Source organism: Panthera leo, chromosome C1, assembly GCF_018350215.1.
Source record: "Panthera leo isolate Ple1 chromosome C1, P.leo_Ple1_pat1.1, whole genome shotgun sequence".
NCBI lineage: Eukaryota > Metazoa > Chordata > Mammalia > Carnivora > Felidae > Panthera > Panthera leo.
The window spans coordinates 106,281,722-106,353,810 of record NC_056686.1 but is presented as its reverse complement, the minus strand read 5'-3'; the positions used below and the strand labels follow the sequence as shown (position 1 = coordinate 106,353,810).

General features: G+C 40.0%; 1 protein-coding gene across 1 annotated transcript; it reads left to right on the top strand.

Moving 5' to 3' along the window:
* The first annotated feature begins 24,519 nt into the window (after positions 1-24,519).
* Positions 24,520-34,680, top strand: FLG2 (filaggrin family member 2). Its single transcript, XM_042948649.1, has 5 exons — positions 24,520-24,657; positions 25,461-28,412; positions 28,780-30,024; positions 30,114-32,296; positions 32,451-34,680. Exons 1-5 carry the CDS (start codon positions 24,520-24,522, stop codon positions 34,678-34,680), a joined length of 8,748 nt encoding a protein of 2,915 aa, XP_042804583.1.
* Positions 34,681-72,089: the final 37,409 nt, after the last annotated feature.

Genomic DNA, 72,089 nt, shown 5'->3' with positions numbered 1-72,089 from the left:
CTGAAGATGATTACACACTGAGTTCATCTGTCTAATGGGGAAACAACAAACAAGTCTCATCCCAGAGTTCACAAGCCTCACACAAAGATCATGAGGTCATTTTTTGTACTGGATTTTTTTTTTTTTTTGCTTTTTAAAAGAACTTTTTATTTTGAAATAAGTATACATTCACAAGAAGTTGCAAAAATACTTCTCTAAAGAAGACATCCAGATGGCCAACAGGCACATGAAAAGATGCTCAACATCGCTCCTCATCAGGGAAGTACAAATCAAAACCACACTCAGATATCACCTCACACCAGTCAGAGTGGCCAAAATGAACAAATCAGGAGACTATAGATGCTGGAGAGGATGTGGAGAAACGGGAACCCTCTTGCACTGTTGGTGGGAATGCAAACTGGTACAGCCACTCTGGAAAACAGCATGGAGGTTCCTCAAAAAATTAAAAATAGACCTACCCTATGACCCAGCAGTAGCACTGCTAGGAATTTACCCAAGGGATACAGGAGTACTGATACATAGGGGCATTTGTACCCCAATGTTTATAGCAGCACTCTCAACAATAGCCAAATTGTGGAAAGAGCCTAAATGTCCATCAACTGATGAATGGATAAAGAAACTGTGGTTTATACATACAATGGAGTACTACGTAGCAATGAGAAAGAATGAAATATGGCCCTTTGTAGCAATGTGGATGGAACTGGAAAGTGTGATGCTAAGTGAAATAAGCCATACAGAGAAAGACAGATACCATATGTTTTCACTCTTCTGTGGATCCTGAGAAACTTAACAGAAACCCATGGGGGAGGGGAAGGAAGAGGTTAGAGTGGGAGAGAGCCAAAGCATAAGAGACTCTTAAAAACTGAGAACAAACTGAGGGTTGATGGGGGGGGTGGGAGGGAGTGAGGGGTAGGTGATGGGTATTGAAGAGGGCATGTTTTGGGATGAGCACTGGGTGTTGTATGGAAACCAATTTGACAATAAATTTCATATATTAAAAAAAAAGAAGTTGCAAAAATAGTAGAGTTTCCCTGTACCTTTTAACAGTTTTCTCCCCCTTACCTTTTTTTAATGTTTCCAGTTTTTTTTTAATTTATTTGTTTATTATTTTGAGAGAGAGAGAGGAAGACAGAATGAACGTGACCAGGGGAGGGACAGAGAATCCCAAGCAGGCTCTGCATTGACAATGCATACATAGCCTAATGAAGGGCTAAACTAACAAATTGTGAGGTCATGACTGGAGCCAAGGTCAAGAGTCAGATGCTTAACTGAGTGAGTCACCCAGGTGCCCCTAATATTTCAAGTTTTTATTTAAATTCTAGTTAGTTAAGATCTACTGCAATATTAGTTTTAGCAGAATTTAGTGACTAATCACTTACATATAACACCCAATGCTCATCACAACAAGCGCATCCTTAATACCCATCACCCATTTAATGCATCCCCTGTCCATCTCCCCTCCAGGAATCCTGTTTGTTCTCTATAGTTAAAAATCTCTTATGCTTTGCCTCCCTTCCTTTTTTTATTTGCCCTATGTTCATCTGTTTTGTTTCTAAATGTCCACATATAAGTGAAATCATTTGATATCCGTCTTTCTCTGACTTATTTCGCTTAGCACAATACACTCTAGCTTCATTCATGTCATATGCAAATGGCAAGATTTCATTCTTTCTGATGGCTGATAAATATTCCATTATATATACACACATACATATACTATAACTTCTTTATCCATTCATCAGTTGATGGACATTTGGATTCTTTCCATAATTTGGTAACAGTTGATAATATGGCTATAAACATCAGAGTGCATATGCCTCACAATTCAATATTTTTGTATCCTTTGGGTAAATAGCTAGTAGTGCAATTGTTGGGTCATAGGGTAGCTCTATTTTTAACTTTTTGAGAAACCTCCAAAAGTATAAGAGGGTTCCTCTTTCTCCCCATCCTCACCAATATCTATTGTTTCCCATGTTGTTAAATGTAGCCATTCTGACATGTTGGAAGTGGTATCTCATTGTCGTTTTGATTTGTATTTCCCTGGCAATGAGTGATGTTGAGCATCTTTTCATGGCAGCCATCTGTCTTCTTTAGAAAAATGTCTATTCGAGTCTTCTGCTCACTTCTTAACTGGCTTATTTGTTTTTGGGTGTTGAGTTTGATAAGTTCTTTATAGATTTTGGATACTAATCCTTTCTCAGATATGTCATTTGCAAATATCTTCTCCCATTCCATAGGTTGTCTTAGTTTTGTTGATTGTTTCTTGCTATACAGAAGCTATTTATATTGATGAAGTCTCAATAGTTCATTTTTGCTTTTGTTTCCCTTGCCCAAGAGATGTGTCTAGTAAGAAGTTGCTATGGCCAATTTCAAAGAGGTTGCCACCTGTGTTCTCCCCTAGGATTGTGATGGTTTCCTATCTCACATTTAGTTATTTCATTCACTTTTTATTTTTGTGTATGTCATAGGAAAATGGTCCAGTTCCGTTCTTTTAATTTTTTTTAATTCTTAATATTTATTTATTTTGGAGAGAGAGACAGAATGCAAGCAGGGGATGGGCAGAGAGAGAGGCAGACAAAGAATCTGACGCAGGCTCCAGGCTCTGAGCTGTCAGCACAGAGCCTGACGTGGGGTTTGAACTGACAAACCATGAGATCATGACCTAAGCGGAAGTCAGACACTTAACGAACTGAGCCATCCAGGTTACCCAATTCTTTTAATGTTTTCAAATGTTTATTTATTTGAGAAAGAGAGACATGGGGCGGGGGAGAGGGAGAGGAAGGGGGAGGGGGAGGGGGGAAGGGGAGAGGGAGAGGGAGAGGGAGAGGGAGAGGGAGAGGGAAAGGGAGAGGAGAGAAGAGCTCACAAGTGGGGAAGGGGCAGAGAGAGACACAGAATGTGAAGTAGGCTCCAGGCTCTGAGCTGTCAGTGCAGAACCTGATGTGGGGCTGGAACCCATGAACTGTGAAATCATGACCCAAACTGAAGTCAGATGCTCAACCAACTGAGTCACCAAGGTGCCCCCAGTTTCATTATTTTGCATGTTGTCATTCAGTTTTCCCAACGCCATTTGTTGAAGGAACTGTCTTTTTTCCATTGGATATTCTTTACTGCTTTGTCAAAGATGAGTTGACCATACAGTTGTGGGTCCATTTCTGGGTTTTCTATTCTGTTCCATTGATCTATGTGTCTGTGTTTGTGCCAATACCATACTGTCTTGATCTCTACAGCTTTGTAATATAGCTTGATGTCTGGAATTGTGATACCTCCAGCTTTGCTTTTCATTTTCAAGATTGCTTTCACTACTTGAGATCTTTTGTGGTTCCATACACATTTTAAAATGGTTTGTTTATTCTACCTCTGTGAAAAAAATGCTGGTGGTATTTTGATAGGGATTGCATTGAAAAGTGTACATTGCTTTGGGTAGTATAGACATTTTAACAATATTTGTTCTTCATATCCATGAGCATGGAATGTTTCTCCATTTCTTTGTGTCCTCTTCAAGTTCTTTAATAAGTTCTACAGTTTTCAGAGTACAGGTCTTTTATTTTTAATTTTAATTTTTCATAGTATTCTGTATTAATTGTTTGTATTTCTGTGGTGTTGGCTGTGATCTCTCCTCTCTCATTTGTGATTTTATTTCTTTGTATCCTTTCTCTTTCCTTTCTGGTAAGTCTAAGGGTTTATCAATTTTATTAATTCCTTAAAGAACTAGCTCTTAGGGGCACCTGGATGGCTCAGTCAGTTAAGCGTCTAACTTCAGCTCAGGTCATGATCTCATGGTTCGTGAGTTCGAGCCCCGCATAGGGCTCTGTGCTGACAGCTCAGAGCCCGAAGCATGCTTCCGGTTTCTGTGTCTCCCTCTCTCTGCTCCTTCCCCTACTCGTATTCTGTCTTTCTCTCTCAAAAATAAACATTTAAATTAAAAAAAAAAAATAAAGTGAGGGGATGGAGAACAATTTTTCATTTCATTTCATCTTTTCATTTCATTTCAAAAGAAAGCCGGAATAGCCATACTTACCTATATCAACAAACTAGATTTTAAACCAAAAACTGTAACAAGAGATGAAGAAAGACACAATATCATAAGAAAAGGGTCTATCCAACAGATAGACTGCTGTGCCCAGTGGGCTCCACACTGACCATGGCATGGACTTCTAAAACTCTAGGTTTTGAGCTCTGCTGATTGTAAAAACTCATGTTAATCAGCCCCTCACATTTTCCCAGTCAGTGTTTTTGGGGAAGTGTTTTTCTTGTGCAATCCCATGTATATATACTCTCCTCTCCCCTAAATCATGTCTCTGCACCTCCTACTTTCCACAATGTGGCCTCTTCTCTTCCTCTAGTTGTGCAGTTTGTTCTGTCAGTCCTCAGATCTATTTCCTGAGTGTTCAGAATTATTTGATATTTACCTAGCTGTGTTTGAGGGATGAGACAAGCAGAGGGTCCTCCTACTACTCTGCCATCTTAAGTCTCTGTATCTGATTTTGGACATTCACATTTATAGAGCCCAGAATGTTTATCAGTTAACCAACAGACACTTATTCAGTGTCCACATCAATGGTACTGAAATCAATCAGTAGGTAGTTTTCAAACTACATCATTACTACCCTAAAATTTATGACTAAGGATGACGTGGGAACTGAACAGATAGAAACTATGCCATCTGGTAGTATCTAAAGGTCTATACAACACAGACACAGACTAACAATAAATTATTACTATATTAGTTACCTGTTGCCACTGTAATAAATTAACACAAGTCTAGTGGCTTACAACAACACAAATTTTTCTCTTACAGTTCTGGAGGTCAGAAGTCCAAAATGGATCTTACAGGTTAAAACCAAGGTGTTGGCAAAGCTGCATTCCTTCTATAACTTCTAGGAGATAATTCATTTCCTTGCTTTTTCCAGCTTCTACAGGCAACCTCATTCTTTGGTTTAAGGATGCTTCCTCCACCTTTCAAGCACATCATTCTGACCTCTGCTCCTACTGTCACATCTCCTCTCTCTGACTTTGACCCTCTTGCCTCCCTTGTATACAGACACCTGGGATTGTACTGGGCCCACCTGGATAATCTAGGACACTTTTCCTATCTTAATATCCTTAATTTAACATATCTGAGGAGCCATTCTGTCTACCATAATGACCATTATATAAATAATCACATGATTCTAATGAAGAAAATAATGGACTTCAGGTTAGAAAATCTCGGTTTGAGTATATTTACCCTTCTCCATATGTGTGATTTGAGGCAACTCAACTGACCTCTTTGAGCATTTCCTCATAAGCAAAATGGAGATGATAATACTTCTAGTGGCTATTATGAAGATCAAATGAACTAATTATGAAAGAACACTCTGTCAATAGTAAGTTACTAAGGTTTTGTTTGGTTCTGTTCAATCATTTTCTACTCTCATATTATGTGCCTGGCATGTGTAGATGCTGGAATATCATGAAAAATAAGACATGCCCCTACCCCCCAGGGAGTAGTCTAGAAGATAGGTAACGTTAAATATTACAATTTAGTGTGATTAACAGGTATAAGGCAGTATCATATTGTGGTTTTGATTTGTATTTCCCCAATGATTAGTGACACTGTGAGTCTTTTATGTGCTTGTTGGTCATCTGCCTTTTTGAAAAAGCCCATTTTTTAATTGGGTTTTTTTTTTTTTTTTATATTAAGTTCTGTTAAGTTTTTATATTTTTTGGATATTAACCCCTTATGTATGTATGATTTGCAAATATCTTTTCCCATTCAGTAGGTTGTCTTTTCATTTTGTTGGTGGTTTCCTTCACTGTGCACAAGCTTTTTAGTTTTGTGTAGTCCCACTTGTTTATTTTAGCGTTCATCACCCTTGCCTGAGAAGACAGGTCCAAAAAATATTGCTAAGACTAATGTCAAAGAGTTTATTTTCTATGTTTTCTTTTAGGAGTTTTATAGTTTCAGGTCCTACAGTTAAGTATTTAATCCATTTTGAATGTATTAATCAATTAATTAATGATTAAATCCATTAATCCATTTTGAATGTCTTTCATTCTTTTGCATGTAACTGTCCAGATATCCCAACATCATTTATTGAAGATAAAAGTTTTTTTCCCATTGTATTTTCTTCCCTCCTTTTTCACAGATTAATTTATCCTATATGTGTGGGTTAATTTCTGGACTCTCTATTCTATTCTATTTATATATGTGTCTGTTTTCATGCCACTATCATACTGTTTTTACTGCTATAGCTTTATGGTATAGTTTGAAATCTGGAAGCATGACATCTCCAGCTTTATTCTTCTTTCTCAAGATTGCTTTGGCTATTTGGGGTCTTTTCTGGTTCCATACAAATTTTAGGATTCTTTGCTCCAATTCTGAGAAAAAAATGCCATTGATATTTTAATGGGGATTGCACTGAACCTGTAGATTGCTTTGCATAGTATGGATATCTTAACCATATTAATTCTTCCAATCCATGAACACAATATATGTTTCCATTTATTTTTTTGGTGTCATCTTCAATTTTGTTCATCAATGTCTTATAGTTTTCGGAGTATAGATCTTTCTCCTCCTACGTTAAATTTATTCCTAGGTATTTTTATTCTTTTTGATGCAATTTTAAATGGTATTACTTGTTTGATTTCTCTTTCTGATAGCTTATTATTAGTGTCTAGGAACACAACCAAATTCTGTATGTTAGTTTTGTAGCCTGTAGGTTTACTGCACTAATCACTTCTAACAGTTTTTGGTGAAGTCTTTAGGATTTTATATGCACAGTATCACGTCATCTGAAAATAGTGATAGTGTTACTTCTTCTTTTCCAATTTGACTTTTTATTGTTTTTACCTAATTGCTGTGGCTAGTACTTCCAATAACATATTGAATAAAAGTGGCAAGAATGCACATCTTTGTCTTATTCCTAATTTTAGTGGAGAAGCTTTCAGCTTTTCACCATTGAGTATGATGTTGGCTGTGTGTTTGTTACTCACGGCCTTTTTTATGTTGAGGTACATTCTCTACTTTGTTGAGAGTTTTTATTATACATGGATGTTGAATTGTGTCAAATGTTTTTCCGCATCCATTGAGATGATGATCTCTATCCTTAATTTTGTTAATGCAGTTATCACATTGATTGATTTTTGGATGTTGAAAAATCCTCGCATCCCTAGAACAAATCCCACTTGATTCTGGTGTATGATCTTTTTAATGTATTGTTGAATTTGGTCTCTAGTCTTCCTTGTGCCTCTGCTCCATGCTTCATTATTCTCTCTTGGTAGAGATTATTTTTCCCTGCTTCCCAAACTACATGGTTATTCATACTTCAGGGGTTAATATCATCTCCATTGAAGACACTGGGAAGAGACTAACAATGGAATCACATAGTGCTAATACTGAATTCCAAGGGAAGGTACCCATTGGTCTAGCTTGGTCAGGTGGATAATCTGGACCAAATAACTATGCACAGAACTTGGAAGGAAATGGGCAGTTTCTAGAAAAAGTAGCAGTAGGAAAGATGACCCAAGGTATATGCTACACATTTTCTTATTTATCCTTAGATTAACACTATGAGGTACTTAGTATTACTATCTTTTACACTATAAATGCTCTGAAGGCAAAGGTCATATCTACTCATTCACCACTGTATTCCCAGCATTCAGCACAGTGTCTGCCTAGCTCATGCTCACTAAATACATTTTGTGTGAATGAGCAACTGAATGAATGAATCTCAATTTTACATTTGAGGAAACTCCATGGTCAGGAAGGTTCAATCACTTTCCCAGAGTAACACAACCAAGTAGCACAAAGAAGAATCAAATCCAAATCTAATCCGCTTCTGAACTTGTGCGTTTTTGTTTTGTTTTGTTTTGTATTGAGAGACAGTGAGCCTAGAGTGGGGTGGGGCAGTGAGGGGCAGAGGGACAGATAGAGACAGAGACACAGAGAGAGAGAGAGAGAGAGACAGACAGAGAGAAAGAGTCTTAAGCAGACTCCATGCTTGGCACAGAGCCCAACACAGGGCTCCATCCCATGACCCTGGGATCATGACCTGAGCTGAAATCAAGAATCGAATGCTCAACCGACTGAGCCACCCAGGTACCCCCAGAACTTGTGCTCTTAAGTAAAGAAAACTCACTTGTGAGGCCTCCATTGTTGCCCTGGAAGTCTAAATTTCCTTGCTAAATGAAAATTTTTAGACACTAAAAATAAATCCATAGTGGAGAATACAGCTGTATCCCATTCCATGAAGCAGGTGGGATTGCTGATCAGGGACCTGGCCTATGCTGAGAGTCAGGATGAGGCACATATGCAGAAGTCTCCATGTACTGTACTGAGTGTTCATGACTGGTGCTGTAACCCAGCATAGCAACACTAGAACACTGGGAGGGTGTTTGTGGCACAGCAGCCCTAGGTGGTTCTGCCACACAACTTGGTGATCTCACAACTAAAACTTCCTGCTATAAGAGGTCCTAGATTCATTCATCTCTTTCCATAGGCCCAAAGAGCAAAACAGGATAATCTTAGGTGATTCAAGAAGGCTACACTGATTTCAGTCCTCTTAATACAATAATTCAAATCCACCAACAATTGTCTCTTTAGTACTTATTATGTCTCCCATGTTAGATGGTTAGGCAATAGAATAAAATGACCATATTTTCTAAGCCTGACAACAGGTGATTTGACAATACATGAAATTTTTCTGCTTTGTTTCTTTATTTAAATAAGGACAAATTTGATCAAACATGAATATATATTTAACAAATATTGCAGTAGCTTCATAACTTGTCTCCCCGATTCTTCCTTTGCCCCCTTACAGTCTATTTTCAACCTAAGTGGGTAGAAAGAAGCTTTTAAAAGGAAATCAGATAACCTCTTTGTTCTAAATCTGACATTAATTCCCCTTCTCACTTAAAGTAAAAGCCAGTATCCAAGGCTTAGAGATGTGAACCATACATTCTCAGTATTCTCTCTCTCTTAGTCACTCTGTTCCAGCTACACTTGCCTCCTGGTTGATCCCTGAACTTATCAGGCCCATTCTACCTCAGGGGCTTTGCACAGGTTGATTTCTTGATTTAATGAATGAAAAGAATAAGATCATTTCATCAGGAATAATTTAAAATGTATGATATAGAACTATAGTTTGTCCTCACTGAACTTAAAATCTAGTTGTGTTAACAAAACATTTCACATTTTAGATCAATGTAAGCCTGGGTGCTAAGTTGTATGAGTGGGATTATTAATGTTTTATCAGTGGAGAAAAGAGAAGAATTATGTAAACAAAAAATTGAAGATTGTGTGGATTTTAAAAAGTAATAACAATGATGACAATATTAATTCATATACTACAGAGTTTATAATAAGTTTTTATAATTTTTTTAATTTTATCCTCACAAAGCCCTTTGAGATAAATAATGTTTATATTATCACTCCATGTTATAGATTAGACAGTTGAGCAAAGAGAGTTTATGTGGTTTATCCAAGGAATACAAACAGGAAGGGGATGAGGCAAAATGCAGATCTCCTGATACCAAATCATTCATTCACTTATTTATTCATCTATTCAACAAATATTTTAAGTATCTATGATGTGCTAGGAACTATTCTAGGCATTTTTTAATATAGCAGTAAATAAAACAGATATTATAAGTAGGTTATACAGGATGTTAGACGATGATAAGTGGTATGGAAAAAATCAAACAGAAGTGAAAATGAGAATGCTGGAAAAGAATGGTGATATTAAATAAACGGGTCAGAAAAGGTGTTATTATGAAGACAATATTTTTTTAATTTATTTAAATTTTTATATTAAGATATAATTTATATAGATTAAAATTTAATCTTTTTAGTGTACAGTTCTGCAAGCTTTGACAAATGCAAATAGCCATATAACCACCACCATAATCAACATATAGAAAGTTCCATTATTCAAAAAAAAATACTTCTGTTTTCCTTTGTAGTCAACCTCTTTCTTCAACCCAGGCTCTGGCAACAACTGATCCAATTCTGCCCCTATAGCTTTGCCTTTTCCAGAATGTCATATAAATGGAATTATACACAGAATTCATCCTTCTGAGCCTGGCTTCTCTCACTTAGCAAAATGGATTTGGGATTCATCAATTTTGTGGCAAATTACTATGAATAGATCACAGTTTTATTTTGGAGGGGGGGGGTGTTGAATGAGCAATGCACCAGGTGAAGGACACTTTAGTTGTTTCTAGTCTTTGGCTATCACAACTAATGCTGTTATAAACATTTGCATTTAGGTTTTTGTGTGAATATAAATTTTCACTTCACATGGGTAAATATCTAAGAGTGGGACTGCTAAATCAGATGGTGAGTGTATGTTTACCTTTATAAGAAATTTAGTTTTCCAAAGTAGCTGCACCATTTTTTCATTCTGAGAATTCCAGTTGCTCTGCACCCTAGCTAGCATTTGGTATTATCAGATTTGTTAAAAAATTATGTCACAGTATTTCACTTAAGTTCTAATTTGCACTTCCCTCATGATTAATTATATTAAACATCTTCTCATATGCTCAGTTGCCATTAACATATCTTCTTTAGTGAAGGGTCCATTCAAAATTTTAAATTTTTTTTTATTTTAATTCAAGTCAGTTAAACAGTGTAATATTAGTTTCAGGTGTACAATATTCAACAATTCCACACAACACCCAGTGCTCATCACAAGTGCACTCCTTAATCCCCATCACCTATTTCCCCCATCTCCCCACACCTTCCCCTCTGGTAACCATCAGTTTGTTCTCTATAGTTAAGAATCTGTTTCTTGGTTTCTCTGTCATGCTCGCTTTCTCTCTCTCTCTCTCTCTCTGTCTCTTCCATTTGCTCATTTGTTTTTGCCAATTTCTTCATTGAGTTATTTTCTTGTTATTGAGTTTTGAGAGTTCTTTATAAATTCTAGATATAAGTCTTTTATCAGATACGTGATGTGAAAATACTTCCTCCCAGTCTGTGGCTTGTTTTACCACTTTCTTAATAGTTGTCTTTCAAAGGAAAGTTCTAAATTTTGATGAAACCCCGTTTACCATTTTTCTTTCATGAATTATGCTTTCGGTGTCACATCTAAAAAATCAATTTAAAAAATTTGGCCTAATTCAAGGACAAAGCCTTTTTCCCTATGTTTTCTTTGAAATTTTTATTAATTTATGGGCACCTGGGTGGCTCAATTGGTCAAGCGTTCGACTTTGGCTGAGATCATGATCTCGTGGTTCATGGGTTTGGGCCCCATGTTGGGCTCCGTGCTGACAGCTCAGAGCCTGGAGCCTGCTTCAGACTCTGTGTCTCCCTCTCTGTCTGTCCCTCCCCTGCTCGTTCTCTCTCTCTCTCTCTCTCTCTCTCTCTTTTTCTCTCTCTCAAAAAAATAAGTAAACATTGAAAGAATGTTTTTTTAAATTTTATTCATTTAAGTTTGATATTTAGATCTACAATCCATTTTATGGTAATTTTTGTATATCATGCAAAGATAAACCATAGTTTCTTTTTTTCCTTTTCTTTTTTTTTTAATATGGATATTCAATTGCTCCAGCATAATATGTTGAAAAGACTATCTTTCTTCAATTTGTGCCTTTGCACTTCTGTTGAAAATTAACTGATCATCTAAGAATTTGGTCAATTTCTGAAATTTAAGAAACAACACAAGTGAACGTGGGGAAACAAGACAAACAAAAGGAACATAGACTCTTAAATATAGGAAACAAACTGGTGGTTGCCAGAGAGGAGGTTGGGGGGGGGGGGGGGATGGGTGAAATGGATAAAGGGGATTAAGGGTACACTTATCTTTATGAGCACTGAAAAATGTATAGAATTACTGAATCATTATATTGCATTCCTGAAACTAATATAACACTGTGTCATACTTGAATTAAAAACAAATTCCGGATGGGGCACCTGGGTGGCTCAGTGGGTTAAGCATCCTGCTCAGGTCATGATCTCATGGTTCATGAGTCCGAACCCTCCATCAGGCTCAGCACTGCTGGTGCAAAGCCTGCTTGGGATTCTCTCTCTTCCCCTCTCTCTCTGCCCCTCCCTTGCTCTCTCTCTCTCTCTCAAAATAAATAAGTTTTTTTAAAAAAAATTCTGGATATTCTACTCTATCCCATTCTTCTGTATGACTAACTTTCTGTCAATAAGATACTATATCACTGTGGCTTACGGAAAGTCTTGAAGTCAATGTGGGTTCTCCAATTTTGTTCTTTTTCAAGTTGTTTGCCCATTCTGGTTTCTTTGCCTTTCCCTGTAAATTTTAGAATCAACTCGCCCATTTCTACAAAACAAAACAAAAAGCCTATTATCATTCTTATAAGGATCTTATTGAATCTGTATGATTTTTTTTAATTTATAACTTAATATTGAGTCTTGGAAGCCTAGAACCCATGAATATGGGTAACTTCGTTTATACAGGTTTTCCTTTGATTTTTCATCAGTGTTTTGTAGTTTTCAGCACACATATCTTGCACATATTTTTTTAAATTATACTTAAGTTCTCATGATTCTGGTGCTCTTGTAAATGATACTTTTAATTTCAATGGTTTATTAATGTTATATAGAAATATAATCAATTTTTGTATGCTAACCTTATATCCTGGGACTCGATAAAACTCACTTATTAGTTCTAGTACAGGGTTTTTTTTTGTTGTTGTTTGGGATTTTCTACATGGACAATCACATTATCTACAAATAAATAAAGTTTTACTTTCTCCTTTCCCACCTGTAGCCTTACAGTACTGGCTAACATCTCTACTATGATACTGAATATGAGTGGTGAGATTCATACCCCCAGTTTTAAAGGGAAAGCATTCAGTCTTTACCATTAGGTAAAATGCTAGCTGTAGGAATTTTCTAGATACCTGCTATCAGGCTGAGAAAGTTTCCTTCCTTTTTTTTAAATTTTTTTTTAACATTCATTCATTTTTGAGAGTGAGAGAGACAGATCATGAGTGGGGGAGGGGCAGAGAGAGGGAGACACAGAATCTGAAGCAGGCTCCAGGCTCTGAGCTGTCAGCACAGAGCCCGACACGGGGTTCGAACTCACAGACCGCAAGATCATGACCTGAGCTGAAGTCAGACGCTTAACTGACTGAGCCACCCAGGCGCCCCAAGAAAGTTTACTTCTATTCCAATTTAGCGAAGAGATTTTTTTAAGTTTATTTATTTATTTGAGATCGAGAGAGAGAGGGAGGGGCAGAGAGAAAGGGAGAGAGAGAATTCCAAGCAGGCTCTGCACTGCCAGAGCAGAGCCTGACACAAGGCTCAATTCCACAAACCATGAGATCATGACCTGAGCCAAAACCAAGAGTCAGAGGCTTAACTGACTGAACTACCCAGGCATCTCATAGCTAAGAGATTTTTATCACAAATGAATGCTGAATTTTATCAAATGCTTTTTCTGCATCTATTGAGATGATAATATGGTTTGTCTTCTTTCATATTTTGATATGATACATTACTTTTTTTTTTTTTTTTTGTCAAGTTAGCTAAAATACAGTGTAGTCTGGGCTTCAGGAGTAGATTCCCCTGATTCATCACTTATATACAACACCCAGTGCTCATCCCAAGAAGTGCCCTTCTTAATGTTCATCACCCATATTCCCCACGTCCCCAGCTGTCCACCCCCATCAACCCCCAGTTTGTTCTCTGCATTTAAGAGTCTCTTATGGTTTGCCTCCTTCTCTGTTTGGATATGATACATTACCTTGATTTTTTTTAAAGTTTATTTGTTTATTTTTGAGAGAGAAAGAGAGCACAAGTAGGGGAAGGGCAGAGAGAGAGAAGGAGACAGAATCCGAAGCAGGCTCCAAGCTCTGAGCTGTCAGCACAGAGCCCCCTGCCAGGCTCAAACCTACGAACTGTGAGATCATGACCTGAACAGAAGTCGGAGGCCTAACCGACTGAGCCACCCAGGTGCACCACCTTGATTGATTTTTGAATGTTGAATCAGCCTGGTATTCCCAGGATACACTCCACTTGACCATAACATATTATAGTTTTAATATATTGTCAAATTATTTGCCACAATTTTCTTAAGAATTTTGGCATCCATGTTCATGAGGGATGTTAGTCTGCATTTTTCCTATTCTTATAATGTCTTGATCCAGTTTTGCTATCAGGATAATGCTGGCCTCATAGAATATGTTGGGAGGTGTTCCCTCCTCTTCAATTTTCTGGAAGAGTGTATAGAGAATTGGTGTTATTTCTTCATTAAATGTTTGATATAATTCACCAGTGAAGCCATCTGGGTCTAGAGGGGGGTTTTGTGTGCATGTGAGGTTTTTAACTACATATTTAACTTAAACACTAAGGCTATTCATAAAACGATTTATCTCTTTGTGATATCCTCTCATTCTGATATTGATATTGAAAATACATGTCATTTCTCTCTCTCACTCTTTCTCTCTTTTCCTAATTAGTCTGACTAAAGGTTTTTCAATTCTTTTGATCTTTTCCAAGAATCAGATCTTGGTTTCCCTGTTTTTTCTCTACCATTCTGTTTTCTATTTCATTGACTTATTCTTTTGTCTTTAATTATCTCTTTTTTTTCTACTTACTTTAAGTGCAATTTGCTCTTTTTTTTTTTTCTAGTTTCTTTTTTTTAATATTTATAGGTCATTTTCAACTTTAAATATATTTTAGTGTTTATTTATTTTTGAGAGAGACAGAGAGACAGAGTGTGGGCTGGGAGGGGCAGAGAGAGAGGAAGACACAGAATCCAAAGCAGCTCCAGGCTCTGAGCTGTCAGCACAGAGCCTGATGTGCAGCTCAAACACACAAACAGTGAGATCATGACCTGAGCCAGTCAGATGCTCAACCGACTAAGCCACCCAGGTGCCCCTTTTTTCTAGTTTCTTAAAGTGGAAGCTTACGTAATTGATTTGAGGCCTTTTTCTCTTTTCTAGTATAGATATTTTAGTGCTATAAATTTTCCTTTAAGCATGCTTTAACTGTAACTCACAAATTTTGTGGGTGTTTAAAATTACTACTCAGTTGAAAGTACTTTCTAATTTCCTCTTTGATTTGTTGTTCTTTGAACCATAAGTTATTTTGATGTTTTAGTTTCTGAATATTTGAGTGTTCCCAGATACCTGTTAATTCCTACTTCTGCTGCAGAGAACATAGTCTGTAGGATTTGAATCATTTGAATTTATTGAGACTTGCTCTATGCCTAGAATTCAGTCATTCTAGATAAATGTTCCAAGTGCACTTTAAAATAATGTGTAGGGGCGCCTGGGTGGTTCAGTCAGTTGAGCACCCAACTCTCCATCTCAGCTCAGGTCTTGATCTCAGGGTCATGAGTTCAAGCCCCATGTTGAGTTCAAGCCCCATGTTGAGTTCAAGCTCCACACCCAGCATAGAACCTACTTTAAAAATAAATAAATAAAATGTTTATTCTGCTGTTGTTGAGTGTTCTAAATGTCACTAAATGACCTAAATGTCACTTAGGTCAACTTGGTTGATAGTGATCTTTAAGAACTTCTATACCCTTACTAATTTTCTACTTATTTTACCAATTATTGAGGGAGGAGTTTTGAAATCTCTGACTATAAACTACCATTTCTCCTTGCAGTTCTGTTCAGTTTTGGTTCATATCACACTTAGAATTGTGTAATGTCCTTTTGGGAAATTGACCTCACCTAGGTTTCCTCTCATGTTGCAGCCTGGAAACTCTCTCTAGGCTTCAAGCTGGGGATCACCTCATTTATTTCCCCTGTTCTGCATGTTGTCCAACTTACAAAAATATTTGTTTCCTTTTTAAACTAGATTTTAGCTGACAAACATGGGAGGGTAAATCCAATCCATATTACTCCAGAAGCAAGAATCCAAAGGCAGTAACTGAGCACAGACTTAAAGGAGACAGAGGAGTAATAGCTGTGAAAGAATATTCCATAGAGAGGAAACTCTAAGATGGGAGACGAGTGTCTCCCAGCAAAGAGAGTAAGGGGAGTAGCAGGGTGAGGTGAGAGACCTTGCAGCCCCTCTCAGGCCTATGGCTTACTCTGAGCAAGATGGAAGGCACTCTAGGGTGTTAAGCAGAGGAGAGGCATGCTCAACCTTCTGTTTTGAAATGTTCACACTGTTCACTGTTAAGAGTGGAAGCATCAAATTAGTTAGGAGGCTTACAGTACCAGCAAAAAATGGTGGCAGTTGAGCCTAGATAGTAGCAGTGGAGATGGTGAGAATTGTGCAGATTCTGGCTATAATCTGAAGGCAGAATCTGTAGGATTTGTTGCTTTAAGGTATGAAATAAAGAATCAAGAATGGCCTAGTATTGTACTGTATCACATTTACCTTTTATATTTCCACAGAAAGTTTTGGGGGTTGGCCCTCCTATTATTGTGACTGTGTCTAGAAGATGAGCACTGGGTGTATATTTGGTACTTTTTGTCCTATTCCTTTTCCAATGACCCAGCACACATCTTCTCTTGTGAATATTTCTTGGATATAAGAATAAAGCATATGGGACTCTCTTTTCAAGTTGGCTAAGGATTGAAGTGCAGTCCTCTGCCATGTACTTGATGCAGGTGTGATTTAGGACAGCCAACCTCTGCATTTCTTAGGGTAGAAGTATAGACTCTATATTTAAATTAATATACAAAGGACCCTTCCTTCACTACCATTCTCAGAATAGAGATCCAGCCTGCCTTATCACTGACAATGCTGTTTGACAAACAGCCGTGCCTCAGCCCTAGCTTGCTGGGTTGTAGAACTAATAGATGAGAGAACCAGTCCTACAGCAGGCAGGATCTGAATTTTGCTGGTATGCACCTGACTCAACTTGCCTCTGGCTTTACTTAAAGACCTAATTTGGGTTGGGCTTTGCTTCAACTGAACTCCAGGCACTGGCAGGCTTAAGCAGCTAGCAGGTCAAAGCAGCTGAACTTGATAGCTCAGCTTTATTTTACATACAGGTAGAGGAGGTTTCTAAAGCTGCAAAATATGCCTTAGTCAGCAAGTGTCTCCTGACATTTCAGACCAATCCAAACCACACATTCTGATACCTATCTATCAGAATTCTATGGGGGTAGGAGGGGAAGAGGCAGTGGAGAAATCCATAAATCCACAATTCATTAGAGACTGGTAGGAATCTGGCTTCTTTATGAGAGAAGGGACAGAAATATTTTTCTATCTATAAAGCCTCAAAAGAATCCATGGTCTCAAGATTTGGGAAGAGAATACCTTTCTGGTGAAGATGAGGTGGCTAAACAACCAGAAAGGGGCTTCCAGGGGCTAGAGCATAACCAGAGTGAGAAAGTTTATACATTAGAAAAGCAAGATAAATACACCATAGACAGCCTCCATTCCCCCCGACCCTGCAGTCATAGAGTGAATGGAAGAGAAAGGAGACAATCTTATGTACCCTTCAGGCAAATCTCGGTCCTATGCTTTGACCTGCTGCAAAAATAAATAGGTCTGATCTGAGGATTCTATCCCCTTCATGAACAGAGTTTGTGTTGTCATCATTACCACCACAAACAGCATCACGATTATTGGCATCATAATTACCTTCAATAAATGTGACCTGCTGGCCAACTGAACCTGAACCATGTCCTTTTTCCAAGCAGACTAATCACAGGTCACCTTCTACAGTACGCAGTGTCTAAAAAGCAGATTAATCCCCAGCACAATTTCCGACATAAGATTTTGGCTCTCAAAACAAACTAGTAAAAGCAACATTCATGTTGATAGTATCACCCACAAAATGGACAAAGAAAGTTACAATATTTCAATCAAATGCAAAAAAAAAAGGGGCGGGGGTGTAGTTAATAAATAGCAATCTCTATCTCTTACTGAATGGCTATTTTGTTCTAGGCATTTGACTTATTTCTTTTAAATTTTATAACTACCCTATGAACAAAATTCCCTATATTTACAGACACATTAAGCCACACAAGTAGTGGGTGGCAGAGGCAGACTTCCAACCCAGATTTGTGAGATTCCAAGGTTTGTGTGCTTCATCGTTGGGCTAAACAATTTTGCAAATAGATTTTGTTTTAGTTTTTAGGGAGAACCCAAGAAACATTTTCCTTCAAGAGTCCTACCTTGTGGTTGCCCTGAATTATTCTACATGGACCAGACTTAGGAAATGTGTGTGAGGAAGGCCCTGGCAGAGGTCTAGGTTAACAGGCTCTTCTCTTGTGGCAAAGGCCCAAGCCCCACTCTCCATGAGTTCATCTGCCTCTCAAGCCATAAACATCTCAGAAGTGAGTAGAATGCCATCTATGAACATCTTAAAAAGCTAAATATTTGTCTCCCTCAGCCAGGGGTCCTCAACCCTCAGGGAGCAGTTCTGCTCCATGTGTTTTGACCTGCATGATACTAGGGGCAGTGGGTGAAGCAATTGGATTAGAAGTCAATCCTTGAACCTTTAGTCATCCTTTAATAGTTACACAAAATAATTACACTCTCTGCCTTTTGCAATTACCTTGCTAACCTGGTGAGCTAGTATCCCTAATTCAAGACACCAGTCCCCAAGGAAGAAAACCTCCCAATGAAACAAAAATGAGACACTGTCGATGTGGTTTTCCATAGATCCCACTTTGCTATCCTTCCGTTTAGAGTCCAGATGCTCAGAGGTAATTTAAACTGAATAATCCCAGAAGACCCAAGCTCTGAGGCATAGTCAGTGCCAGAGGCAAGGAATTAGCACATGGGTGGATTGACTTTATTTATAATTAGCAAAATAAACATAATTAATTTTAAAGGGAAACAAATGAAATGGTCATAGGTAATGGCAACAATCAATAAAATTAATCCAAAATTAACAAAATCTAAGCCTGATGACTATAATTCATAAAGGTCTTAGATTTATTTTTCTCTAGTGCTATTCAAAGATACCATCCCAGGCAGCCTAAAATACAATTTTTGTCAACTTCTTCTAACCAGAAGGCATGAAAGATCAGTCATATTGGATATTCTAGAGCAAGTCTGTCCCTAGCTAAATTTTATGGATGATTTAGGGATGGATAGATGCATATTCACATCTATATATTTGTGTGTGCACGTGCACATGTATGCACAATGCATCCTGGGAAATCCTAAACAGCAAAATAGTTTTTCAAACAGGAGAGTACCAAGATCACTGAAAGAGAGTGATAGAAAATTCCAGTCTCATAAATAATCCTAAACCAATGTAATTTCCTTGAAGACATACATAAATATTCAGCAGTTTTCCTGATAGCCAAAGCCCTAAGCCAAGCCTCAAAGTTGATCTAGCTTTATTATACTGTTGCACATAATCTTGGACTGCCTTACCACTGAAAGCATATTCCCACAAACAAAAGGGTAATGGGAGCATAGAAAAGTCCTCGGAAAATGTTTGCTGAAATAAAATGAATTGCTGAGAACCACTGGACTGAAGAAATCAGTCTGGTTACTTTAAATTCATTCACACTTAACAATAGACTCTCTTTTTTAAACTTTATCAGTTATTCTCTTTATTTACCAAACTTGGTTCCAAAGTCTTATAAATTATTCCCAAATCAAATTCATGCTTAAAATGCCAACATTTTCACCTACTAAATAATATTTAAATGGATGCACTGCTCTAAATGCTCTGAAGGAGGAGCTCTCCCAACATTCTAGGCACTACTTACAGCCTTTCAGGGAACTTACTTTTGGTACATTTTCTAGGCTGTTTTAAGAAAAAAATCAGCAGCCTTACTTAATAATCATACCTTTCAGATTGTCCAAATACAAATTCTAGATCATCTAGTGAATCTGAGCATTCTAGTGGTAATCCAAGTCCCTCCCCTTTCAAGTCAAGTTTATATAGCCAGGAAGTTTCCAAATCCATAATGTCATTACAGGTTATTGATATTGTGGCTGCAAGGACCATTTAAGCGTCTGAGACACAGAAATGGTCTTCAGAAATGGCCCTGAGTAGATTTCAACAAGCATCTAGAGGTCCCAGGTGGTACATCTCAGTTAAATCTGGACAGAAGCTGCTGAAGCTTCCTATTCCAGACTGACAGCCTGGGTGTGGTTGTCGGTAGGCATCTCTTTGTGAGATTGCTGCTCCAGCACATGGGTCTTGAGATATCAGCAAAATTCGGGAAAATAAGAAAGGAATCTGGGAGTGGGGGCACTCTCAGCTAATGAAGCTAGTGGTTCCACCTTCCCCATGGACTCTTCGTAATAGAAATGTAAAACTCCTTTGAAGGCTGGGTTCCAATCGTTCAACCCCACTGGCCTCTGATTTCATTTAGGAAGAGAGGCTACCAGAAGGGAAGAGAGTTAAGAATCATATCCAGGAACCATCACCCCCAAATGCTATCAATAACCTTCTACCAATCAGATTAACCTTGAGAATAAGAAGGAAAAGAAAAGAAAATATGTTAAATTCTTATCAGGTCCTCCTCATTATCCCACAGTGAAGAATCAGAGATGGAGATTTAGAAACTTGCCCAAAATATTACAGGGAGTATGTTGGAGCTTGTGGTAAAGAAACAGTCTGTCTTACTGCAAAGTCAACATTCTTCCTACCACACCATACCAAGAGCCGCTTTTAGAGAGGCATTTAATATGTATCATGTCCCCTAGAGCAGCTCTTGGGTATCAGCTCTAAGGTGAGTTCATTGAGAAACCCCAAAATCAGGGCTACTAAGAGTCCCAGTGCAGAGAAAATGCTTAGTTGTTACGACAGGCACAGCCCCACTCAGGCCCTAAGGCAAGTCCTTAGGAATTCCATTTGAACAGGAAGCCAAAGCAGAACTACTCTAACTTAAAGAAGCACCCCCCACCCTTGTACAGGATGAGCTGTGGAAACAAAATTCAGCTGACATTCAGTGAAGAAAACCAAAAGCTATCACTTTCACAGATGCAATTACAGTTATTTTTAATATTCCAAGTTACTGCTTCTGCCTCAAGACAATCCTGTCGCCAATAATGCACAAGTTTCACCAAATGGGCCCAAAATCTAAGAGAGCCCAGAGCAGTGTAAATGTGGAATAAGCAGAGGGTGATAAGATTAGTAGAATAGGGCAGGAAAGAGGCTCAGACCCAGGGAACTGGTGTAGCAGAGACCACATTCTAGCTCCAGGCTCCAGAGTTCTGTTTCACTGGACCAAGCTGCCTTTCAGAACCCAGGCAGGCCAAAGTCTTTGCAGGTGTCATCCAATGGATCCTTAGAGACCATAATTCCTTTCCAAACAGTGGGGCTCTGGTAGGACTCTAGCTGTTCCCCAGAACTGTAGTTAAAATGGTGTTACATGAGTCCACTTGCACTCTGACACGAACACCCTCCTTCTGATTAGTATAGAGGGAAAACTGGAGGATTGGTGAGCAAACTTGCTTAAGCACACAGACATCACAACAAACCTGACTTAGGTACACAACTCTGTGACTATACTAAAAATCACTGAATTGTACAATTTAAAAGGCTAATTTTTATGGTGTGTTAATTATATCTCAATAAAATTGTTATTTTTTTAAGAAAAAGAATCATGACTTGTCATGCTTTTGACAAAGTAGTATTTCTGCCTTTAAAGGCCTAGTTTGGGCTCCTAATTTAATTTATCTAACATGATTGAGTGCCTCCTATATGTAATAAATCTCCACCAGTGAGGTCAGTGTTTTGTAGTATTTCCCACTATAAAAGTTGGGAAACTGAGGCTCAAAAGATTAGGTAACTGCCCAAGGAACGCAGCCAAGAAAAGACAGAGCTGAGATTGGAGCTCAAATCTTTCTGACTTCTGAGTCTATTCTTCCCGTTATTATGCTAAACAAGTCAGAAAAGGAAGAGACACCTGAATACACAGAACACACAGAAGCAAGCAATGGAACTGGCTTCAAAGTTCTAAACTGGAGTTGCTATGCAAGGATGGCTTTAGAACCTGTCTTGGTACAGAGTCTGGGGTCTGAAAGTTGTCCTGAAATAGCGGTTATCACAACAAAAACAAGCACATTTCCAAAAGATGCCTACCATTGAAAATGACCACGATATCCAAGAGGCAGCACAACTTTCTGTGTGGCCATTTTGGTTCTAGGCTCCCTGGCTATGAGATCAATGGATATATCTCAGTAGTATAACCATTATTTTGTGAATAGGCACCCATTTTAAGTATTTACTAAGTTCTAGGCACTGTCCAGATGGTGCGGTGAATAATGTAAGACAGCTTCGCAGGAGGGGCACCCAGATAGAAATCGACCCCTCCCCCACATACGTGGTACAGATGTGGTTAAGCACCCAGCTTTCACACTGGACAGCATGGGTTTCTATCCCAGTGCTGCCACTTACTAGCTGTGATTTTGGACAAATTATTAAATTTCTCTGTGCTTTCCTTATCTGTAAAATGAGAATGGTGGAGTTACTGTAAAGAATAAATAGGTAAGTATGTAAAGCTAGCACATGTAGCTGCTGTCTTTAGCAGCAGCAGCATGAAGCAGAAGCATCAGCATCACGTGCTGACAAAGTGCAGAAAAGCTGCCTCTCCATGCCTAACACAACTTTCTGATTATTTTCACTTCCCTAAAGTATTATATTTGATAGACTATGTATACAAATGATATTCTCCCAAAGGTCTAGGCCCAAAGCTGCCAAATAACCAATGGATAGCAGGATGCTAGAAAAATATCCCAAGAAGAAAACTCATTCTAGATTTGTCCGTGAATAGTTCTTGAAACATTACTTTTGTGTATAGCATATTAACATAACTTTTATAGCTTAGAAAAGAGCCTTCGGGGAGCCAGAGAATATGTTTCTTGTCTTCCTGGCTGGCAGCACTTCTTATATCACTCTTTCATATTTTTTGTGCTTGCTTGGGTAGGCCTGACGCTCCTAAAACAGTGCATCATTTTCCATATAATAGGTGTATGTGATAGATACACAAAAGTAAGCCAGCATAATGGTTAAGAGAATGGTTATAAGGTAGCTACAGGCCCAAACCCTGGTTCCTCCACCTACAGGCTGTGTGACCTTAAAGAGGACTCATGCTCCCTGAATGATTGCTCTTGGAATGAACAATAAAATATCATAGAAATGTTATAAAGATCAAATAAAATGATACATAAAAAGTATTCAGCACAATATCTAGCACATAGTAAACTCAATAAATGGTAGGTATTATTAATGCAAAAAGGTATGAATTAGGTAAGCCTAATGGCCTATATTCATTTTCAAGTGAATATACATTTACTGCACACCCGCCAAGTATCTTACACATTGCTATTTATTGTGGGTACTAGATAAAGGGAATGAACCACACAAGTCCTCTAAAACACAGTCTGTTTTTCACAAGTGCATGACGCTAAAAAAAGTGTTCTGTAACATGTCCTCATACTGAAAGCTGGGCCAGCACCATCCTTTCTGCAATCATATCAAAGATAAGAATGCGAAGAAGTAGGAAGATAAACATGGACAAAGGAGGGGTTAGATTTGATTAGAAATGAATCAGTCCATCCCACAGAGGGCAGCACCCACACATTTTTAGCTATATAAGGGCCACTATCTCAATCCACTGGTCACCCTGCAAGCTGCATCAAGCTTTATCCTACGTGTTCCTTTGGTGAACCAGGTGAGAGAAAATTCATCCAGCTATACTGATGAATATTTGGTTGATTGTTATCCACAGCAGAAATCCAGGAGTAAGAGCTAAGCCAGAGTTAATATATATTTGGCCTTTTCATTTTTGTCTCTTTTTCTTTTCTTTTAATTTTTTGATTAGTTTACTTTATCCTGGGGTCTTTTTAGAATAAATCTGTTGTTGTCAAGATGAATAATGCAAGAAATTTGCCTTCTTCTAGGCCATTCCACACTCTCTTCCCAGTCTTTTGCATGACATTTTTTTTCTGGATTGCCCAGCTCAAATAGGGCGGAGGTCAGCCCTGGTGTAGAGTCCCTTCCCTGTTTAATGTAAGTCCTTGGGTCTCCAAGATCAAATCATCTACTAGTCAAACCACTGCCTGCATTGCTGAGTCTTTCTTTCTGGTTACTGCAAAAAGCACAGTGTTTGGTCAAGGCTGAGATTAGGATAGTACCTGAGCTCTGATAAGGGCTATCTCATGCTTCTGTAGCACCATTTTCTATTTGCTGAAGGCCTTAGTAGTCCTGTTTAGCTTCTGGTGGCCAGAGGAGAAGTAGGTATGATAGAAGGTCTGTCACTTTTAACTCAAGAGAACCAGTGAAACTAACCAGAGAGACGGGGACAATACATCTGAGTGGTTCTGGAAACTTTAGAAGCTCCAGGACAACACTCAGAACACCAAAGTACACAAAGTGTAGAGACATTATGTAAGGAATATATCCACCCAGGATATGGAGATCTGAGTGCTTATCCCAGTTCAGCCAGTAACATGCCATGACAATCTTAGCAAAGTAACTCAAAGTTAACAAAGTTAGTTATTACTGTGTTGACAGATCCTCAACCCTTCCTTATTTGTTGTATTTGTCAAGTGTAAGAGACTTGAAAAACTAGAATGATTATTATTAAAGTTAGAATTACTTATAAATTTTTTAAAAAACAAAATGAATAATAGGGTCTTTTGTTTCTTTTATCTTCAGGTACACTTAAACTTGCAAAAAGATGACCGACCTCTTAAGAAGTGTTGTCACAGTCATTGATGTTTTCTACAAATATACCAACCAAGATGGGGAGTGTGGCACACTCAGCAAGGATGAGCTAAAGGAACTTCTAGAGAAAGAGTTCCGTCCAATTCTGAAGGTGAGAACCATCTACCAAGATTGCTAGGGTCCTATCCATTCTCTGTTATGTGACCAAAGAGTAGCTAAAAATTGCACAGTCTCAGTAGTCTTTGGGCAAACTATGAGTGGTACTTCTTGGGCACATCAGAGAGTCTGTTGGAGCAGAATTTATTTTTATAACGGTGATTTTTTCCCTCATTTTCCTGTTTACCCCCACCATATAGACCTTCAGACTTTTTCATGCTCCCAGGTCTCCCCTTATGAAAAATAACAGAAAATAAATTTGTGCTAAAATATGAGTTAAAAGAAGAAAAAGTATAAAGAGGGAAATGTCTACAAGGAGATCTGACTAAGTAGCCAGAATTACTAAAAATTATAAACAAAAAACAAGCATTTTTTTCCCATTTACTTGGGAAGGACTCAGCTAATAACTTTAAAATTATAGATTCTAACAAAGAATATATTAGCATGTAATATTTAAAATTTATGAAAAACTAAAATATACCAGGTACTAAACTTGATTTATTCAATTGCTTCTTGTATATACCTGAGTACCTAGTCCCCTACCTTAGGTCCTTAAATTGTATTCTGTTGGAGAACCCAATAGTTCTTTTCTATTACCTCTTCTCACCTGCTGAATCATAATTATTAGGCTGCTTTAGCTTAAAGTAACCCTTGACTGGATTAAAAATACCTATTGTCAAACATCCACAATTCCACAGCTCTGTTTGAATATTTTATTTTATTTTTTTCTACTTGAATATTTTAGCTGACTATGTGGGCTAAGCTGACCAGCTCCTTTGGTATGTCACTTGTATACAGAACCCAGATGATCCAGACACAGTGGATGTCATCATGCACATGCTAGATCGAGATCATGACCGAAGACTGGACTTTACTGAGTTTCTTCTGATGGTATTCAAGCTGGCTATGGCCTGCAACAAGGTTCTCAGCAAAGAATACTGCAAAGCTTCAGGGTCAAAGAAGCATAGGCGTGATCACCGACACCATAAGGAAGAAAGTGAAACAGAAGAGGATGAAGAAGACGCACCAGGACAGAAATCAGGTTACAGGCATTCAAATTGGAGGGAGGGAGAGGAGTATGGTTATGGTTCTGAGGGCTTGAGGCGAAGTGTGAAACACAGACATGGGTCAAATTCCAGGAGGCTGGGAAGGCAAGGTGGTTTATCTAGCTCAGAGAACCAAGAGAAATCTGAGAAAAGACACCGTGGGTCTGGTCACTCGTGGAATAGTGACAAAGAAAGACATGGTTCCAGCTCTGGAGAGCTGGGGGATAGAAGAAACAAGTCACATGTTAGCCCCACCAGGGAATCTGGGAAGGAATATGAATCAGAATCTGGATCTGGGTCAAAGAGTGAGAGGAGGAAAAGTCATGGTGGTCTGTCACATAGACTGGATGCTGGTGGGCATGAATCAAACTCTACTCAGTCAAGAAATAGTGGAGGACAAAAGCTTGGGTCTAGCTCTAAAGGTTCAGAAGACAGTGGAAGACAAAGCTATGGATGTGGTTCCAGCAATTCGGGTGGGTGTGGAAGTCCACAAAATACTTCTAGTTCCTGTCAGGAAGGTAGATTTGGAGGGCAAGGAAATCAATCTAGCTGCACTCAGTCAGGTTATCAATCAGGAAGTAGTGGAAGACAAGATCGTGGATGTATCTCGGGAGGTCAGTCCTCTGGATGTGGTCAACATGAGCCTAGCTTCTGTAGTCAGTCTTCTAGTCAAAGAGGATACAGATCTAGAGCATGTGGTCAGACACAGAACTGTGGAAGACAACAGAGAACAGGTTCAAGTCAGTCCTCTTGCTGTGAACAATATGGGTCTGGAACAAGTCAGTCTTCTAGTTATGGTCAACATGGATCTGGTTCTTGTGGACACTTTTCAAACTCTCATCAAAAAGGGTCTGGTTCAAAGGAATTTTCTAAATGTGGACAACATGGATCTGGCTCATGTCAGTCCTCTGGCTTTGGACATGGCTCTGGCTCATGCCAGTCCTCTGGCTTTGGACAACACGGGTCTGGCTCATGTCAGACCTCTGGCTTTGGACAACATGGGTCAGGATCAGGTCAATCCTCTGGTTTTGGACAACATGGGTCAAGCTCAGGACAATCCTCTGGCTTTGGTCAGCATGGGTCTAGTTCAGGACCACCCTCTGGCTTTGGCCAGCATGGATCCAGCTCAGGTCAGTCCTCTGGCTTTGGTCAGTATGGGTCTGGATCAAGTCAGTCCTCCAGCTTTGGCCAACATGGGTCTGGCTCAGGTCAATCCTCTGGTTTTGGCCAACATGGGTTTGGCTCAGGTCAATCCTCTGGTTTTGGCCAACATGGGTCTGGCTCAAGCCAATCCTCTGGCTTTGGACAACATGAGTCTGGCTCAGGTCAGTCCTCTGGTTTTGAACAATATGGGTCTGGCTCAGGTCAGTCCTCTGGTTTTGGACAACATGGCTCTGGTTCAGGCCAGTCCTCTGGCTTTGGCCAGCACGGGTCTGGCTCAAGCCAGTCCTCTGGCTTTGGACAACATGGGTCAGGATCAGGTCAATCCTCTGGTTTTGGACAACATGGGTCAAGCTCAGGACAATACTCTGGCTTTGGTCAGCATGGGTCTAGTTCAGGACCACCCTCTGGCTTTGGCCAGCATGGATCCAGCTCAGGTCAGTCCTCTGGCTTTGGTCAGTATGGGTCTGGATCAAGTCAGTCCTCCAGCTTTGGCCAACATGGGTCTGGCTCAGGTCAATCCTCTGGTTTTGGCCAACATGGGTTTGGCTCAGGTCAATCCTCTGGTTTTGGCCAACATGGGTCTGGCTCAAGCCAATCCTCTGGCTTTGGACAACATGAGTCTGGCTCAGGTCAGTCCTCTGGTTTTGAACAATATGGGTCTGGCTCAGGTCAGTCCTCTGGTTTTGGACAACATGGCTCTGGTTCAGGCCAGTCCTCTGGCTTTGGCCAGCACGGGTCTGGCTCAAGCCAGTCCTCTGGCTTTGGACAACATGAGTCTGGCTCAGGTCAGTCCTCTGGTTTTGAACAATATGGGTCTGGCTCAGGTCAGTCCTCTAGTTTTGGACAACATGGCTCTGGCTCAGGACAGTCCTCTGGTTGTGGACAACATGGCTCTGGCTCAAGCCAGTCCTCTGGCTTTAGACAACATGGGTCTGGCTCAGGTCAGTCCTCTAGTTTTGGACAACATGGGTCTAGCTCAAGACAGTCCTCTGGCTTTGGCCAGCATGGGTCTGGTTCAGGTCAGACCTCTGGCTATGGACAACACGGATCCAGCTCAGGTCAGTCTTCTGGCTTTGGCCAATATGGGTCTGGCTCAGGTCATTCCTCTAGTTTTGGACAGCATGGGTCTGGCTCAGGCCAATCCTCTGGCTTTGGTCAACATGGGTCTGGCTCAAGTCAGTCCTCTGCCTTTGAACAACAAGGGTCTGGTGCAGGTCCATTTTCTAGCTCTGGACAACATGGGTCTGGGACAGGTCAATCCTCGGGCTCTGGACATGGATCTAGCTCACATCAGTCCCCTAGCTTTGGGACTGGCTCAGGTCATTCTTCGGGCTTTGGACAACATAAGTCTAGATCAGATCAGTCTAGCTGTGGTCAACATTGTTCCACTTCAGTGCAATCCTCCAATTTTGGCCAAGGATCCTGCTCAGGAAAGTCCTCTAACCCTGATCAACATGATAGCACAAATCAGTCTTCTACTTATGATCAACATGGGTTTAGCTTAGGGGAATCTTCTGGATATGAACAACATGAATCTAGGGTAAGGGGAAAAGAAAGCTCTCACACTAGTTCAGGAAAAGAGGGTCCAAAACATGGAAGACCCATATCAGATTCAGCCCACACTCAGATAAGAGAAACAGGCCCAAAGAAAACTACTCAAAGGGATAATGAGAGAAGCAAGAGACACAGTATAACAGCAAAAGAGACTGAAGATCACGACAGCATTCATGGACATAGGCAACAAAGGCAAGGATCAAGTCAGGAAAGAAGAACTTCTACACCACAGGACACGAAACATAACCACAAAAATGACAGTCAAGCCCAGACAGATAAATGGGAGACATATTCAGCAACTACCTGGGAGCATTATGAAAATGACCATGAAAAATCAGGAGGAATTCCCACAGGTAAAAATGAAAGATCTACTCAGAGACAGGCAGGAGACAACAAAAGACATGCCCGTTCTGGCCATGGACAGGGAACCAGGACAGAATCCAGTAGGACCCGAAAAACGGGATCTAGCAGCAGTGAGTCCAGTGACAGGGGAAGGCTTTCAGGAGTCCCACAGACACAGACAGGGTCCCCTCATGGCCATGCTGGATCTCAACATGGAGAGTCGAGATCCACCCGGGAAGGAAGACAGAGAACTACTCACAGACAGGCAGGAGACACCACTAGACATACGCAGTCTGGGCATGGACAAGCCACCAGGTCAGAATCCAGTAGGACTGGGAGAAGAGAATTCAGTGTCAGTGAGTCCAATGACAGTAAAAGGCACTCAGGAGTCCCACAGTCACAGGCAGGGTCCCCTCATGGCCACCCTGGATTCCAACAGGGAGAGTCAGGATCCACCCACGAAGGAAGATGGGAAACTACTCACAGACAGCAAGGAGACACCACTAGCCAACCTCAATCTGGTCATGGACAGGCCACCAGGACAGAATCCAGTAGGACAGGAAGAAAAGGATCTAGGAGCAGTGAGTCCAGTGACAGGGGAAGGCCTTCAGGAGTCCCACAGACACAGGCATGGTCCCCTCATGGCCATGCTGGATCTCAACATGGAGAGTCGGGATCCACCCGGGAAGGAAGACAAGGAACTACTCACAGACAGGCAAGAGACACAACTACACATACCCAGTCCACTCATGGACAAGCCACCAGGTCACAATCCAGTAGGACTGGGAGAAGAGAATCCAGTGTCAGTGAGTCCAGTGACAGTGAAAGGCACTCAGGAGTCCCACAGACACAGGCAGGGTCCCCTCATGGCCATGCTGGATTTCAACATGGAGAGTTGGGATCCACCCGGGAAGGAAGACCAGAAACTACTCACAGACAGCAAGGAGACACCACTAGACAAGCTCATTCTGGTCTTGGACAGGCCACCAGGACAGAATCTAGCAGGACCCAAAGAAGCAGATCCAGTGCCAGTGAATCGAGTGACAGGGAAAGGCACTCAGGACTCCCACAGACACACACAGAGTCCCCTCATGGCCATGCTGGATCTCAACATGGAGAGTCGGGATCCACCCGGGAAGGAAGACAGGGAACTACACACAGACAGGCAAGAGACACAACTACACATACCCAGTCCACTCATGGACAAGCCACCAGGTCAGAATCCAGTAGGACTGGGAGAAGAGAATCCAGTGTCAGTGAGTCGAATGACAGTGAAAGGCACTCAGGAGTCCCACAGACACAGGCAGGGTCCCCTCATGGCCATGCTGGATTTCAACATGGAGAGTCGGGTACCACCCAGGAAGGAAGACAGAGAACTACGCACAGACAGGCAAGAGACACCACTAGACACACCCAGTCTGGGCATGGACAAGCCACCAGGTCACAATCCAGTAGGACTGGGAGAAGAGAATCCAGTGTCAGTGAGTCCAGTGACAGTGAAAGGCACTCAGGAGTCCCACAGACACAGGCAGGGTCCCCTCATGGCCATGTTGGATCTCAACATGGAGAGTCGGGATCCACCCAGGAAGGAAGACAGAGAACTACGCACAGACAGGCAAGAGACACCACTAGACATACCCAGTCTGGGCATGGACAAGCCACCAGATCACAATCCAGTAGGACTGGGAGAAGAGAATCCAGTGTCAGTGAGTCCAGTGACACTGAAAGGCACTCAGGAGTCCCACAGTCACAGGCAGGGTCCCCTCATGGCCATGCTGGATCTCAACATGGAGAGTCGGGATCCACCCAGGAAGGAAGACAGAGAACTACGCACAGACAGGCAAGAGACACCACTAGACACACCCAGTCTGGGCATGGACAAGCCACCAGGTCACAATCCAGTAGGACTGGGAGAAGAGAATCCAGTGTCAGTGAGTCCAGTGACAGTGAAAGGCACTCAGGAGTCCCACAGTCACAGGCAGGGTCCCCTCATGGCCATGCTGGATCTCAACATGGAGAGTCGGGATCCACCCGGGAAGGAAGACAGGGAACTACTCACAGACAGGCAGGAGACACCACTAGACATACCCCGTCCACTCATGGACAAGCCACCAGGTCACAATCCAGTAGGACTGGGAGAAGAGAATCCAGTGTCAGTGAGTCCAGTGACAGTGAAAGGCACTCAGGAGTCCCACAGACACAGGCAGGGTCCCCTCATGGCCATGCTGGATCTCAACATGGAGAGTCGGGATCCACCCAGGAAGGAAGACAGAGAACTACGCACAGACAGGCAAGAGACACCACTAGACATACCCAGTCTGGGCATGGACAAGCCACCAGATCACAATCCAGTAGGACTGGGAGAAGAGAATCCAGTGTCAGTGAGTCTAGTGACACTGAAAGGCACTCAGGAGTCCCACAGTCACAGGCAGGGTCCCCTCATGGCCATGCTGGATCTCAACATGGAGAGTCGGGATCCACCCGGGAAGGAAGACAGGGAACTACTCACAGACAGGCAAGAGACACAACTACACATACCCAGTCCACTCATGGACAAGCCACCAGGTCAGAATCCAGAAGGACTGGGAGAAGAGAATCCAGTGTCAGTGAGTCCAGTGACAGTGAAAGGCACTCAGGAGTCCCACAGACACAGGCAGGGTCCCCTCATGGCCACCCTGGATTCCAACAGGGAGAGTCAAGATCCACACTGAAAGGGAGACAGGGAACAACTCACAGACAGGTAGGAGACTCCACTAGACATGCCCAGTCTGGTCATGGCCAGGCCACCAGGACAGAATCCAGTAGGGCCCGAAGAACGGGATCTAGCATCAGTGAGTCCAGTGACACGGAAACGCACTCAGGAGACCCACAGACAAACAAAGGATCCGCTCATGGCCATGCCAGATCTCAACATGGAGAGTTGGGATCCTCCCGTGAAGGAAGACAGGGAACTACTCACAGACAGCAAGAAGACACCACTAGACATGCACTGTCTGGTCATGGAACGGCCACCAGGTCAGAATCCAGTAGGACTAGGAGAAGAGAATCCAGTGTCAGTGACTCCAGTGACAGTGAAAGGCACTCAGGAGTCCCACAGACACAGGCAGGGTCCCCTCATGGCCATGCTGGATCTCAACATGGAGAGTCGGGATCCACCCAGGAAGGAAGACAGAGAACTACGCACAGAGAGGCAAGAGACACCACTAGACATACCCAGTCTGGGCATGGACAAGCCACCAGATCACAATCCAGTAGGACTGGGAGAAGAGAATCCAGTGTCAGTGAGTCCAGTGACACTGAAAGGCACTCAGGAGTCCCACAGTCACAGGCAGGGTCCCCTCATGGCCATGCTGGATCTCAACATGGAGAGTCGGGATCCACCCGGGAAGGAAGACAGGGAACTACTCACAGACAGGCAAGAGACACAACTAGACATACCCAGTCCACTCATGGACAAGCCACCAGGTCAGAATCCAGAAGGACTGGGAGAAGAGAATCCAGTGTCAGTGAGTCCAGTGACAGTGAAAGGCACTCAGGAGTCCCACAGACACAGGCAGGGTCCCCTCATGGCCACCCTGGATTCCAACAGGGAGAGTCAAGATCCACACTGAAAGGGAGACAGGGAACAACTCACAGACAGGTAGGAGACTCCACTAGACATGCCCAGTCTGGTCATGGCCAGGCCACCAGGACAGAATCCAGTAGGGCCCGAAGAATGGGATCTAGCATCAGTGAGTCCAGTGACACGGAAACGCACTCGGGAGACCCACAGACAAACAAAGGATCCGCTCATGGCCATGCCAGATCTCAACATGGAGAGTTGGGATCCTCCCATGAAGGAAGACAGGGAACTACTCACAGACAGCAAGAAGACACCACTAGACATGCACTGTCTGGTCATGGAACGGCCACCAGGTCAGAATCCAGTAGGACTAGGAGAAGAGAATCCAGTGTCAGTGAGTCCAGTGACAGTGAAAGGCACTCAGGAGTGCCACAGACACAGGCAGGGTCACCTCATGGCCATGCTGGAAATCAACATGGAGAGTTGGGATCCACCCAGGAGCGAAGACCAGAAACTACTCACAGACAGCAAGGAGACACCACTAGACAAGCTCATTCTGGTCTTGGACAGGCCACCAGGACAGAATCTAGCAGGACCCAAAGAAGCAGATCCAGTGCCAGTGAATCGAGTGACAGGGAAAGGCACTCAGGACTCCCACAGACACACACAGGGTCCCCTCATGGCCAGGCTGGATCTCAACATGGAGAGTCGGGATCCACCCGGGAAGGAAGACAGGGAACTACTCACAGACAGGCAGGAGACACCACTAGACATACCCCGTCCACTCATGGACAAGCCACCAGGTCAGAATCTAGTAGGACTGGGAGAACAGAATCCAGTGTCAGTGAGTCCAATGACAGTGAAAGGCACTCAGGAGTCCCACAGACACAGACAGGGTCCCCTCATGGCCATGCTGGATCTCAACATGGAGAGTCGGGATCCACCTGGGAAGGAAGACAGGGAACTACTCACAGACAGGCAAGAGACACAACTACACATACCCAGTCCACTCATGGACAAGCCACCAGGTCACAATCCAGTAGGACTGGGAGAAGAGAATCCAGTGTCAGTGAGTCCAGTGACACTGAAAGGCACTCAGGAGTCCCACAGACACAGGCAGGGTCCCCTCATGGCCACCCTGGATTCCAACAGGGAGAGTCAGGATCCACCCATGAAGGAAGATGGGAAACTACTCACAGACAGCAAGGAGACACCACTAGCCAACCTCAATCTGGTCATGGACAGGCCACCAGGAAAGAAGTTAGCAGGACCCAAAGAAGCAGATCCAGTGTCAGTGAATCAAGTGACAGGGAAAGGCACTCAGGACTCCCACAGACACACACAGGGTCCCCTCATGGCCATGCTGGATCTCAACATGGAGAGTCGGGATCCACCCGGGAAGGAAGACAGGGAACTACTCACAGACAGGCAGGAGACACCACTAGACATACCCCGTCCACTCATGGACAAGCCACCAGGTCAGAATCTAGTAGGACTGGGAGAACAGAATCCAGTGTCAGTGAGTCCAGTGACAGTGAAAGGCACTCAGGAGTCCCACAGACACAGGCAGGGTCCCCTCATGGCCATGCTGGGTCTCAACATGGAGAGTCGGGATCCACCCGGGAAGGAAGACAGGGAACTACTCACAGACAGGCAAGAGACACAACTACACATACCCAGTCCACTCATGGACAAGCCACCAGGTCACAATCCAGTAGGACTGGGAGAAGAGAATCCAGTGTCAGTGAGTCCAGTGACACTGAAAGGCACTCAGGAGTCTCACAGACACAGGCAGGGTCCCCTCATGGCCACCCTGGATTCCAACAGGGAGAGTCAGGATCCACCCATGAAGGAAGATGGGAAACTACTCACAGACAGCAAGGAGACACCACTAGCCAACCTCAATCTGGTCATGGACAGGCCACCAGGACAGAATCTAGCAGGACCCAAAGAAGCAGATCCAGTGTCAGTGAATCGAGTGACAGGGAAAGGCACTCAGGACTCCCACAGACACACACAGAGTCCCCTCATGGCCAGGCTGGATCTCAGCATGAAGAGTCAGGATCCACCCGGGAAGGAAGACAGGGTACTACTCAAAGACAGCAAAGAGACACCACTAGACATGCACTGTCTGGTCATGGACAGGCCACCAGGTCAGAATCCAGTAGGACAGGAAGAACAGGATCCAGGAGCAGTGAGTCCAGTGACAGGGGAAGGCCTTCAGGAGTCACACAGACACAGGCAGGGTCCCCTCATGGCCATGCTGGATCTCAACATGGAGAGTCGGGATCCACCCGGGAAGGAAGACCAGAAACTCCTCACAGACAGCAAGGAGACACCACTAGACTAGCTCATTCTGGTCTTGGACAGGCCACCAGGACAGAATCTAGCAGGACCCAAAGAAGCAGATCCAGTGCCAGTGAATCGAGTGACAGGGAAAGGCACTCAGGACTCCCACAGACATACACAGAGTCCCCTCATGGCCAGGCTGGATCTCAACATGGAGAGTCGGGATCCACCCAGGAAGGAAGACAGGGAACTACTCACAGACAGGCAGGAGACACCACTAGACATACCCAGTTCACTCATGGACAAGCCACCAGGTCAGAATCCAGAAGGACTGGGAGAAGAGAATCCAGTGTCAGTGAGTCCAGTGACAGTGAAAGGCACTCAGGAGTCCCACAGACACAGGCAGGGTCCCCTCATGGCCACCCTGGATTCCAACAGGGAGAGTCAAGATCCACACTGAAAGGGAGACAGGGAACAACTCACAGACAGGTAGAAGACTCCACTAGACATGCCCAGTCTGGTCATGGCCAGGCCACCAGGACAGAATCCAGTAGAGCCCGAAGAACGGGATCTAGCATCAGTGAGTCCAGTGACACGGAAACGCACTCAGGAGTCCCACAGACACAGGCAGGGTCCCCTCATGGCCACCCTGGATTCCAACAGGGAGAGTCAGGATCCACCCATGAAGGAAGACAGGAAACTACTCACGGACAGCAAGTAAACACCACTAGACATGCACTGTCTGGTCATGCACAGGCCACCAGGACAGAATCCAGTAGGACGGGAAGAACAGGATCTAGGAGCAGTGAGTCCAGGGACAGGGGAAGGCCTTCAGGAGTCCCACAGACACACGCAGCGTCCCCTCATGGCCATGCTGGATCTCAACTTAGTGAGTCAACATCTACCCATGAAGGTAGACTGGGAACTACTCACCCACAGACAGGAGACACCACTGGACCTGCCCAGTCTGGTCATGGACAAGCCACCAGCGCAGAATCCAGGTGGACTGGAAGAAAGGGATCTAGTGTGAGTGAGTCCAGCGACACTGAAAGGCACTCAGGTGTGTCACAAGGACACTCAGTTTCTAGTCATAGGCATTTTGGTTCTATCCCCCAAAACACAGTTAGTAATACAACCAGAAGACATGGTTCTAGTACTGAAGAGTCAGGAGATAGTTCTAAACGTTCCATAATTGAACAAGGGAAGACTTCAATTCATAAGCAACCTAGTTCCAGAAGATCAGGAATACAGGCATCCTCCCATAGACATGTTGGAGACAAATCTACATTCTCAGGTTCAGCTCAGGGGCACACCACATCTTCTCGTGGACCGTTAGGAATTGGCACAACAGAACAAGGTGGATCCAGCCATACACAGTCACATGATACTCATAGACACACCAGTGATAGCATAAGTATGCATTCACATAGCAGTCATCACCAATCTAGAGTAAGTCATTCTCAGTCACAGCTTAGTGGAAGACAAAGACATGGATCAGGTCAAGGATGGAAACATGGCAGTTATGGAAGTGCTGAATATGATTATGGGCAGTCTGGGTATGGACCCTCTGGGGGCAGCAGAACAAGCAGCCACAATTCTAGCCCTTTGAGGTCAACAGAGAGAGCTGCAAACAATCAAATGTCTACACATGGACAATTAATTTCTGGTTATGACCATACAGAATCAAAAGCAACTGAAATAACAGAAAGACAAGGTTCAAGTCATGGACAATCAGCTGATTCCCATAATCAGTCTGCATCCAGTGTAACTAGAAGGCAGGGATCTAGTCATAGGCATTCAGTAGTAAGTCATGAACCATCAAGTGACACTCATGTTCAATCTGGAAGGTGGCAGTCAAGCAATCATTCTATATTCAGCCATGGACAATCTATATCAGCTCATTGCCATTCAAAATCTGGTTCAGCTCTTAGGCAGGGATCCCATAGTGGTAATAAAGGGAATTCCAAAGATTGGGGGAAACAGATTCATGAATCATCAGGATCTACTCATAGACAGTCGGAGTTCAATAATATAAGTATGCATGAATCCAGCCAGGAGCATTTAGGAGACACATCTTCTCATGAGCAGATAAGATCCAGCACAAGTTTAGTAAGACAAGGATCAAGTAATAGACAATCAGTAGACATCCAGGGTCAATCTGGATTCAGCACCAATGAAAGACAAGTATATAGCCATGACCAATCAAGTGACAGCTATGAGCAGTCAAGTGATAGCAGAAGCAGGAGGCAAGGGTTCATTTCTAGTCACTCTCTTAATAGACAAGACCCTACAGGAAGTGAAAAATATGGGTATAGACATTCATCAAGCAGTAAAACCATACGGAGTGGGGAAAAACAAAAGCAAGGGCCCACATCAAGTTTGTTAGGAAGCATCAGTATATATAGTCAGGATGTGGACAACATGCATACAAGAAACTCTGAGGCCAGAGGTTGCCATAAAAGGGGGAGAACAGAATCAGGTTCCTTTTACTTAGAAGGTAACACTCCACTCTATGAATATGTCCAAGAACAAAGGTATTATTACTTTGAATAATTTGAAACCAACAGAAAACAAACTAGCTCAAATAAGAACCCAAAAAAGAAATGAGACATACAACATGGAATTAAGATACATGATCTTTTCTTTTGGTGGGGGGGGGGGGGGTATATAGCTGTCCTTTTATTTAACTGTAGCACTGTACTCATTTCTTTTGTTTGGTGCAAGGTTTTTGTAAGGCTCCACAATCACTAAGCTCTTTGGTTAGAAAACAATAAATGGAAGAAGTAAATAGCATTTGGAACTATATTCAGAACTATATGACAAAGTCATTTGGGTGCTTTAGGATAAAATGAGCATTTTTAAAAAATTTCTCAGACTCAGATTATGGACTTTCCAGATTTTATTTTAATTGACCACTGACAAACCTATCCAGGGAGCTAAGAAACATGATTTTGGAGCCAAAATTTCTCCAATAATATTGTAACACATTCCATGTTCTGAACAAAGAATGTTATAGTAGGTGATGAGTCAGAATATTTGCATCTTTTGTGCCACCACTGGAACTAGATACTACTATTTTTGAATTTATTGTCATGATCTCCTATATTGCATAAAATTGTCAATAAATTTTACATCAAGGTAAGGTTTCTCTTCTCTTTTATCCTCACAAACACAAATATAGCTCCCTGTCCCGGGGACAGATGCACATTTCGTTCTTCTGCCTCTGGACACCCAGATGTAAGTGAAGCATCAAGACACCAATAACAAAGAGTCCAGAAAAGGTGAAACTCAACTACATCTAGTCCTCTCCTCAATCTAATCATTATCCAAAGCATTTATAGGAAGAGATGGTTTATACTGAGAAGTCAGATGTTTTAGTTAATCATGATCATTACAACAACCATTGTCAAACATGACTTGAGAAACCTAAACTCTGGAAATAAGAGGTATGCACCATAGACTCTCTCTGATAAATACACTAATTGAAATCCCTCCCCCATCAATGCAGGCTAATGGGAGTGGAGGCTAATGGAGTCCTGAAGTTTCCAAATGAAAAAAAAAAAAAAGCAATAAAAAATATACTCTTGCCTAGGAGGAAAACAATACATACATTTATTATGAATAGCAAAATATGTAAAAAGGAATAGAAAATATATACAAAAGATACTAACCTCAGTAGAAAGTTTACTATAAAATCTAAAGAAAATGTTCAGAATACTATAACTCATAAGGACTTTAAACATCATCCCCACAATTTACAGACTGAAAGAAAATAATCCAAGCAAGACTTATTTAATCTAACCAAAAAGAATGATAATGTCCTAAATCAGAATCTGGTATCCTATCATTCTCTCCTCCCCCAAAAAACTGAAGCTACTTTTCTTCCACCTCCACTTTTGAAATTCAAACTGAAGTAAAATTCATCAGTGGGTGTCCCTATTGGGGGCAGAAGTTATATGAAAAACAAAACATGGGCTCTGTTTTCTTATTATACTCAGAATATATTCTATCTAGTTTTTAATATTTTAAGCAAGATGATATAAACTTTGACCACTGTGCTATGTGGTCAACAGAACATTAGTCATATTAGTTTATTAGTGAAAAAAAATAAAATACTTAATGTACTATTAATGTACACAGAAAAAAAATAACTGAGTCTATGATAGTTAATCCTAAATAATAATCAATTCATACATTCACCATTCATTCACTAAGTAAATAGTAATTATCAGAGCACCATTAGAAATTTAAATATTGGTGGGTGCCTGGGTGGCTCAGTCGGTTAAGCATCTGACTTCAGCTGAGGTCATGATCTCATGGTTTGTGAGTTCCAGCCCCGCATCAGGCTCTGTGCTAACAGGTCAGAGCCTGGAGCCTGCTTCTGATTCTGTGTCTCCCTCTCTCTCTGCCCCTCCCCTGCTCATGCTCTGCCTCCCTGTGTCTCTCAAAAATAAACAAACATTAAAAAATAAGAAGAAATTTAAATATTGGTAGAGGGAGCATAGAGAATGGAGTAATGGGAGGACCCTATGCTTACCTGTCCCTCAAGACAGCTAGACAAATATCAAATTATTGTGATATAACACCCAAGAAATAGATCTGAGGACTGAAAGACAGCTAGATAAATATCAAATTATTGTGATATAATACCCAAGAAATAAATCTGAGGTCTGACAGAACAAACTGCACAACCAGAAGGAGAGAAGAGGTCATATCATGGAAGGTAGGAGGTGTGGAGATGTGATTTGGGGGAAAAAAGAGGGGAGGGGAGGGATCCCTGATCATGGAGAGGTGGGGAGGGAGGGAGGGAGAGAGGGGGGGAGAGAGAGAGAGAGAGACAGAGAGAGAGAGAGAGAGAGAGAGAGAGAGAGAGAGAGAGAGAGAGAGCGCACACAGGGATCACACAAGGAAAACACTTCCCCGAAGCCACTGACTGGGAAAATGAGAGGGGCTGATTATCAAGAGTTTTTACAACCAGCGGAGCTCAAAGACTGGAATTATAGAAGTCTGCACTGTGGCTGGTGTGGAACTCAGTGGGCACTGCAGTGTTCCTCTGGAGAAGGAGGGCAAAGGCCTGGGAGCAGACACTGCAATTTGAGGATACCCTGGGATGCACAGGAAAAGATGGATTGCCCTTCTTGGAGTGCATCTAGGAGAGCTGATACTGTCTCTCAGGGGACAAAAGAGTCAGTGGGTAACATTGTATCCCCCACCCCTTAGTATAGGTGGCAGACGCACCTGCTGAGGGCAGCTAACCTGGATATAGGCTTTTGTTGCACTTTAATCTAAACTCCAAGCTCCTGCATGTTGATGCTACTGACCTTCTGAGACAAACCAGCACCAACCCCAGTGAGGTGAGATCCACCCCCAGGGGTTTACTGCAGGACCATACCATGCCAATTTCCTAAAGTCTGGAGTTTTGAAACTCAGCTGGCCTGCCTGGGATAAAACACAGGTGCACTGCACAGCTGGGTAGACACAGAGACACAGAAAGAGTGAGAGGAGAGATATGAGGGAGGCCTGTAACACACAAGGGGAGATTGTTTGCTCTTCTAGGAGGGCTTCCCAGACAGTGGCAAATGTGAACTCCCTTGTCTGGGGACGAGAGAGAGAGAGCTGGCACCATTGTTCTCCCCCACCCATCAGCATGGACTGACTTCAGTGAGCAACACATTGCCCACAGTGAAGGCCTGAGATGCTTAGACCAACCCCACCTCACAGAGCTCTGCAGGTGCTTCTTTTCTAGGGCAAGTGTGCCTGAGAACCAGAGCAATGGTCCCCTTCCCCAGAAGAACAGCACCCCCCACCCCATGCACCAAGTCCACTGACCACAGACTGCCAAAAGGCTTCAGCTCTAGGGGAATAAGCACCAAGCCTCTTTTAACAAGCAGACAAAAGCACTCTTAGTTAAAACTTGCCACTTTCTGGAAAAGGTCCAGATAATCCCCACTTCAGGTAAGGAGAAACTCCCAGAGGACTGACCTGAGGGAAACACAGCAGCAAAGTGCAAACAGCATACACCAGAGACACATACTGAAGAACCAGTCCTTGGATACTATATGACATCTTCTGAATAAAGCCATTACTCTCAGAAGCAGGAAACACAGCAGGCTTTCCTAACACAGAGAAGAATATAGAGACCTAGACAAAATACCAAGATGGAAGTATTCATCCCAAAGGAAGTAACAAGAAAGGGTCACAATCAAGGATCTAACCACAACAGATATAAGTAATATGCCTGATTCAGAATTTAAAACAACAATCATAAGAATACCAGCAGGGCTTGAGAAAAGTATAGGAGACACAAGGGAGTACCTTACCACAGAGATAAAAGACTTAAAAACTAGTCAGGCTGAAATACAAACTGCTAAAACTGAGATGCAAAATGGGCTGAAAATAATGACCACAAGGAAAGAAGAAGACAAATGAATAAGTGATAGAGAAGATAAAATTAAGGAAAATAATGAAGCTAAAAACAAGAGAAAAAGAAAAATATTGGGTCATGAAGGTAGACTCAGGGAACTCAGCCACTCCATAAAACATAGTAACATCTGTATTATAGGAAGAGTCCCAGAAGAAGAATAGAGGGGAAATGGGGTAGAATGTTTATTTGAGCTGAAAACCTCCCTATTCTGGGAAAGAAATCAGACATCCAAATCCAGGAGGCACAGAGAACTCCCATCAAAATCAACAAAAGCAGGCCAACAAGTCATATCATAGTAAAAATTGCAAAATATAGAGATAAGGAAAAAAGTCATAAATGTAGCAAGGGAAAAGAAATACCAAACTTACAAGGTAAGACAAACAAGGTTAGCAGCAGATCTCTCCAAAGAAACTTGGCAGGCCAGAAGGGAGTGGCATGATGTATTCAACAAGTTGAATGGGAAAAATATGCAGCCAAGAATACTCTATCCAGCAAGGCTACCATTCAGCACAGAAGGTGAGATAAAGAGTTTTCCAGATAAACAAACGCTAAAGGAGTTCATTACCAGTATTTTCCAGATAAACAAACACTAAAGGAGTTCATTACCAGTAAATGAGCCCTGCAAGAAATACTAAAGAGGATTATTTGAATGGGAAGGAAAGGATCAAAAGTTACAGATTATAAAGGATTATTAAAAAATTATAAAAGATTATAGAAAATTTCCAGAAACAATGACAAAACATGTAGTAAAATAAAATGTCATTCAATAAAATAATATGTATCATTCATATCTATCAATAATCATTGTGATAAAAATTGACAAAATGCTCCATTCAAAAGATATACAGTGTTAGAATGGATTAAAACAAAAACAAAAACAAACAAACAAAAAACAAGAGCCAAACTGAGGGTTGATGGGGGGTGGGAGGCACGGCAGGGTGGGAGGGAGGGCAGGGTGGGTGATGGGTATTGAGGAGGGCACCTTTTGGGATGAGCACTGGGTGTTGTATGGAAACCAATTTGACAGTAAATTTCATATATTAAAAAATAAAAAAAATAAAAAAAAAATAAAAAAAAGAAATATATTCAAAACATTTTAACCTAAAGCAGTAGAATACACATTCTTTTCAAGTGCACATGGAACATTCTCCAGAACAGATCACATACTGGGTCACAAATCAGGCCTCAACAAATACAAAAATACTGAGGTCACACCATGCATATTTTTCAACCACAATGCTACAATTTGAAGTCAACCACATGAAAAACTTTTGAAAGGCAAGGACTACATGGAGGTTAAAGAACATCCTACTAAAGAAGGAATTAGTTAACCAGGAAATTAAAGAAGAAATTTAAAAATACATGGAAACAAATAAAAATAGAAATATAATGATCCAAAACCTTTGGAATGCAGCAGAAGCAGTAATAAGCAGTAATAAGAGGGAAGCACATAGCAAAACAGGCCTATCTCAAGAAGCAAGAAAACTCTCAAAAACACAACCTAACATACAACTAAAGGAGTTAGAAAAAGAACAAATGAAGCCTAAAGCCAGCAGAAGAAGGGAAATAATAAAGATTAGAGCAGAAATAAATGATATAAGAAAAAATACATCAATAAAACCTACAGCTAGTTCTTTGAAAGAATTAATAAAATTGATAAACCCCTAGCAAAACTTATCAAAAAGAGAAAGGACACAAATAAATAAAATCACAAATGAGAAAGATCATAACCAACACCACAGAAATACAAACAATTATAAGAGGATATTATGAAAATTACATGCCAACGAATTGGGCAGTCTGAAATAAATGGATAAATTCCTAGAAACATTAACTATGAAATCTGACACAGGAACAAATAGAAAATATGGAATGACTGATAACTAGCAAACAAATTGAATAAGTAATCAAAATTCTCCCAAAAAATAAAAGTCCAGTGCCAGATGGCTTCCCATCTGGGGAATTCTATCAGACATTTAAAGAAGTGAATACCTATTCTTCTCAAACTGTTCCAAAAAACAGAAATGGAAGGAAAACTTCCAAAGTCATTCTCTGAAGCTAGCATCACCTTGATTCCAAAACCAGACAAACATCCCACTAAAAAAGAGAATTACAGGCCAATATCCCTGATGAACATGGATGTAAAAATTCTCAACAAAATACTAGCAAAATGATCCCAAAGTGCATTAAAAGAATCATTCACCACAAGCAAGCGGGATTTATTCCGGGGCTGCAAGGATGGTTCAATATTCACAAATTAATGTGATATACCACATTAATGTAAGGATCAGAACTACATGATCCTCTCAATAGACGCAGAAAAAGCATTTGACAAAGTCCATTTGACAGCATCCAATTCTGATTAAAAATAAGAAATAAAAAAAATTTTAAAACCTCAACAAAGTAGGGATAGATGGAATTTACCTCAACATCATAAAGCCCATATATGAAAGACCCATAGCTAATATCATCCTCAATGGGGGAAAACTGAAAGCTTTTCCTCTACAGTGAAGAACAAGACAGGGATGTCCACTCTCACCATTATTACTTTAGTACTAGAAGACTTAGGAGAGTTAAGATGGCGGAGGAGCAGCGAGACCCTAAGCTTGTCCCATCCCTCCAACACTACTAAATAGTAATCAAATCATTCTGAACAGGCAAGAAATCAATTACAGGTCTGAGAGAACAAAACCACAAGTCTGCAAGTAAAAAAGTGACCACCTTCCGGAAAACAGGAGGTGCAGAGATATGATTTGGGGGAGACAAAGCTGTGGTTACAGCAGCAGAGAGGGAGCCTGTTTATGGAAGCTACCGCAGAGTATTATAAGCAGCAGATAGCAAAATCTGAACTTTTAGCTGTCTACTATAGTGGGAGATGTGCCTGGCTCAAAGGTGCTTAGGTGGCAAAGTGGGGAGGAATCCCAGGAATGAAATCATGGTCTGAGGATCCCCTGGGTTGAAAGAAGGATGGGTGGTGCCAATGTGCTACACTGTTTCAGGCATAGGGGAAGGGTACTGGGACTGAAGGTAGCAAGCAGGGGTTCCGGCTTTCTGCTATGTTTTGACATAACTTCTGAACAGCTGTGAGGTCATGGGATCACTTTCCCCGGCAAAAGGCACAGTGAGACCCTCCCCCAGAGGAACAGAGTGCATCTCTGGAGTGGAAGTCCCTAAAATTTGGAGTTTTGAAACTCAGTCACGTGCCTGAGATTAAAAAGCTTAGATATAGGCAATGTGAACACAGGGTTCTGATGGAAACTGGGGACAAAAGAGGGGTTATTGATTGCTCTTCTGCGAGGGTTCCCTGAAGAGAGGGGAACACAGTCTTTAGGCTCTGGGGCTAGAGAGCAGGGCTCCACTATATTCATCCAACCAATCAGCAGTGAAAGCAACACAGCACCACCTACTGGAAGCCAGATCTGCCTACACTAAGCCCCAACACCTGCAACGGAAGATGCATTTCCCCTGAAAGAAGTCAGCCTGAGGATAAATACAGCAGGCCCTTTCCCCAGAAAGGACTTGCTTGAACCTAGTCTACTGACCAAAGAGTGACACAAAGGTTCAGCTCTAGCAGAAAGAGGATCTAATTTCATGTTTATTTTTCTCTTTATTTTTTTTAATTTTCACTTATTTTCTTTGTTAAAATTTTTTATTACATATATATACATATATGTATACACACACACACACATATATATATATATATATATATATATATATATATATATATATATATTAGATTTTTTCAATGCTTATTTTGGAGAGAGAGACCACGCACACTGGTAGGGAAGGGGTGGGGGGGAGGCACAGAGGATCTGAAGCGAGGTCTGTTATGACAGCAGATAACCTGATGTGAAGCTCTAACTCATGAACTGTGATATCATGACCTGAGCCAAAGGCCAAAGTCAGATACTTAACTGACTGAGCCACCCAGGCACCCATATACATATATATGTGTGTGTGTGTGTGTGTGTGTGTGTGTGTGTGTGTGTGTGTGTATGTGTGTATTTTTTTTAACTTAAAAACTTTTTTGTTAGTTCATTTTCATTTTATTTTATTTTACATTATTTTTATTTTTGGATCTAGATTTTTTTTAACAAGCAGACCAAAACACGCCAGGACCTAGTTTGGTTTTTTTGTTTGTTTCATTTTTGGCTTTTTTTTTAGGGAAGTTTTTTGCTTTTGCTCTTTGTTACTTGTTTTTTCCTCTTTTCTTTTCTGGACAAAATGACAAGGAGAAATTCACCCCAAAAGAAAGAAGAGGAAGTAGGACTCACGGCCAGGGATTTAATCAATACAAATAATAAGTAAGCTTTCTGAACTAGAATTTAAAATAACAACTATAAAGTGGTGCCTGGGTGGCTCAATCAGTTAAGCAGTGGACTTCAGCTCAGGTCATGATCTCACAGTTTGTGAGTTCAAGCCCCACGTTAGGCTCTATGATGACAGCTCAGAGCCTAGAGCCTGCTTCAGATTCTGTGTCTCCCTCTCTCAATGCCCCTCCCCTGCTCACACTCTGTTTCTCTCTCTCTCAAAAATAAACATTAAAAAAAATTTTAAATAACAATTATAAGGATACTAGCTGGCCTTGACAGAGGCAGTGAAGATAAAAGAGAATCCCTTTCGATGTCCACTCTTGCCACTGCTATTCAACATAGTATTGGAAGTCTTAGCCTCTGCAATCAGACAACACAAAGAAATAAAAGGCATCCAAATCAGCCAGGAGGAGGTCAAACTTTCACTCTTCACAGATGACATGACACTGTATATGGAAAACCCAAAAGATTCCACCAAAAACTGTCAGAATTAATTCATGAATTTAGCAAAGTTTCAGGATATAAAATCAACACAGAGAAATCGGTTGTGTTTCTATACACCAACAATGAAGTGACAGAAAGAGAAATCAAGGAATCAATCCCATTTACAGTTGCACCAAAAACCATAAAATACCTAGGAATAAATCTAACCAAAGAGGTGAAAAATCTATACACTGAAAACTATAGAAAGTTTATGAAAGAAATTGAAGAAGACACAAAGAAATCGAAAAAGGTTCCATGCTCCTGGAGAGGAAGAACAAATATTGTTAAAACGTTGATACTACCCAAAGCAATCTACATATTCAGTGCAATCCCTATCAAAATAACACCAGCATAACACTCTCCAGTTCCATCCACATTGCTACAAAAGCCCATGAGACTCTTAAAAACTGAGAATTGAGGGTTGATGGGGGGTGAGAGGGAGGGGAGTGTGGGTGATGGGTATTGAGGAGGTCACCTTTTGGGATGAGCACTGGGTGTTGTATGGAAACCAATTTGACAATAAATTTCATTAAAAAAAAACAAAAACAAAATACCACCAGCATTCTTCACAGAGCTAGAACAAATAATCCTAAAATTTGTATGGAACCAGAAAAGAGCCCGAATAGCCAAAGCAATCTTGAAAAGAAAACCACAGCAGGAGGCATCACAATCCCAGACTGCAAGCTATACTACAAAGCTGTAATCATCAAGGCAGTATGGTACTGGCACAAGAACAGACATTCAGATCAATGGAACAGAATAGAGAACCCAGAAATGGACCCACAAACATATGGCCAACTAATCTTTGACAAAGCAGGAAAGAATATCCAATGGAATAAAGACAGTCTCTTCAGCAAGTGGTGCTGAGAAAACTGGACAGCGACATGCACAAGAATGAACCTGGGTCACTTTCTTACACCCAAGAAAAGTTTGTGTAAACTTTCTTACACAGTTTACACAAAAATAAACTCAAAATGGATGAAAGACCTCAATGTAAGACAGGAATCCATCAATATCCTCCAGGAGAAAACAGACAAAAACCTCTTTGATCTTGGATGCAGCAACTTCTTACTCAACCCATCTCCAGAGGCAAGGAAAACAAAAGCAAAAATGAACTACTGGGACCTCATCAAAATAAAAAGCTTCTGCACAGCGAAGGAAACAATCAGCAAAACTAAAAGGCAACCGATAGAATGGGAGAAGATATTTGCAAATGACATATCAGATACAGAGTTAGTGTCCAAAATCTATAAAGAACTTATGAAACTCAACACCCAAAAAACAAATAATCCAGTGAAGAAATAGGAAAAAGACATGAAGAGACACTTCTCCAAGGAAGACATCCAAAGGGCCGACACATGAAAAAATGCCCAACAAAACTCATCATCAGGGAAATACAAATCAAAACCACAATGAGATACCACCTTACACCTGTCAGAATGGCTAACATTAACAACTCAGGCAACAACAAATGTTGGTGAGGATGCGGAGAAAGAGGATCTCTTTCGCATTGTTGGTGGGAATGCAAACTGGTGCAGCCACTATGGAAAACAGTATGGAGGTTCCTCAAAAAAGTAAAAATAGAACTACCCTACGACCCAGCAATTGCACTACTAGGCATTTATTCAAGGGATACAGGTGTGCTGTTTTGAAGGGACACATGCACCCCAATGTTTATAGCAGCACTATCAACAATAGCCAAAGTATGGAAAGAGCCCAAATGTCCATCAATGGATGAATGGATAAAGAAGATGTGGTATATATATATACAACAGAGTATTACTCGGCAATCAAAAAGAATGAAATCTTGCCATTTGCAACTATGTGGATGGAAATGGAGGGTATTATGCTAAGTGAAATTAGTCAGAGAAAGACAAAAATCATATGACTTCACTCATGTGAGGACTTTAGGAGACAAAACAGTGAACATAAGGGGAGGGAAACAAAAATAATATAAAAACAGGGAGGGGGACAAAACAGAAGAGATTCATAAATATGGAGAACAAACTGAGGGTCACTGGAGGGGCTGTGGGAGGGGGGGATGGGCTAAATGGGTAAGGGGCACTAAGGAATATACTCCTGAAATCATTGTTGCACTATATGCTAACTAATTTGGATGTAAATTAAAAAAAAAAAAACATAAAAAATTAAAATTAAAAAAAATAAAAAATTAAGAGAATCCCTTTCTGTAGAGATAAAAGAACTAAAATCTATTCAGGTCAAAATTAAAAATGCTATATCCAAGATGCAAACCCGAAAGGATGCCATGACAGCGAGGATAGATGAGCCAGAGGGACAAATTAGTGACAGAGAATATGAAATTATGGAAAACAATGAAGCTGAAAAGAAGAGGGAAACAAAATTCAAGGATCACAAAGGCAGACTTAAGGAACTCATAGGAATCTCAGAAAATGAGAGAAAAAAAAGGGCAGAAGGCTTATTCAAACAAACTATAGCTGAAAACTTCCCTAATCTGAGGAAGGATGAGACGTCAAAATTGAAGCACAGAGTACTCCCATTAAATTCTTCAAAAGCTGGCCATTGCCAGGACATATCATAGTCAAATTCACAAAATACATAGGCAAGGAAAGAATCCTGAAATCAGCAAGGCAAAAAAGCCCTTAACCTACAAGGGAAGACAGATCAGGTTCACAGCAGATCCATCCACAGTAACTTGGCAGGCCAGAAAGGAGTGGCAGGATGTATTCAATGTTCTGAATAGGAAAAATATGCAGCCAAGAATTCTTTGTCCAGCAAGGCGGACATTCAGAATAGAAGAGACAAAGGATTTCCCAGACAAACAAAAACTAAAGGAGTTTGTGACCATTAAATCAGCCTTGAAAGAAATTTTAAGGGGAGACTCTTCAAGTGGAGAGAAAAAAAAAAAACCCAAAGCAGCAAAGACTAGAAAGAACCAGAAAACATCATCAGAAACACCAAATCTACAGGTAACACAATGGCACTAGATTCATATCTTTCAATAATCACTTTGCATGTAAATAGACTAAATGCTCCAATCAAAAGACACAGGGTGCCAGAATGGATTAAAAAAAAACAAGTTCTATCTGTATGCTGCCTATGAGAAACTAAATTTAGACCTGAGGACGCCTGCAGACTGAAAGTGAGGGAATGGAGAACCATCTAGCTTAATGGGCACCAAAAGAAAGCTGGAATATGGCCAACTAATCTTTGACAAAGCAGAAAAGAGCACCCAATGGAAAAAAGACAGTCTCTTTAGCAAATGGTGTTGGGAGAACTGGACAGCAACATGCAGTAGAATGAAATTAGACCACTTTCTTACACCATTGACAAAAACAAACTCAAAATGGATGAAAGACCTAAATGTGAGACAGGAAACCATCAAAACCCTAGAGGAGAAAGCAGGCAACCACCTCTTTGACCTGAGCTGCAGCAATTGCTTACTCGACACATCTCCAAAGGCAAGGGAATTAAAAGCAAAAATGAACTATTGGGACCTCATCAAGATGAAAAGTTTCTGCACTGCAAAGGAAACAATCAAGAAAACTAAAAGGCAACTGACAGAATAGGAAAAGATATTTGCAAATTACATATCGGATAAAGGGCTAGTATCTGAAATATATAAAGAACTTACCAAACTCAACACCCAAAAACCAAATAATCCAGTGAAGAAATGGACAGAAGACATGAATAGACACTTTTCCAAAAAAGACATCCAGATGGCCAACAGACACATAAAAAGATGCTCAACGTCACTCATCAGGGAAATACAAATCAAAGTCATAGGGAGATACCACCTTACACCAGTCAGAGTGGCTAAAATGAACAAAGCAGGAAACTACAGATGCTGGCAAGGGTGTGGAGAAATGGGAACCCTCTTGTACTGTTTGTGGGAATGCAAATTGGTGCAGTCATTCTGGAAAACAATGTGGATTTTCCTCAAAAAATTAAAAACAGACCTACCCTATGACCCAGCAATAGCACTACTAGGCATTTACCCAAGGGATACAGGAATGCTGACGCATAGGGGCACATGTACACCAATGTTTATAGAAGCGCTTTCAACAATAGCCAAATTATGGAAAGAGACTAAATGTCCATCAACTGATGAATGGATAAAGAAGATGTGGTTTATATATACAATAGAATACTACTTGTCAATGAGAAAGAATGAAATCATGCCATTTGCAGCAATGTGGATGGAACTGGAAGGTATTATGCTGAGTGAAATAAGTCAGTCAGAGAGGGACAGATATCATAAGTTTTCACTCATATGTGGATCTTGAGAAACTTAACAGAAGTCCATGGGGGAAAGGCAGGGGGGAAAAAACAGTTACAAACAGAGAGGGAGGGAGGCAAACCACAAGAGACTCTTAAATATAGAGAACATACTGAGGGTGGATGGGGGCAGTGGGACACAGGAGAAAATGGGTGATGGGCACTGAGAAGAGCACTTGTTAGGATAAGCACTGGGTGTTGTATGTAAGCCAATTTGACAATAAATTATATTTTAAAAAAAGAAAACTGGAGTAACCATACTTCTATCAGACAAACTAGATTTTAAAAGAAAGACTGCAACAAGAGATGAAGAGGAGCATTATATCATAATTAAGGGGTCTATCCATCAAGAAGATCTAACTATTGTAAATATTTATGCCCCCAACTTAAACACCCAAATATAAAAATCAATGAATAACAAGCATAAAGAAACTCATTGATAATGATACAATAAGGGAGATTAACATTCCTCTTATAGCAATGGACACATCATCTAAGCAGAAAATCAACAAGGAAACAATGGCTTTGAATGACACACTGGACCAGATGAACTTAACAGATATATTCAGAACATTTCATCCTAAAGCAGTAGAATACGCATTCTTTTTGAGTACACATGGAACATGCTCCAGAAAAGACCACTTATTGGGACACATCTGTCCTCAACAAGTACAAAAAGATCAAGGTCATACTATGCATATTTTCAGATCACAACTCTATGAAACTTGAAGTCAACCACAGAAAACAATTTGGAAAGCCCTCAAAAACATGAAGGTTAAAGAACATCCTACTAAAGAATGAATGGGTTACCAGGAAGTTAAAGAAGAAATTTTAAAAATGAATGAAATCCAATAAACATGAAAACAAGAGAGCACAAACCCTTTGGGATGCTGCAAAAGCAGTCCTAGAGGGAAATATATTGAAATTCAGGCCTATCTCAAGAAGCAAAAAAGGTCCCAAATACACAACCTAACCTTACACCTTAAGGAGCTAGAAAAGGAACAGCAAATAAAGCCTAAAACCAGCAGAAGGGAAATAATAAAGATTAGAGCAGAAATAAATGGCATGGAAACAAACAAACAAACAAAAAAACCAGTAGAACAAATCATGAAACTTAAATGAACAAAATTGATAAACCCCTAGCCAGACTTCTCAAAAAGAAGAGAGGACCCAAAGTATGAATGAGAGGGAAGATCACAACCAATACCATAGAAATACAAACATTTATAAGAGACTACTATGAAAATTTACATGCCAACAAACTGGGCAATCTGGGAGAAATGGACAAATTCCTAGAAACTCACAAACTCCCAAAACTGAAACAGAAAGAAATAGAAAATCTTAAGAGACTCATAACCAGCAAGGAAATGGAATCAGTAATCAAAAACCTCTCAGCAAACAAGGCATCCTAGACCAGATGGCTTCCCATGTTCTACCAGACATTTAAAGAAGAGTGGAGGTTCCTCAAAAAATTAAAAATAGATCTACCCTATGACCCAGCAATAGCACTGCTAGGAATTTATCCTAGGGATACAGGAGTGCTGATACATAGGGGCACTTGTACTCCAATGTTTATAGCAGCACTTTCAACAGTAGCCAAATTATGGAAAGAGCCTAAATGTCCATCAACTGATGAATGGATAAAGAAATTGTGGTTTATATACACAATGGAATACTACGTGGCAATGAGAAAAAATGAAATATGGCCTTTTATAGCAACGTGGATGGAACTGGAGAGTGTTATGCTAAGTGAAATAAGTCATAGAGAGAAAGACAGATACCATATGTTTTTACTCTTATGTGGATCCTGAGAAACTTGGTGGAGGACCACGGGGGAGGGGAAGGAAAAAAAAAAGGAAAGGTTAGAGAGGGAGGGAGCCAAAACATAAGAGACTCTTAAGAACTGAGAACAAACTGAGGGTTGATGGGGGGTGGGAAGGAGGGGGGGGGGTGATGGGTATTGGGGAGGGGAGCTGTTGGAATGAGCACTGGGTGTTGTATGGAAACCAATTTGACAATAAATTTCATATTTAAAAAAATAAAATAAAATAAAAAGCCAAAAAAAAGAAATAATAATAATAATAATAACAATAATAAAGAAGAGTTAATACCTATTCTTCTCAAACTGTTCCAAAAAGTAGAAATGGAAGGAAAACTTCCAAACTCATTCTCTGAGGCCAGCATTACCCTGATTCCAAAACCAAAGATCCCACTAAAGAAGACAATTACAGGCCAATATCCTTGATGAAAATGGATGCAAAACTTCTTAACAAAATACTAGTAAATCGAATTCAACAGTACATTTAAAAAATTATTCACCATGATCAAGTGGGATTTATTCCTGGGCTGCAGGGATAGTTCAATATTCACAAAGCAATCAACGTGATACACCACATTAATAAAAGAAAGGATAAGAACCATATGATCCTCCCAATAGATACAGAAAAAGCATTTGACAAAATACAGCATCGATTCTTGATAAAAACCTTCAACAAAGTAGGGATGGAAGGAACATACCTCAACATCATAAAGGCCATATATCAAAGACCCATAGCTAATATCATTCTCAATGGGAAAAAACTGAGAGTTTTTCCTCCATGGTTAGGAACAAGACAGGGATGTGCACTCTCACCATTGCTACTTAACATAGTACTGGAAGTCTTAGCCTCAGCAATCAGACAACAAAAGAAATAAAAGGCATCCAAGTTGGCAAGAAAGAAGTCAAACTTTCACCATTTGCAAATGACATTTGTGCACTCACTGCCATTTTTGACCGACATCCACAGAAATGAATCAGGCAATGCCTTGGCCTCTCCATCCATGGAAGCCCTTTCCTGCCTATTCACCCCAGGCATTCAGACCTGTCACTGCCAGTAGCCTGTGTGCTCTGTGGTTTTCCTCCCTCCCGCCCTATTCATCCCCTCTCTGATTCTGCAAGTCAGAGATTTCTCTCTCCCCCCAGCCAGCCCCAGCAGCAGCAGCCAGTCATATCCATTGTTTTACTCTGGTGCAGTATACCACCGGCCAATTCCCCTGGAGGTTGCTATCCGCCCCAGCCACATACTGCTTCTGCTCTGTGCATGTGCAGAGGTGCAAGGGCAAGAAAGGTTTTCTATGTAGAAAACCCAAAAGAGTCCACCAAAAAATTGCTAGAACACATGAATTCAGCAAGGGTGTAGGATATAAAATCAACGTGCAAAAATCTGCTGCATTTCTATACACCGATAACGAAGCAACAAAAAAAGAAATCAAGGAATCAATTCTACGTGCAAATGCGCCAAAAACAATAAGGTATCTTTGAATAAATCTAACTAAAGAGGTAAAATATCTGTACTCTGAAAAGTATAGAACACTCATGAAACAAATTGAAGAGGACACAAAGAAATGGAAAAGCATTCCATGTTCATGGATTGGAAAACATTGTTAAAATGTTATAGTACCCAAAGCAAACTATATATTTAATGCAATCCCTATCAAAATATAACAACAGCATTTTTCACAGAGAAAAACAAGCAATCTTAAAATTTGTATGGAATTACAAAAGATTCCAAATAACCAAAGCAGTCCTGAAAAAGAAAAGCAATGCTGGAGGCATCATGATTCCAGACTTCAAGCTATATTACAAAGTTGTAGTCATCAAGACAGTATGGTACTGACACAAACACAGACACACAGATCAAGGGAACAGAACAGAAAACCCAGAAATGGACACACAACTATATAGTCAACCCATGTTTGACAAAGCAGGAAAGAATATCCAATGGAAAAAAGTCTCTTCAACAAATGGTGTTTGGAAAACTGGACAGCAACAAGTAAAAGAATTAAACTGGACCATCTCTTATACCATACACAAAAATAAATCGAAAATGGATGAAAGACCTAAATGTGAGATAGGAAGCCATCACAATCCTGGAGGAAAACACAGGCAGCAACCTCTTTGACCTTGGCCAGAGCAACTTACTAGATATGCCACTGAAGGCAAGGGAAACAAAAGCAAACATGAAGTATTGGTACTTCCTCAAGATAAAAAGGCTGCACAGTGAATGAAACAATCAACAAAACTAAAAGGGCAGCGTATGGAATAGGATAAGATATTTGCAAATGACATATCTGAGAAAGGGTTAGTATCCAAAATTAAAGAACTCATCAAACTCAACACCCAAAAATCAAACAATCCAGTTAAGAAACGGGTAAAAGACATGAATAGACACTTTCCAAAGAAGACATCCAGATGGCTAACAGATACATGAAAAGGTGCTCAACATCATTCATCATCAGGGGAATACAACCCCTGTCAGAAGGGGTTCACTTCACACCTGTCAGAAGGGCTAAAATTAGCAACATGAGAAACAATGGGTATTGGCAAGGATGCAGATAAAAAGGACCTCTCTTATACTGTTGGTGGGAATACAAACTGGTGCAGCACTCTGGAAAACAGTATGGAGGTTCCTCAAAAAACTAAAAATAGAACTACCCTACAACCCAGCAATTTCACTATTAAGAATATACACAAAGAATAAAAAATATAGAAGAGTACATGCATCCCAATGTTTATAGCAGCATTATCAACAATAGCCAAACTAGAGAGAGCCCAAATGTTCATCAATTGATGAATGGATAAAGATGAATGGATATGTATAATTTCATGTATAATATAATGTAATATTACTCAGCTGTCAAAAAGGATTAAATCTTCCCATTTCCAATGATGTCAATGGAGTTAGAATGTATTATGCTAAGTGAAAGAAGTCAGAGAAAGACAAACACCATAAGATTTCACTCATGTGGAATTTAAGAAATAAAACATATGGGAGGGGGCAAAAAGGAGAGAGGGGTACAAACCACAAGAGACTTAAAACAGAGAACAAACTGAGGGTTGATGAAGGGAGGTAGATGGGAGATGGGCTAGATAGGTGACGTGTATTTAGGGAGGGCACTTGCTGTAATGAGTACTGGGTGTTGTATGTAAGTGATGAATCACTGAATTCTACTCCTGAAACTGATATTGTCCTGTATGTTAGCTAATAAAATTTGAATTAAAACAACAACAACAACAACAACAACAACAACAACTACAAAAATAGAACTACCCTATGACCCAGCACCTGCACTAGTAGGGATTTACCTAAAGGATACCAAAATAGTGATTCAAAGGGACACATGCACCCCAATTTTTATAGCAGCACTATCAACAATACCAAATTATGGAAAGAGCCCAAATGTCCATCAACTGATGAATGAGTAAAGAAGTTGTGGTATATATGTGTAATGAAATATTACTCAGCCATCAAAAAGAATGAAATCTTGCCATTTGCAATGATGTGGATGGAGCTAGAGTGTATTATGCTAAGAGAAATAAGTCAGAGAAAGACAAATACCATATGATTTCACTCATAGTGGAATTTAAGAAACAAAATAGATGAACATAGGGGAAGGAAAAACCAGAGGGAAACAAACCATAAGAGACTCTTAACAATAGAGAACAAACTGAGGGTTGATGGAGGGGAGGTGAGCAGGGGATGGGTTAAATGGGTGATGGGTATTAAGAAGAGCACTTGTTGTGATGCTCACTAGGTGTTAATATAAGTAATGAATCACTAAAATCTACTCCTGAAATTAATATTACATCATGTGTTAACTCGCATTTAAATAAAAACTTGTAGGGGCACCTGGGTGGCTCAGTCAGTAAAGCGTCCGACTTCAGCTCAGGTCATGATCTCACAGTTCGTGAGTTCAACTCCTGCATCGGGCTCTGTGCTGACAGCCCAGAGCCTGGAGCCTGCTTCAGATTCTGTGTCTCCCTCTCTCTCTGCCCCTCCCCCATTCACACTCTGTGTGTGTCTCTCTCTCAAGAATAAATAAAAAACATTAAAAAATTTAAAAATTTTTAAATAAAAACTTGTAACAAAAAAATGAAGGAAAAAAGAAATTTAAATATTATGTTTAATGTCATCCAAACAATTCCTATTGTAGGTAAAATATATGACAGAGAGATTAACCTGTCTATATCATGCTAGCTGCTATCACCAGGGTATACATTTCTGATTCTCAAGCCTCTTTCTACTCTGCTAGGGGTTCTGTCCATACATCTGTAATGTTACATTCTTTAATCTCTGAGTATAAATTTAGAAGTGTCTGAAATTTTACCAGTTTCCTGAATCAATTTAATTTGCCGCTACTGTATGTGTTTCTGTGTATATATGTGTATGTATAAATATATAGATCAAATATTTACAAATGATTCCTATAATCCTTTGACTGCATTCATTTGAAGTTTATATGTAATGCAAAAAAATTTATATTCCAGATCACTAAAACATTCAATAATTTGTTTTAATCCAATTGTAACTTATAAGTTGTACCTTATAAGTTACACCAAAAGTATTCCAAAACAAGAGGGGGACTTTGAGTGGCCAAATTAGAAGAAACAAGGCAAAACTATTCTTCTTCCAAGCTTTCTAGGTAAAGAAACATTTGGATGTGGGAAATTGGATGTCAGTGTGTACCAGAGATACTACATGCACAATTGCTTTTTTTGGAATATAAGTCCTGGTGCCCTGTGTTATAAGAGTTTTCATAACCAGAAAGGACCTTCTAATAGAATACCTCAAACTGAGTGCAACCTGTGTTGAACAATCTAATGCAATTAAACATGAGGGTATAAGCTTCAGGAGCAATGAGCAAGAGAAAGGATGAAAATTGAGACAATTCTGGATTCAACTGGAAATAAACCAAGCCAGTAAACAGAGGACAGCTCCCTCTGTGATAATAAATAATATGGCATTATTAAAAGGCCACTAACGCAAACTCTCAAAGTTATCTTAAGCAACATCTTACCTAATCTTTGGGAAGCATGGTAAGTGAAAGTGAGTGAAGCTCTGCTTACAAGCACATAGAGTTATCCATAGAAGTTTAGAAGTATTATCTTGTATTATAAAGCCATCTAGCACAAGGAAATATGGAATTTGCAAGGGAAATGAGTCCCTTTTTAAAAGATTATTTAGATATCTTAAAATATCTCTTCTATTGCTGATTTTTCCATTTCTTCATGATGTACATTGATAAAAATCTTGTGTCCTCCTGACTGCCTACCATAAAGTACAGCAATTAGGAAGAGAATAGAGTGGAGAGTCATCCTGTCACTCCAAATCACTTAGATGTGTCTCTGGCTTTACCTCCTCCTTTCTTTAGGATTAAAGCTTTAAGGGTTGACTGGCTATCAGTCCTTCATTAGAACATAGACATGAAAGGTAAGAGAAGCAATTTTCCATAGTACAGCTATTAGAAAAGAGGAAATATAGGGGCGCCTGGGTGGCTCAGTCGGTTAAGCGGCCGACTTCGGCTCAGGTCATGATCTCGAGGTCCGTGAGTTCGAGCCCCGCGTCAGGCTCTGTGCTGACAGCTCAGAGCCTGGAGCCTGTTTCAGATTCTGTGTCTCCCTCTCTCTGACCCTCCCCCGTTCATGCTCTGTCTCTCTCTGTCTCAAAAATAAATAAACGTTAAAAAAAAATTAAAAAAAAAGAAAAGAGGAAATATAGAGAGACTGAAATATACAAATGAGATGATCTGCTTGGGCTGAAAAACAAAAACAAAAACAAAAACAGGACCTAAGGAGCTCAAGAACTCATATAACAGTATAGGCAGACTACCACCAGCTTAAAATCATTACTTCAAGATTCCTCTAGGGCTGGGGATCAAAAAACTGAGTTCTAGTCTGCTGCTATTACTTACTACAAAACATTCAATATTTGCGTTATTTATTCTATTGTGGATCAAAGGGGAAAAAACCCTAAAATTTATTGAATGCCTACTTTCTATGTTTCACTTTCCCTATAACAATCTTGCACATAAAAAATTATCCATACTTTAAATACAAAATTGAGGGTCAGAGAAATTAAAAAAAAAAAAAAAAAAAAACTTAGTCAAATCCACACAACTGGTAAGCAGCAAAGCAGCATTGAAATCAGACCCCACAAACACAAAAGCCCAGGTGTCGTCTATCCCTCAGGCTACACAATACAAAATTCTGACACCCAGAGAGCACACATCCAATGCTGGTTTCCCTTACCTTCTTTCCTCTAAAAGTCAGTTCATGTCTCTTCTTTTAGATAAACATAGGTAGGTGGGTAGATAGGTAGATATGTAGGTAGGCAGGCAGATGATAAGTGATAGATAGATAGATAGATAGAGATAAGAGAGAGATTATTGAATTTTTTAAATGTTAACATCTTCTCAATACCTCACTTAGCAGTGTCTTTCCCTTTTGTCAAGAGGGCTTTAATAAAACCATTCAACCCTTCTTCCTCATATTCTCAAGATGACTTTTATCAGCTCTGATGTTGTTGAACTGCTTCTCTGGCTGGATGTCTTAAAAGCCAATCAACCAATAAACAAAATCGCATTTCATTCAAATTAATTTATTCCAAGTAGCAATAAAACATTCATTACAGCCTGTAATTGTTTCCAATTGGTGCAATTCCATTGGCTGGATCAGGGTTAATGTTGCCTCTCAAAGCACACCACATAAACTCCAGTTTTGAATATTTGGAGTAGGGGAATACCTGAGAGCTTTATTTTCCAGCAATGTTACTGTCTAGTTCCTACTGCTCTTTTCTTCCAAATCCTTCCTCACTTCTCCTAACACCTTTCCAACAAGTTTTGTCAGGCTCAGCTAGCCAAGCCTGTGGGAATAAATGTTTTAGCTCCACCTATGTGTGACAAAATACTCACATTTCTACAGCACTCCTTCAACAAGTAATCCGAGAATGTGGGATAGGCTGATCAGCAATCCCTCTCTGATTAGTTTGGTGGCAGAATCCAGATGATCCAGATAATGTGGGTGTTGTCAATGCAACACCAGGGTCACTCGTTCATTCATTCATTCATTGGAAGGAAGTTAATAACTACTTAGTTGACAGACACTATACTTGGTACTAAAGTTACAAATATGAGAAAGACACTGTCCCTGTCCTTTAGGAGTTTACATGTTCACTGAGGAGACTAACATATGAGAAAGCAATAGACATGAGTATTGTAGCAAGTGCTATAAATGACTTACCAAGGGACTGTGTTTGCAGTGAAGTGATAAGCTGATTAAAAGTGAAGAAAAAGGATTCAAAGAAATCTTAAAAGGAGAACTTTGCAGTGGGTCTCCAGAAAGGGCCAGGAGTTACTCAGGATTGCTTGGGAAGACTAATCCAGGCATATATAAATATGAAGTCTGTGGAAGATCTAAAATAAAAAAGACCATGGTGAGCTTAGGAAATGTGAAAATAATTCCACATAGTTAATACACAGGTTGTACATGGCAACACAGCAAGAAATGATGCTAGAAGGATAAGCAGAGGCTGGATCACAATGAACTTTATAAGCCTTGGTAAGAATTTTTGTCTTCATGTATAAGCAATGAAGAATCATCAAAGGCCTTTTTAAAAAATCACATGATCATATATTCATTTCAGAAAAAATTTTTTTGTGGCAGAGAAGCAAGACTGGAAATGTGAGGATCAATCTGGAAACTACTATGATAATCCAGGTAAAAGATGACAGAGGTTACCTGGTGTGCATAAGAGGGGTTACCGCGAGATCATGACCTGAGCCGAAGTCGGATGCTTAACCGACTGAGCCACCCAGTGCCCCTGTGTTGCTTGACTTTATAAATGATATGTATATGTCCTTTTAAATAAAATATCGATTAAAAATAACATCTAAAACAACTCATGTTTACACTTACAAAAGTACAAAGTATACACAGAAAAGTTTGGAGCCAACTATAGAATAAGAGAGAAATGGAACACAGAAGGAATTTTTAAGAAGCGTTATGGTGGACTCATAATTTAACCCCTTAACGTACTTTAAGAGACCTAGCAGGTATTAGAATTGCTTTTTAATAATTTTTGTTTGTTATACTCTGCTTCTGGAAAACTCTACTATACACTTGTGAAAGAATGGCAATGAAAAAAAAAGACAAATAATGTCTTGATATTAGGATGAAAAGAATACACTGTGACTTCACACGTACCCCAAGGCATTTTGCGAACCGCCACCATAGAAAATTTTAGCAAGCACTTGAAAACACGGAATTTTATTCTTGGTTGATAGGTTTTGAATAAGCTTTCTAGGCCTTGGATCCTCTAGGTAAGAAAAGTGAGGAAATTTTGGAATACAAAGCCAAACTCTGGACAAAACTAATATTGACTGCCTATCATTTTCCAGGTTTAGGAAAAGCTAAAACTCTCATTTTATTGGGTTTCAGCTGATTTTCTTAATCTCAGAGCTCACCTTTCAGAGCTTTCCAGCCCTAAACATTAATTGCTTCACAATTTTCCAAGGAGTGAAAAATCCACAGGACTAGCTTATTTATTGGTGTAAGGAATCAAGGCTGCTGTTTTAACACTAACAAATTCCATTACAATTCTTTAAAAGATCTGTTTGTTGTTAGCTTACTATGTGCAGATGGTGGTAAAGGGCTTTACATAGATTATTCCATTTAATAATCACGTTGACCTTGAGAATTAAGTATTATTAGTCTTTATTTTATAATTGATGAAACTTTTAAACTGTTTTGTCTCTGTTTTAGGAGTTTGATGAGTGGAAAGAGAAAAGGACAGTATAAAAGAGACTCAGTGACTACCTTCAACAGAATTTCATAGCTGAAAAGGACAATGAAGATCAGCTGGATCAATGGCTCTAAACCTTCTAATGTTTTTGTTGTTCCAGAACCATTTAAGACTCTCTCTCTCAAATGCCGTCCCCATCAAAAAACATGCACATCCCTACCTACACATCATTGTTTCCTGTAATTTCAGGGACCCTGAAAAGTCCATTCCTAGATATTGCCAAGTTAGAGACCCCATGATAATTCCTTTGTTTTTTGTTTGGGGAAAGTAAATCCCAATCTCATACAACTAATAAGTATCAACTGTTTAATCAGAACAAAGTGCAGACCATATCCCAGCCCAGGGCTTTTTCTACCATAGTCTTTCTTTTTGGAAATAGACCAAAGAAAAATGAATTTTTGTAGGTATTGACTGAAGTTAAAAGAGAATTCAACATGGGAGTCCAGATTTTTAAGTAGTCTCAATATTTTTTTCTTTTCATATATCTGCATATTACATAAACATGCAAGCCTGCTAGTACAATGAGTCAATTTACTATCATAAATAAAACTCACACCAACACATAAGCATAAAAACTACTGTGCAAACCATCAGTACATACAATGCATTGTTTCAACACAAATATACCACAGAATAATAGCAACTATTTTTAAAATTAATTTTAATTATGAAATAATAAAAAATACATTTTTCCTTTTAAAAATTAGAATACTTGTGCATAAACCTAGTCTCCCCTGACCTTCATCTCAGATCAACCCCTTCCCTCCCCTCCCCAGGGATAACCACCGGAAAGCTGAATTTGATTCCCTCCAGATACCTTAAAATATTTTTACACACATAAACAGAGACAAAAAGAAAATATATAACATTTAGTGTGTGTGTTTTATATAAAAGATGTTACACTGTATTTATTATTTTTCATTATACATTTTTCACTGAATATTTGGAGATGTTGATTTATATAAATCTAGTTTGTTCTTTTAACTTGTCAAATAGAATTCCATGATATGGATATGCTAAATTTTAATTTAGCCATTCATCTATTGGTGGGCATCTAAGTTGTTTGGAGTTTTTTAGTATTACAAACAATGCTGCAATAAATATCTTGCCCTTGTCTCCTTGTCCACGCTTGTGTATTCCTTAGGGTGGAGTCCTAGAAATGAAATTACTTGCACAAAGGGTGTATGCAATTGAATTTAAAATTTAATAGATATTGCCAAATCAACCTCTAAGTAACTACCAATTTACATTCCTATTAGAGGTTCCCTTTTCCCAACTCTGGGCCAAAACTTTATATTATCAACTTTGGAAGTTTTATCAATATTTTAGGTAAATAATAGCATCTATCATCATTTTAATTTGCATTTTCCTGAATACCAGTGAGTTAGTGCCTTTTCTAAATTTTATTGTGTTGTTAGGTTTTTTCTTTGCCATTACCATCAACTGTTAGGTATAAATAAAGGAAATAAGTCATCCTAAACATAGGGAAGTACTGAATAGTTACTATTCACAAAGCTTGACCATAGATGAACATTTATTTAACACTTCACCAATTTCTTCCACCACCCACGCCCAGCTCCCACTTCTGGCAACCACCAAGATGCTCTTTGTGTCTATGAGCTTGGCATTCATTCATTCATTCATTCATTCATTTATATCTACACATAGCATTTGTCTTTCTCTATATGACTTATTTCACTTAGCATAATGCCTCTAGGTTCCCTCCATGTTGTCAAAATGGTACAATTTCACTCCTTTTTTCTTTCTGAAGTTTTGTTTTTTGTTTGTTTGGGTTTTTAAATGTTTATTTATGTATTTTGAGAGAAAGAGAGAGAACGGGCAGGGGAGGGGCAGAGACAGACGGACAGAGAGAACCCCAAGCAGGCTCCATGCTCAGCACAAGCCCAATGCAGGGCTCAATCTCACGACAGCAGGATCACAACCTGAGCCAAAATCAAGAACTAGATGCTTAGCCAACTGAGTCACACAGGTCCCTCTCTTTCTCAAATTTTTATTTAAATTCCAGTTAGTCACCATACAGTGTAATATTAGTTTCAGGTGTAGAATTTAGCAACTCATCACTTATATACAACACCTGGTGCTCATCATAACAAGTACCTTCTTTAATAACCATCCCCTCACGGCACCTCCCCTCCAAGAACCCTCATTGGTCTCTATCGTTAAGAGTCTGTTTCTTGGTTGCCTCCTTTTTTTGCCCCATGTTCATGTTTTATTTCTTAAATTCCACATATGAGTAAAATCATATGGTATTTATCTTTTTCTGACTTATTTGGCTTAGCATAATATGCTCTAGTTTCATCCACATCATTGCAAATGGCAAGATTTCATTCTTTTTGATGGCTGAATAATATTACATGGTGTGTGTGTGTGTGTGTGTGTGTGTGTGTGTGTGTGTACACATATCAGAACTTATCAAATTTATATACCAGTTCTATTTTTTGGTGGAGTCTTCTGGTTTTCTTTATAGAGTATCAGGTCATCTGCAAATAGTGAGAAGTTTGACTTCTTCCCTGCTGATTTGGATGCCTTTTCTTTTTGTTGTCTGATTGCTGAGACTAGGACTTCCAACACTACATTAAATAACAGTAGTGAGAGTGGACATCCCTGTACAGGAAAAACTCTCAGCTTTTCCCCATTGAGGATGACATTAGCTGTGGGTCTTTGATATATGGTCTTTATGATGTTTAGGTATATTCCCTCTATCCATACTTTATTGAAGGTTTTTATCAAGAATTGCTGGTGTATTTTGTCAAATGCTTTTTCTGCATCTATTGGGAAGATCATATGGTTCTTATCCTTTCTTTTATTAATGTGGTGTATCATGTTGATTGATTTGCAAGTATTAAGCCAGCCCTGCAGCCCAGGAATAAATCCCACTTGATCATGGTGAATAATTCTTTTAATGTACTGCTGAATTTGATTTGTTAGTATCTTGTTGAGAATTTCTGCATCCATTTTTATCAGGGATATTGGCCTGTAATTGTCCTCTTTAGTGGGATCTTTGTCTGGTTTTGGAATCAAGGTAATGCCAGCCTCAGAGAATGGGTTTGGAAGTTTTCCTTCCATTTCTACTTTTTGGAACAGTTTGAGAAGAATAGGTAATATAACTCTTCTTTAAATGTCTGGTAGAATTCCCCTGGGAACCATTTGGCCCTGGACTTTTGTTTGTTGGTAGATTTTTTATTACTGATTCAATTTCTTTGCTGATTATTGGTCTGTCCAAATTTCCTATTTGTTCCTGTTTCAGTTTGGGTAGTTTATACGTTTCTAGGAATTTATCCATTCCATCCAGATTGCCCAATTTGTTGGCATATAATTTTTCATAATATTCTATTATAATTGTATTTCTGTGGTATTGGTTGTGACCTCTCCTCTCTCATTTCTGATTCTATTATTTGGGTCCTTTCTCTTCTTTTTGATAAGTCTGGCTAGGGGGTTATCAATTTTATTAATTCTTTCAAAGAACCAGCTCCTGGTTTCATTGATATGCTCTACTGTGGGTTTTTGTTTGTTTGTTTTGTATGTTTGGTTTTCCTGGTTTCTGTATCATTTATTTCTGCTCTAATCTTTATTATTTCCCTTCTTCTGCTAGCTTAAGGCTTTGTTGTCCTTTCTCTAGCTCCTTTAGGTAAGGTTAGGTTTTGTATTTGAGACTTTCCTTGCTTCTTGAGGTAGACCTATATTGCGATATACTTCCCTCTTATGATCACTTTTGCTTCATCCCAAAGGTTTTGAACCACCATGTTTTCCTTTTCATTTCTTTCCATGTATTTGCTTCTTTAATTTCCTGGTTGACCCATTCATTCTTTAGTAGCATATTGTTTAACCTCCATGTATTTATAGACCATAAATGGTCTTTCTAAATTTTTCTCTTGGTTGACTTCATGTTTCATAGCATTGCGGCCAGAAAATATGCATGGTATAATATCAATCTTTTTGTACTTGTTGAAGCCTGATTTGTGACCTAGTATGTGGTTTATTCTGGAGAAAGTCCCATGTGCACTCAAAAGTAACGTGTAATCTGCTGCTTTAGGATGAAATGTTCTGAATATCTGTTAAGTTCATCTGGTCCATAGGAGCACCTCGGTAGCTCAGTCAGTTAAGTGTCTGACTCTTGATTTTGGCTCAGGTCATGATCTCACAATTGTGAGACTGAGCCCCACATCAAGATTCTCAAGATTCTGAGATTCTCTCCCCACCCCCTTCTCCCTCTGCCTCTCTCTCCCCCAATCTCTCAAAAACAAACAAAAAAATCCACGTGGTCCAGTGTGTCATTCAAAGCCATTGTCTCCATGTTGGTTTTCTGCTTAGATGATCTGTCCATTGATGTAAATGGGGTTTTAAAGTCCCCCATTATTATGGTATTATTATCAATGAGTTCCTTTATGTTTGTTATTAATTGTTTTATGTATTTGGGTGCTTCCAAGTAGAGGGCATACATATTTACAATTGTTAGATCTTCTTATTGGATAGTGCCCTTTATTATGATAGAGTGCCCTTCTTCAACCCTTATTATATCTTGGTTTAAAGTCTAGCTTGTCTATTTAAGTATGGCTACTCTGGCTTTCTTTTGACATCCATTTGCATAATAAATGTTTCTCTGTCCCCTCGCTTTCAATCTGCAGGTGTCTTTAGGCCTAAAATGAGTCTCTTGTAGGCAGCATATAGAGAGGTTTTGGGTTTTTTTTAATCCATTCTTATAGTCTATGTCTTTTGGAACATTTAGTCCAATTATATTCAGAGTGATTATTGATAGATATGAATTTAATGCCATTGTATTACTTGTTTTGTCATTGTTTCTGGAGATTTTCTCTGTTCCTTTCCAGTTTTTGTCACTTTTGTACTTTCCTTCTCCCTCAGAATCCTCTTTAGTATTTCTTGCAGGGCTGATTCAGTGTCATGAACTCCTTTAGTTTTTGTTTGTCTGGGAAACTCTTTAACTCTCCTTCTATAATGATGATAGCATTGATGGATAAAGTATTCTTGGCTGCATATTTTTTCCATTCAGCATGTTCAATATTTCATGCCCCTCCCTTCTGGCTTGTCAAATTTCTGTGGAGAGATGTGCAGCTAGCTGTATGGTTCTTCCCTTGTAAGTTAGGGACTTCTTTTGCCTTGCTGCTTTTAGGATTTTTTCTTTATCACTATATTTTACAAATTTAACTACAATGTGTCTTGGTATTGGTCTGCTTTTTTTTTTTTTAACTTTGATGGGAATTTTATGTGCCTCCTGGATTTGGATGTCTATTTCTTTCCCCAGGTTAAGGAAGTTTTTAGCCATTATTTCCTCAAATAAACCTTTTCCCCCTTTTCTTTCTCTTCTTCTTCTGGGACTCCTATTATAAGAATGTTATTAGGTCTGATGCAGTCACTGAGTTCCTAACTGTACTCTTGTGATCCATAATTTTTCCTTCTCTGTTTTGTTTAGCTTCATTATTGTCCATAATTCTATCTTCTTTATCACTTATTTGTTCCTCTGCTGCTTCTATCCTTGTGGTCATTACATCCAGTCGGTTTTGAATCTCAGTTATTCTACCTGATTGTTTTTTAGCTCTTTTACCATCAGGGTCTCCCTGATGTCTTCCATGCTTTTCTTAAGCCCAGTGAGTATCCTTATGATTATTGCTTTAAATTCTCCAGCAGGCAAATTACTTATATCTGTTTTGATTATATTTCTCACCACAAGCTTTTCTTTTCTTTCTTTTTGAGTGAATTCCTCCATCTTGGCATTTTGTCTAGATCTCTGTCTTCTTCTGTGTATTAGGAAAGCCTGTTATGTTTCCCGTTCCTGAGAGTAATGGTTTCATGAAGAGGTCACTTACTGTCCAGGGCATAGCACTTCAGTGAGTGTCTCTGGTGTGTGCTGTGTGTACTCTGCTGCTGTGTTTTGGTTGCTCTACCCCTCAGGTGAGTCATCTGTAGAGGTTCTCCTTGCTTACAGTGGGCAGTATTTGGACCTTGGCCAGAGTGTAGTGAGTTTGAACAGACGTGCTCTGGTCTGTTTGTTAAGTGAGACCTGATACTAATTCCACTAGAACTGAAGTCTTGCAGAATGCTATGGTCAATAGACATGGTGCATGCAGAGGTTTCTGCTGGTTTTCTGGGGAAGGGGCCTGCTGCCCTCGTGCATAGGAACACTTGCCCAAGAAAAGCAGTACCAGCAGAACTCAGGGGGGTGGGGCTCAGTGTAAGCAGGTTAAGCAGCCTGTGTTGGCACTGTGATGTTTACTGAAATTAGTTTATCCTGAGGTGTGGGGGAGACAAATGACACCAGAAACTTCCTTTTTTTCCCAGAGACAGGACTCACTGCTTACTGTTCTCAAGGAAGCACTCCCAGAAGAGCAAATAATTTCTCCTCACACATCCCAGGCATTTTTCAGATCACTGTTTTCACGCTGTCTTGGGTTGTCTGCCTGCCTGGAGCAGCACAGTGCACTTCAGGCTCTATCCTAGCCATACCTGCTGACTTTTTAAAGGTCCAAACTTTAGGGACCTGGTGTGGTGGGGGCCTGTACTTGTCTTCTGTCTTCTGGGGGAGGGTCTCAATGCACTGGGATTGATGGAGGTTTGACTGAGAAGGGCACTCATGCCAGAGCATAGGACCATGGGATCTGGAGTAAAGCAAGATAAACAGCATCTAATTTAGCCACACTCAGCAGGTATCTCTGAGCCCATGCTGGGGGGCAGGGAGGCAAATTGTGCCCACTGGATCTTTTGTCCCTGAGAGGCAACTCTGTGAACATGATCTCCTACAGATGTGCTCCAAGAAGAGCAGTCTCTCCTCATTCACCTTAGCATTCCTCAGATTGTGCCATCTTCCCATGGGTTGCTTGCCTGCCTTCACTTCAGGAGTAGGGCAGTGCCCTCAGGGCTCTATCCCAGCCAGGCCTGCAGACCACTAAAACTCCAGTCTTTGAGCTCCACTTGTTGCAAAAACTCACAAAATCAGACCCTCTCCTTTTCCCAGCTAGTGGCTTTTGGAAAGTGTTCTTGTGCATTCCACTGTGTGCCTGCCCCCCCCCCCACTCTTTCTCTATCTCTCTCTCTCTCTCTCTCTCTCCCTCTCTCACCCTCTCACCTTTCTCTACAACAAGGGCTCCCTCCCCTCTGAAGCACCTGCAATCCATTTCTCCCCCAAACCATGTCTCCTCACTTCCTACCTTCCTCAATGTGTCCTCTCCTCTACCTCTGGTTGTGAAGTTTGTTCTGTCAGTCCTCAGGTTGATTTCATGGGTATTCAGAATGATTTAATGGTTATCTAGCTGTGTTCAAGGGATGAAGCAAGCCTCTGTCCTCCTACTATGCTGCCATCTTAGCTCCCCTCATTCTTTTTTTATGGCTGAATGATATCCCATTGTATATATCTACCACATTTTCTCTACCCATTCATCCAGTGGACACTTAGGTTTTTCTGTATCTTGGCTATTGTGAATAATGCTGCAATGAACATGTGAGTGCCTATGTCTTTTCAAGCCTGTGTTTTCATTTTGGATAAATACCCAGAAGTGAAATTGCTGTATCATACAGTAATTCTACTTTAAATTTTCCATTGTGGCTGTACCAATTTACATTTCCACCAACAGTGCACAAGCGCTCCCTTTTCTCCACATCTTTGCCAATACTTGTTATTTCTTATCTTTTTGATCATTGCCATTCTAACAGATGTGAAGTGATCTCTCATTGTCTGATGATTACTGATGTAGAGCATATTTTCATGTGTCTGTTTTCTATCTGTATGTCTTTGGAAAAATGGCTATTCAGATCTTCTGCCCATTTCCTAATCAACTGTTATATTGCTATTGAGTTGTATGAGTTACTTACATATTGTAGACATTAACTCCTTGTCAAATATATGATTTGCAAATATTTACTCCCATTCTATAGGTTGCCTTTTCATTCTGTTGATGGATTCCTTTGCTGTGCAGGTTTTTAGCATGATGTAGTCCCACTTGTTTATGTTCACTTTTGTTGCTTTTGTGTTTAGTGTAAGATTCGAAACATCATCACCAAGATCTATGTAAAGGAGCTTACTGCCTATGTTTTTTTCTAGGAGTTTTATGGTTTCAGATCTTGTGCTCAAATCTTTAATCCATTTTGATTTAATTTCTATGTAAGGTGTACGATAATGATTCAGTTTCATTCTTTTGCATGTGGCTGTCCAATTTTTCCAGTACCATTTTATAAACTATCCTTTCACCAAAATATTTTCTTGGCTCCTTTATCTTAAATCCCACTTGGTCATGGTAAATGATCCTTTTAACATATTGCTGAATTCAGCTTCCTAATATTTTCTTGAGGATTTTTGCATCTATGTTCATCAGGAATACTGCCTTGTAATTCTCTTTTCTAGTAGTGTCATTGTCTGGTTTTGGTACCAGAGTAATGCTGGCCTCATAGAATGAATTTGGAAGAGTCTTCTATTTTCTGGAAGAGTTTGAGAAAGACTCGTATTAAGTCTTTTTTTGAATGTTTGGTAGTGAAGTTATCTTGCCCTATACTTTCGTTGGTTGGGAGATTTATTATTTATTCAATCTCCTTTTGTAGTAAGTCCATTCAGACTTTGTTTCATTATGAGTCAGTCTTGGTATGTTGTATGTTTCTAGGAATTTATCCATTTCTCCTAGGTTGTCCAATTTGTTGGCATATGATTATTCATATAATCTTTTGTATTTCTGTGGTATCAGTTGTAACCTCTCTTTCATTTCTGATCTTATTTGAGTCCTCTCTCTTTTTTTCTTAATGAGCTTAGCTAAAGGTTTGTCAATTTTGTTTATTTTTTCAGAGAACTAGCTCTTAGTTTCATTGATCTCTTCTAAGTTTCTATTTCAATAATGTCTGCTCTAATCTTTATTTTCTTCCTTTTACTAACTTTAGGTTTTATTTGTCATTTTTCTAGTTCTTTGAGGTGTAAAGTTAGGTTGTTTGTTTGAGATTTTTCTTATTTTTTGAGGTAGGAATTTATTGCTATGAACTTCCCTCTTAGAACTGATTTTGTTGCATCCCATAAATTTTAGTATATTTCCACTGCTGTTTGTCTCAAGATATTTTTTATTTATCTTTTGGTTTCTTCCTTCACCTACTTATTGTTCAGTTGTTTAAATGTTGTTTAATCTCCAAATATCTGTGAAATTTTTTTTCGTGTAATTAATTTCCAGTTTCATACCATTGTGGCTGGAAAAGATGCTTGATATGATTTCAATCCTCTTAAATTTATTAAGACTTGTTTTGTGGCCTAACATATGATCTATCCTGGAGAATGTTCCATGCACACCTGTGAAGAATGTATATTCTGTTGCTTTTGGATGGACTATTCTGTAAATATGTTAGGTCAATCTGGTCTAATGTGTCATTTAAAACAATGTGTCCTTATTGATTTTCTGACCGGATGATCTATCCATTGATGTAAGTGGAATACTAAAGTCCCCTACTATTATTGAATTGCTGTCTATTTCTTCCTTTAGGCCTGTTAATATTCGCTTTACACATTTAAGTTCTCCTATGTTGGGTGCATAACTACTTACAAATGTTGTATTCTCTTGCTGGATTGATCCCTTTATCATTAAATACTGCCCTTCTTTGTCTGTTACTATAGTCATTATTTTAAAGTCTATTTTGTCTGATGTAATATAGCTACTCCAGGTTTCTTTTGGTTTCCATTTGCATGGAATATCTTTTTCCATCCCTTCACTTTCAGTCATTATATGTCCTCACATCTAAAATGAGTCTTTTGGGGGTGCCTGGGTGGCTAAGTCAGTTGAGTTTCTGACTCTCGATTTCAGCTCAGGTCATGATCCCAGGGTCATAGGATCAAGCCACACATTAGGCTCCGTGCTGAGTGTGGATCCTGCTTGAGATTCTCCCTCTCTCTCTCTCTCCCTCTGCCCTTCTCCACCATTTGTGTGCTTTCTAATAATAATAATAATAAATAATAAGGAGGAGGAGGAGAAGGACAAGGAGAAGAAGAAATAATGAGCCTTTTGTAGGCAGATAAAGATGGGTTTTTTTATCCATTCAGCCACTATGTCTTTTGATGGTAGAATTTAGTCCATTTACATTTAAAGCAATTATTGACAGGTATGTACTTACTGCCATTTTGTTAACTGTTTTCTGGTTGTTTTTATAGATCCTCTCTGTTCCTTTCTTCTCTTTCTCTCTTCCTTTGTGGTTTATTGACTTTCTTTAGTAGTATGTTTATATTTCTTTCTCTTTCTCTTTTGTGTATTTACAGAAGGTTTTGCTTTGTGGTTACCATAAGGCTTACATACAGATATGTTATATCAGTAGCAGCCTATTTTAATTTGATAACAACCGAAGTTTAATCTCATACTAAAACAATATTTTTACTCTCCCCTGTCATGTTTTATGTTTTTGATGTCACATTTTACAAGATGTGAAATGTGGCAGGAATATTATTGGAAGAAATAATGGCTGAAAACTTCCCTAACCTTGAGAAGAAAACATATACTGATCTCCAAGAAGCCTGGAGAGTTCCAAATGAGAGGAACACAAAGACACCCATACCAAGACACATTATAATTAAAATGTCAAAAGTTAAAGGAGAGAATCATAAAAGCATCAAGAGAAAAATAACTTGCTACATACAAGAGAATCCCCCATAAGACTACGAGCAGATTTGCAGCAGAAACTTTGCAGGCCAAAAAGGAATACCATAACATATTTAAAGTGCTGAAAGAAAAAGACTTCTAACCAAGAATACTCTACCAGGGAAAAGTTATCATTATGAATCAAAGGAGAGAGAATTTTCCAGAGCAAAAGTAAGAGCTAATCACCACTAAACCAGCCTTCTAAGAAATGTTGAGACTTCTAAAGAAGATGAAAAGAAAGGGTACTAATTAGTAATAAGAAAATATATCAAAGAAAGCCACTGTACAAGTACCTATATATAGGGTGCCTGGGGGTCTCAGTCAGTTAAGCATCTGACCTCAGCTCAGGTCATGATCTCATAGCTCGTGAGTTCGAGCCCCACATCAGGCTCTGTGCTGACAGCTCAGCTCCTGGAGCCTGCTTTGGATTCTGTGTCTCCCTCTCTCTCTGTCCCTCCCTGGCTCATGCACACTCTCCCTCTCTCTCTCTCTCTCTCTCTCTCTCAAAAATAAACATTTTTAAAAAGTACATATACACCTGTTGGGATGAGCACTGGGTGTTGTATGGAAACCAATTTGACAATAAATTTCATATTTTAAAAAAAGTACATATATATAGTAAAGGTAGTGGATTAATCATTTATAAAGCTAGTATTCAGGTTAAAAGACAAAAGTAGTAAAAATAACTATGATTATAATAATTAGTTAAGCAATATACAGGATAAAAAGATGTAAAAATGGTTTTC

Coding starts and splice junctions, on each gene's coding strand:
- FLG2 (XM_042948649.1), top strand. CDS start 24,520: ATGACCGACCTCTTAAGAAGTGTTGTCACAGTCATTGATGTTTTCTAC. Junction 24,658..25,460: donor AGTTCCGTCCAATTCTGAAG/GTGAGAACCATC, acceptor ACTTGTATACAG/AACCCAGATGATCCAGACAC. Junction 30,025..30,113: donor GAGAAGAGAATCCAGTGTCA/GTGAGTCGAATG, acceptor CAACATGGAGAG/TCGGGTACCACCCAGGAAGG.